The sequence below is a fragment of the Melospiza melodia genome, unplaced genomic scaffold, assembly GCF_035770615.1.
Source record: "Melospiza melodia melodia isolate bMelMel2 unplaced genomic scaffold, bMelMel2.pri scaffold_28, whole genome shotgun sequence".
Lineage (NCBI taxonomy): Eukaryota > Metazoa > Chordata > Aves > Passeriformes > Passerellidae > Melospiza > Melospiza melodia.
The window spans coordinates 9,266,368-9,337,417 of record NW_026948600.1 but is presented as its reverse complement, the minus strand read 5'-3'; the positions used below and the strand labels follow the sequence as shown (position 1 = coordinate 9,337,417).

Genomic DNA, 71,050 nt, shown 5'->3' with positions numbered 1-71,050 from the left:
TGTTTCTCTCCATCCAAGCCCTGTCCCTGCCAGTGCTGCCAGAGCCCAGCCCAGCCCAGGGGGCTCAGCTCTGCCCTGCAGACCCCTCCCAGCACAGGGCACTGCCCAGGGGCATCTCCCTGGCAGCAGGGCCTTAAGGGCAGGCCAGACAAAAAGAGATGCTGCAAGCCAAGGAGCTGCTGCTGCTGTCTGTAGGGAGAGGAGGCTGAGGAGGCACTTTCTGAGGGAGATATGAGGCCCATCTGCTGATGCCCAGGGTGACAGTGCAGGAGTCTCAGTGACACAGCCAAAGCTGACAGCCCCTTTCCCTTCCCTTTAGGAGAAAGCTGAGAGCAGCCCTGGCCATGCAGCACCATCTCCACAGCAGGAGGAATCTGCCCTGATGGGGGTGGCTCCTTCCACCTCCAACTTCTCCCCTGCAGCGTCCATGGGGAGCTGCCAGGCAGGCTGAGAGCTGCCCTTGGCAGGTGGCACATGCCCTGGGCTGGCCAAGAGCCCTGAGGGCTGCAGGAGCTGCTCTGCAGGACAGCCCTGGGCAGCCCTGGCTGCAGCCCCAGCTTCACCCCCTGCAGCCATCCCTGGCAGCAGGAGCCGTCCTGCCCTGTCCCTCTGACGGTGCCCAGGGCAGCCCCGCTCTGCAGCACATCCTCCTCCTCCTGCTCCTATGCCACAGAGAAACAGGGAGAGTCCTCCTGACACATCCCCCAGGCTGTGGGGTGTGCTGGCTTCAGGAGATCCCTCCAGGAGCACAGGGGACATTGCCCTGCACCCACACACTCACCATGCACAGGGCTGTGTAGATGTTTCCCCAAGTGAAGTCTCAGCTCAATGTCTTCCCAATCCTGATTGCCTTCAGCCTGTCTCTGCCTGGCTCCTGTCCCCTCAGTGCCTGCAGGCAGAGCCCTCAGCCCTGCTGGGCTGGGAGAGGAGCTGGCCCTGGGAAGAGCTGTTCCTTTAAAGCTCAGCAGCACAGACACAGCCCAAGGACTTTAATGAACCTCTTGGGACTTTCGTGTTGTTTACATCAGACTCAGTCCCTGAGAGAGTTCCCTGAGAGAGTGCTCAAAAACTTCTCAAGAACTCAAAATTAAATTGAAATTCTGAAATTTCTTGAAGATTTAATGGTTCCTGCTGAGGAACATGACTGAGAAAGTGTTCCCAAATTCCAGTTAGTGCAGAACACTGGAGGCAGTGATCACAGCTGGGGACAAACAAGGAAAAGGTGTCTCTGGTGCTGAGCACACCTGGATGTGTTTTAGGGATGCAAAGGGCCAAGGCCTGAGCCCCAGCACCTGGCCAGATCCTGTCCCTCCCTCCTTGCTCAGGGCTCTTCCCGGGATGGGCACTGGCATGTGGGGATGTGCAATGGCAAGGGCAGGAGCATGGGGCGGCCCCTGCCAGGCTGCTGAGCAGGGACAAGGAGGCAATGAGGCCCCAGCCCTGCAAGGGTCACTTGTCTCCTGCTCCTGCCTCAGGCCCAGGGCCAGCAGCCATGGCCAAAGTGCTGCCCATGTTGGCTCTGGCAGGGCTGTCTTGCAGCTGCTGCCCATCCCTGTGCCCTGTGCAGCCCAGGCTGTCCCACGGTGTCCCTGCCCTGCGCCTCTGTCCCTGCAGGCTGTCGGCATCCCCCGGCTGCCCCACCAGGCTGGGCCCTTCCTTTGCTGACAGCTCTGGCTCCTGCCTGCCTCTGCCTGCCCACACAAAGCCTTGGGCTGCTTCAGGCTCCTGCTGGGGATGTGCTGCACCACAGCCCTGCCCAGGGAGGGAAATTCCTTTCTTCTTGTTCCCAATCTGGGCCTCCCCAGCCACCCTTGGCATTGATTTTTTCTATTTTCTCTATTCTCTACTTTGTCAGAATTATTCACCAACTCTGAAAGCACCCTTCAGTCCCTCCCAGGGCTCTCCTCTGCTGTCCTCAGTTTCCACCCCACTGAGCACAGAACTCCTTTAGCCCTACACAGTGCTCATGTGCTAGAGGCCATGGGCACCTGGACAAGAGGCACCGTTCTTTTCTACAGGAAGGAACCCACAGAGCCCCAGGGTTTTGAAGGCAGATCAGAGGCAGTCACCAGAGGCCAAGGCCAGACAGACCTGCCTTTCCTTACAGCTTTTGTCTGAAAACAACCCTTGGATATTTGTGGAGTTTTGGAGGTGCAATTCCATTTAAGCCATGATTGCTTGGAACAGAATGGCAGCTCTCCACAGGAAGGAAAGGGCAGAGCCCCAGTGTTTCAAAGGCTGATTACAGGCAGACCCAAGGAGGCCAAGGCCAGCCAGACCTGTTTGTCTTGGCAACTTTTGTCTGGGAGCAGTCCTTGGGTAGATAGATCTTGGGAGGCCAAATTCCAGTTTTGTCAATGAGCACCTGGAGAAGAATGACAGTTCTTTTCAATAGGAAGGAAAGTACAGAGCCCCAGAGATTCAAAGGCAGATAAGAGCTGGCCCTCAGGAAGCCAAGGAAACCTAGACAGTCCTGGCAGCTTTTGTCTGGGAGCTCTCCGTGGATATAAGGAATTTTGGAGGCAGATTCCCAATTTTGGCTATGAACACCTGCACTTGAAAGATGATTTTTCCATGGAAAAAAAAGCACAGCCCTCCAATGTTTTGAAGGCAGATAAGAGGTGGCCCCCAAGATGCCAAAGCCATCCAGAGCTGTCTGTTCTGGCAGGCTTCATACAGGTATCATCCTTTGATATAACTGAATTTGGATGTGGAATCCCAATTTCAGCCATGAACCCCTGGAGGAGTGGGACAGTTCTTTCCCACAGGAAGGAAAGCACAGAAGTCCAGGGTTTTAGGGGCAGATGAGAACCACCCCTCAACATGCCAAGGTCAGCTGGACCAGTCAGACCAAGCCAACCAGAAATTTTCCATGTTCTTGGATCCTTGGGGCCCTGCAGCATCACAATGGCCCCTTGGTTCCATGAGGCCCCGTAGTATCACAACAGATCTTTGTTTCCCCAAGTCCAGTGATGTCACAATGGTCTCTGTGGGTCCCCACTGGCACAATGGCCCCTTGCTTCCATGAGGCCTTGCTGTGTCAAAATAGTTTCCTTGGTTCCAGGGCACTGTGCAGAGTACCACAATGGCCCCTTGGTTCTGTTGGGCTCCCCGGGATCACAATGAACCCTTGGTTCCAACAGGCATGGCTGTGACACACTGGTCTCTTGCTTCCATGAAATCTTGCAGTGTCATAATTGCTTTGGTTTTATGAGACCCTATGGTGTCACACTGGCCCCTTGGTGCCATGGGAACTCAGAGTGCCAGAATAGTCTTATTGATTTTATGAGGCCCTGCAGTGTCACAAGGAGTTCCTTGGTTCCACAAGGCCCTGCAGAACCCCTTGACTCAACAAGGCCTCAAAGTGCCATAATGATCTCCAGGATTCTGTGAGGCCCAGCAGTGTCACAAGGGCACCTTGGCTCCATGAAGCCCTGAAGTATGGAATGGCTTCTTGATTCCATTGGGCTTCTCACTGTTACATGAGTTCCTGGTTCCACCGAGCTCTGCAGTGTCACAGTGGTCTCCTTGGTTCCAGAGAGTCAGAATGTCCCCGTGGTCTCATAGACCCCCACTACGATCCCCTTGATTCCATGAGGCCCTGCTGTGTTACAATGACTCCTTAGTTAAATGAGGCCCTGCAGTATCACAACGGCCCCTTGGTTCCATTGGGACCTGAAGTGTCGTAATGGTCTCCATGGTTCCATGAGGCCCCGGAATGTCATGATGGGCTTTTGGTTCCATGAGCTTTTGTACAGCCAACAACATTCTCCTTGTCTCCACATGTCATAATGGATCCTTTGTTCCATGACGTGCCTGGCCTCCCACAGCCTCTCTGAGACCTTCTCCCCCTCAAGGTCCCCAACAGCCCTTCATGGCCCCTCAAAACTCCTCCTGGCCCCTCATGACACCTCACAGTTCCATCATGGCCCATCACAGTCCCTGACAGCCTCCCACAGCTCCTCACAGCCCATCATGGCCCATCCCAGAGCCCCTCCCAGCTCCTCACAGCCCCTCATGGCCCCTCAAAGCCCCAGGCCTGTGGCTCCTCCCAAAGGAGGAGGGGTCGGGCCCTTCTTGTTCTCCTTTCATTTCAGTCCTTTCACAGCCACGAGTGCAGAACGGCTGAAATGGAGCCTTTCCACAGTGTTTCCCTCGGGGTAACTGCGGGCTGAAGCTCTGTGCTGGTGCTGGCCCGAGCGTCACCATCCCTGCAGCCGCCAGGCCTTTGCTGTCCCCCCGTGTCTGTTCCCTGTCCCCGAGTCCCGCCCGGCTCTGGCAGCAGCAGCAGCCGCAGCTCAGGGGGCGCCGGCCCGGCCCAGCCGGGGCTCCCGGCCAGGAGCAGCAGCAGCCCCGGCCCCTTCCCGCCTGCTCCTGCCTCGGCTCCCAAGGGCTTTTTCCAGCTCAGTTCTGGAGCAGAGCAACCAGCACCCACACAGAGCCCTGACTGCTCAGGGCCCACCTGTGCTGCCCTGAGCCAGCCCTCAGAGGAAGACAGGATCGGGTTCCAGCGCTGTTTTCAGCTCTGTTTGACTCACCCTGAGGTGACAGCAGGAGGCTGCTGCTGCCTTTGCCTTTGGAATTGGGGATCATGGTTTCTCTTGGCGCTCTTGTGCTTGCCACTTGAATTTTATCCATAAAACTGCAAATGTCTCTTTCAGTTGGTGCTATCCATGGTGCTTTCAGGACAGTGAAGTCAGTATTATTGTAGCAGTCATAAAGATCAGCAGATACTGGAATGCCCACCAGCCCCTGAGCACTAAGGCGAGGGGAATTAAAGCCACACAGAACACATTTGCAGAGTTCAAACAAAGCCCTGTTGCTGAAGCTGTTGAAATAGAAAAAACTGACAAAGGTCACCACAGAAATTGCCTTCGCTGTGTGGAATTAAATTTAAAAATCCACCAGGAGAAACAGAAACCAGAATTTCTTGACTCGTTTCATTGCTCCTTCCCAGCAGCAGGAAACACAGATGCCCAGAGGTGTTTTGCACTGCTGCTGCCCCCAGTTTGAGCCCAGGCTCTGCCCAGTCCCAGCGGGAACCTGAGCCCAGCCCAGGCAGCTCAGCGCACACGGGGCCAGGCCCAGAGCCCCGGGCACGGCCGCCCATTGCGGGGCAGCGGCGCAGACAGAATGTCCTGCAGCCAAACCTCCTGCTCCTGCCACACAGCGCCAGCCTTCTCCCCCTCCTCCTCCTCTCCCAGCACGGCACAAATTCCAGCTCAGAGAGGCTTCCCCAGACAGGGCTTGGGCTCCTGTTCCAGCCTGAGTGTCCCTGCAGAGGAACAGGGCATCTTTCAGCCACTTCCACAAGCTCAGGCTTCGCACTTCATGGGGAATCTGGGATGCAAATGGCCTTGTTAAGAAAGGCAAAGACGAGGGAATGGATTAGTAGTTATTAGATAAAGATCACTTTTCTTCCAGGCAAGGTTCACCAAGTCATTCTCTGCATTTTTCCTTTTCAGATTCTTTCAGTTGGCTGCTCTGGGAGGTTCAGCTTGTTCTGATGCTTATCATGAACTGATTGTGCTCTTGATTTATGCACCAAGCACCAGATGTGGAATCATCTACACTGAACTCAGAAACAAACTCCCTCTGTTAGAGCATTTTCACATTCCAGATAATTTTCAAGATTTCTGCTGACAGGTTGGAATGATTATCACACAACTCTCCACTTGTGGCTGCAGGCTCTGGAGATTCTTTCTCTGCATTCAGCCAGGTTTGTATTCCCTAACAATTCCTGGTACCACCTCCTGTTTTCTTAGCCTGGAACAGTAACAATGAAAACCTTACCCACAGCACAACTCCCCATTCCACCAGGAAAAGAAAGGACAAGATGTCAAGTTCTCCAAACCTTTGTCCTGCTTTGCTGCAAGAGTCCTGCTGCAGGCATAGTGTGGAAAGCCAAGAGAAGCTGCAGGTGGTGGCACATCTTGTGACAGGAGCTCGACCTCATTCTCCAGGAAAGGTTTTTGAAAAGAACAGACGGGATTACGGAGAAGATTACTGAAAAACTGAACCAGCGTTCCATAAATGAAATGAAAATGGAAAGAAACCATCTGAAATGTTTCCCCCAATTTATTTCTATGCTCCCCTTTTCCATCTTGCACTACTTCTCCATGTCATTAATTCCAAATGGATCTCACCTTTAAGGTTTAATGACTTAGCAAGTTTTAGACACTGTAAAATACCATGAACTGCACACAGTTTGCCTTCCCCTGTTTTTGTTGGAAAGCAATGCTGGAGCCATCAGTGCAGTACTTGGGTCGGGCACGAATCCTGCAGCCGTGACCGTGGTCACAGGGGTTTTCAGGATGAGAGAGAGAAGAGAATGTTGACTCCATGATCAGAAGGCTTGATTCATTATTTTATGATATATATATATATTACGTTATAACTATACTAAAAAGAAAAGAAAAGGAAAAGTTTCCTCAGAAGCTCCTAAGCAAAGAATAGAAAAGAATGATAACAAAGATCCGTGTCTCGGCAGAGAGCAAGAGCCAGCTCTGCCGTGAGTGTTCAGTACGTCCAAACATCCACAGGAGACCAATCATGGATCCACTTGTTGCATTCCACAGCAGCAGATAACCATTGTTTACATTTGTTGCTGAAACTTCTCAGCTTCAGCAGGAAAAATCCTAATTAAAGGATTTTAATGAAAAGATGTCTGCGACATGCAGGCAGGCAATGTGCCCCAGCAGTGTGTGACCCTCAGCAGGGACAATGCTCAGCAATCCTGCAGGCAGGGAATGTGCCCCGGCAGTGTGTGACCCTCAGCAGGGACAATGCTCAGCAGCGTTGCTGTACTTGGTCTTCATGGAACCATGCCAGGAGCAGCTGCTGAGCTCAGAAGCCATCGCAGCCCCCGCCCTGCCCAGAGCCCCTTGGCAGGGTGGGCTCCTGCCCTGGCTCTGTGTGCCAGGAGCCGGCAGCGCTGGGTGCAGGGAGCCCAGGGAGGGCACAGAAACGCTGGGTGAGAAATGCTGGGGCACAGCGAGATGGGCGAGTGCAGCCGGCCAGGGCAGAGGAGCAGCACACACAGGGGGCACAGCCTGCAGGACAGATGGCCAAGGGGAGAAAACAACAAACTGCTCAGGAGGGTGGAGAACAAACCTTTAGTGGCAAACTTCAGAGAATGAGGTACTTGGGAAATCTTAAAGAGCATTGAATTATAGTAAAGCACTTCATATAGCACTGACTTAGCAAACTCTAACCTGTCCAATTGCAAGTTAACCAGATTTTGAGAAGAGGAAGTCAGGAGAAGAGAGAGAGGGAGAGAGAGATCCACAGTCAGCCTTGGATCCAGTGCCATCTCAGCTGCTGTGAGCTCTGGGGCCGTGGGATGTGTCATTGTCACACCCGTGTCACAGCCGGACCTGCTCTGGTCCCTCTCCCAGGTGGGGTTTGTGGGGTGCCAGGGGCTTGGCAGCCACTTTGGGGCTGCACCAGAGGCTGCAGTGGCTGGGGTGGGGCAGTGACCACCCCATCTTTGCAGAACTCTCCCTGCCCCAAACACAGACTGGAGATGTCTGGGGCCGTTCATCATTTCTCTGCTCTCCAGCACCAAGGCAACGGACTCTGGCTACAACTCTGAGCTCGTGCCCAAGGCAACCACCTCTGGCAATGGGGCTTCATGGAGCTGCTCTCAGGAAACTCCCATGAGCTGGGGAGTGCCCCAAAACTGCCTCAGAAACATGAGAGACCTCAAAATCTCTTCAGGAATGTGGATTATTAAAAAACTCACTCAGTAATGGGCTCCCCCTCCCTTCATCATCCCCAAACTTTGGCTGTCTCATTTCAGACCCCAACCCACCTCCCCAATCCCAACCCCAACTCATCCCACCACTCCTGGACATCAACACCCCCTTCCCAAGCGATATTTCCCCCATTTGCCACCTCTCAAACACCACTCCACCCATCCTGCCCCACCCAATGCCCATCTCAACCCTCCTGATTTGAAGCCATCTTTGCTCAATCCCCTTCCAACCCCATTCCACACCAAAGAGCAGTGGAATCAAGGAATTTTGGGGTGGGATTAAATAGTTTTCAGTGGCATTGAGGTGACAGATTGAACCCTTGTCGAAGGAAGGGGACCCAGACACCAGGAGGTTCATCACAGGTCCCGTTTATTGAAGAAAGCATCAAATATTTATACAGCAAATAATAAACTTATGAATATTCTGCAAGCCAAGCAATCTATTGGTTAAACTATACCATGAACTCTTCCTCATTCCTTAGGGGTTACATCTGTCTTTTCTCATGTCTCTTTCACTATTTGTTATTATACTACAGCTAGGCCCAAGGACACGCTATCTCACAGGTGCAGGACTTGGAATTAACCACGGCTTTGTACTTTTCCAGTTTCTAGCAGCTAAATTCCCAACATCCCCTCTTGTCTCTTTGAGTGCCGAGAAAAGGGAAACGAGTACACCAAATACCCCCCAAAACCCCAGATTCTCCCAATTATTTCCCTGAATCTAAGATCCCCCTGAAACAGAAGTAAAAAGTGAGGCTTTAGATGCCTTTGATGAATTTATTGATTTTTACCCCAATTTCTTCTGGTTTAAAGGGATGAAGACGAATCCAAAGAAAATTAGGGCCAAAATAAAAGAATAACTAGCCCAGTGTCTTCCCAACATGGATCCCAGGGAATGTGGATCGCCAGGGTTCTGGCCATTGTGGGTCCTCCCATGGGGGATGAAGCTGGAGCAGTGCATGAAGCTCCTCCTGCAGCTGGGGCACTCACAGGGCTGCCCTTACTGGTGACTCTGTTGGTGTTGGGTAAAGAACGAGTGGTCTGAGAAGCTCTTCCCACACTGGGGACACTCGTAGGGCCTCTCCCTGTTGTGGATGAGCCGGTGCCTGATGAGGGTAAAGTTGTGCTTGAAGCCCTTCCCGCAGTCAGGGCAGCGGAAAGGCCTCACCTCCGTGTGAATGTGCTGGTGCAGGAGAAGATTGGAGCTGGTCTGAAACTTCTTCCCACACTGGGGACACTCGTAGAGCCTCTCCCCAGTGTGGATGTGCTGGTGCCTAACAAGGTTGGAGCTGCGCTTGAAGCCCTTCCCGCATTCAGGGCAGGTGAAGGGCATCTCCTCGGTGTGAATCTGCTGGTGGCAGAGGAGATTGGAGCTGGTGTGAAACCTCTTCTGACACTGGGGACACTCATAGGGCCTCTCTCCAGTGTGGGTGTGTTGGTGGGTGAGAGGGCGGAGCTGCAGCTGAAGCCCTTCCCACACTCCCCACACTCGTAGGTTCATTCCCCGGTGTGGATCATGTGGTGGCTGATGAGGTGGTTGCTCTGCATGAAGCTCTTCCCACACTCCAAGCACTTGTAGGGCTTCTCCCCATTTTGAAGTTGCTCATGAGCCACCAGCTCTGAGCTCTGGCTGAAGGTCTGTCCACCTTCCTGGCTCAGGGTAGGTCTTTCCTTCTCAGAGCACCCTGGGCTGGTTTTGGAGCCCATCCTCCTGTGGGATGGAACTTTTCCTCCCCATTGGAATTCTGCACTGTGGCACTGCTCAAAATAGCCTCTTCCACGAGGTTCTGGTGCAGGGATTTGTCCTCCCTGGTCTGCATCCTCAGCTCCTTCTCTGGGGTAGGAAGGACAAGGAGAGGATGGGATTTGCCTCCAGCCACAGGGAAGGGGAAGGAGATCCCGCCAGTGCATCCCCAGCAGGATGGCGTTGGCAGCAGGGTTGTCCTGCAGCTGGGGGCTATGTTGGGCTGGGAGACGGAGCAGGAGAGAGGGGGAAAGGGGCACTGACTTCCTCCTCACCTGCCTGGGTGTCCCAGGGCATCTTCCTCTTCCTTGTAGCCTTCTCCTCCTCCATTCAGCCAAGGTTTGGGAATGGGAAATCCTGGTTTGGGAAAAACAAGGTGTCAATCCCTTGGATTGGGAATTCCTCCCAAGCAAATCCATCTCCAAAAGTCATCTGGTGTCCATAAAAACTTCCAAAAATCAAGGAAAAAAAAAGCCACCAGGAGTGTCCCATTTCCAGTCTCATCCCTCTGGGTTTCTGGTGGTTCCCCTCCTCAGGGATGCTGGGGACACCATGGGTCCTGGGGATTCCTCTCTCCAGGGTCCTGCTTAGGGATGCTGGGGGAATTTCAGGGTCCCCCTCTCCAGCCTCCCCCCACTCCAGGCACTTGGGGCTCCTCTGTCTTCCCACCACCCTGTCCTGGATTTGGGCAAATTTGGGAGAAAACCTCCAAAAGGGTTTTCTCTAAAAAGCAAATTCAAGCAGCCACTCCCCCAACCAGATCAGGAAAATATTTCCTTGGAGAAAACGGGAAAAAACCTCTTTATTTAACAGGCAAAGCATTCACCAGCACAAAAAATGAACAATATTAAACAATAAAACCTCTTGCCGCTACAAAAGAGATGACAAACTCAGAAAGTTCCTCTGTGGGCAGTAGCTCAGCTCAGTCTCTTATCAGTCCCTCTGGCACTGGAAATGCCACAGCCCAGGCTCAGCCTAGTGGGCCGCAGGTGCAAGCTGCTGGTGCGGTTGGGGTGTTCAGTACAGAGCAGGTTTAAACAACTCCAAAGAAAAAGAAAAACCACAGTCCAGGGAACTTCTCTGCCTCAAGTGATCTAAAAACTAGCTAAAATCAAAGGAGAGCTCTTTCCTGCTGTCTGTCCATCTGCAGACAACTGATACCTTATGCTTATGTTTTTCTGTTGTGTTTTGGTGTGCAGCTTTTAGCTTTATATTAAGTGTTACTGAGATATTTTCACAGAGTGGTGAAGACAAAACAATCCTGTTCTAGCTGGAGACTCAAGGACAATCTCTTCAAACTTCAGGCCCAAAGCATAAACAACATGAAAAGAGGACAACAGGCAAGCAAGCAAGGAAGACAAAACGTCATAATTTGAAGCTATTGAAGCTATTAATTGGGCAGTTAACTCCTATATATAAATGTACTAAAATTTACAAAAATGTGAGATCTCGTGACCAAGCCTTCTTTTGCTCCCATCTCAGAGCCATCCAGGCAGAGCCACATCTGTGGCTCCAGTACTCCCAGGGTGTGACCTTTGAAGGCACTTCAATAAATATCTAATTTACTCCACTTAACTCCCTCTGGCCTCTATTCAGCTCCTTAAGGCATCACAACATTCCAGGAGCCGGAATGTGGAGGAGTGAGTGCAGTATCTGAAAACAAACTGCAGCTTCTTCCTCCTGCCCTTCACTCTCAGAGCCAGCCTTCAAGGTGCAGAACTCATTTCTGGGCAAAACGGACCGATGTGGTACAAGCATCATGAAGTCACCCCAGGACACGCCCCTGTCAGGGTCCGGGGGTTCCGTCCCCGCCTCATCTCCGGGCTGCCAGGGGTCCCCCAGCCCCGGTATCGCCCCTTCCCCTCTCCCCACCCCGGGCGTCCCCCGTTCCACAGCCTCGGCTCTCATGGGGATCCCCAAAACCAATGTCCTGCCCTGTCAGTACTGGGCCATCCCCATGTGGACCCCCCGGGACCCCCCTGTGGGGTGATCACGGCTCCTCTCCCCCCGAAAAAGCTCCTCTTAGGGAGCCTGGAGATATCCAGGGCTCGAGTCCGGGTTCTGCTGGCTCCGAACACTCACCAAAAAAAATCCTCCTGGAGACTCCTGGCTGGAGTTATTTGGGAATTTAGCTACTTGAGCTGGGCTTCTTCTGGGACTTTCAGCAGCCTTGTGTTCCTCACTTTGGAGTGAATGAACCTTGTCAGTCTTGCTGGTATCATTTTCTCCCTTTCCTCCAGTGATTTTAACAAACTTTTCAAGGAAGGACAAGAAAATATTTTCTTTTTCACTGGCCATCCACAAAAGCCATTTTCCTCATAAGTTCTCCCATAAGTTCCCCAGGATGAAGGAGGGACTGTGTCCAAGTTTCCAAGAGTTCTTCCAGAAAGAACCACAATTTCCTCAGAGGAAGGAACCATGCTGTTGTCAAAGGCACTTGGGGACAGACAACAGTGCCTGAACTCACTGTGCCAAAATAATGTCGCAATCTGGTTAAGAAAATTGTTAGAGAGATGCCTCTGCACCAATTAAGGTACTAACGAGACCAAATCCAGAGTGGATTTTATTGAACAGTAAATGTGAGGTAGAGAGAGAGATGGAAAGAAAGAGAAAAGGGGGGGAGAGCAATGGAGTGACAAAGGACAGAGACCTCCCCTGGGGCAGGGCAAGTGTGACATTGTGTGTGTTGCCATCCCATTGTAGGGGTTTTACAGCTGAGCCAGTTTGGGTAAGAGGGGTGGTGTTCACCCCCTGAGCAGGGATTACCCCACTGTTTCAGGGTGCAATGTAAGATGTAACCAAATGCATGTTTTCAATCCCCATCTTCATCAACTGTTATAAACAGGTGGGGCAGTGTTCTTTATCTCTTCCATGACTCAGCCCTGATAACGCCCTCCAGGGGAGATATCTTCTGTGAATGGGTCATTGACTGTCCCTGCAGGACTGATAAAATTCCATCATCCCATTGTGGGATGCTCTGCCCAGGGGGAGGATCCAAGCATTCCTATCTGGATATAAGCTGAGCCTTGCAACACCAGGAGCAGCTTGCCTGCTGGACTCCCAGAGGACAAGAGCTCCATAACCACCACTGGACCTTCAGAGGAAGACCAGACCCTTCTACAGGATCACTGCTTCGACAGAATCACGTTCATCACTTCAACAGGACTGCAGCCACCATTTAATGGGACTGCTGCCACCACCCTGACCAACAGTGAGTCAGGTTACATCCTGACTCTGTCAGTTTAAGGCAGTGTTTCTGTATCGTTGCGTGATCTTCATTTTCTTATTAAATTGTAATTCTGTCTTAGACTCTGCCCCAGGTTTGCCTTCAAATAGTACAAAAGACAATGTGCTCATCCCTTGTTTTTCTCCTGAAACAGAAATTCCCATCCCCAAACCTGCACCAGATGGAGGAGAAGTCTGTAAGGAAAAGGAAGATGCCCCGGGACACCCAGGAAGGTGAGGAGGAAGTCAGTGCCCCTTTCCCCCTCTCTCCTGCTCCGTCTCCCAGCCCAGCACGGACCCCGGCTGCAGGACAACCCTGCTGCCAATGCCATCCTGCTAGGGATGCACTGGGGGGATCTCCTTCCCCTTCTATCTGGCACAGAGGCAAATCTCATCCTCTCCTTGTCCTTCTTCCCCCAGACAAGAAACTGAGGATGGAGACCAGAAGGGACAAATCCCCAAAGCAGAACCTCATGGAAGAGGCCATTGTTAGTGACCCCAAGACACAGGAATCCAACTGGGGGGAAAATCCCAGGAGATTCCACAGGAAGAGGGTCTGGAAAGCCAGCTGAGAGCACTCTGAGGAGGAAAGACCCACCCTGGGCCAGGAAGGTGGACAGAGCTTCAACCAGAGGTCGGAGCTGGTGGTCCCTGAGCAGCTTCATGATGGGCAGAAGCCCCACAAGTTTTCGGAGTGTGGGAACAGCTTCAGGCACAGCAGCACCCTGATCAGCCACCAGATGATCCACACTGGGGAATGCTCCTATGAATGTAGGGAGTGTGGGAAAGGCTTTAGCTGCAGCTCCCACCTCATGAGGTGCCAACGCATCCACACTGGGGAGAGGCCCTACGAGTGTCCCGAGTTTGGGAAGAGGTTTCACCCCAGCTCCCATCTCCTCCCGCACTAGCGGATTCACATGGATGAGAGGCCCTTCTGCTGCCCAGACTGTGGGATGGGCTTCAAGCACAGCTCCCACACCATCAGGAACCAGCACATCGACACGGGGGAGAGGCCTTACGAGTGTGGAGAATGTGGGATGAGCTTTAGCCGGAGCTCAAAACTGATCTGCCACCAGAGAACCTAAACCAGGGAATGGCCCTATGAATATTGGGAATGTGGGAAGAGCTTCAGGCTGAAGTCCCTCTTGCTCTACCACCAGAGGATCCACTCTGGGGAAAGGCCATACAATTGCCCTGAGTGTCAGAAGAGGTTTAGCACCATCTCAACTGTCCTCAAGCACCAGCGGTTTCACACTGAGGAGAGGTCCTTCCGCTGTCCTGACTGTATGATTGGCTTCAAGCAGAAATTCCACCTCATCAGGCACCAACACATCCACACTGGGGAGAGGGGCTACGAGTGTCCCCAGAGTCAGAAGAAGTTTCAGACCAGGTCCAATCTCTGCAGCCACCAGCAGATTCAATCAGAGGAGAGGCCCTTCCTCTGCCCTGAGTGCGAGAAGGGCTTCAAGCAAAACTCCAGCCTAGTCACCAACCAGTGCATCCACACTGGGGAGAGGCCCTACAAGTGTCCCCAGTGTGGGAAGAGCTTCACCCAGAGCTCTCAATTGACCACATACCAACGGTAAGGGAAGGCCTGCCAATGCCCCAAGCGCAGGAGGATTTTGTGCACTGTCCCAACTCAAATCATTGGAGTACCCATGTTGGGAAGACCCCTGATGATCCATGTTCCCTATGATCCATGCTGGGAAGACACCTGTACCTTTTCCTGTCCCTGCCAATGTAATGATTTGGAATGGAAAAAAAAGAAGGTCTGGCTATGGCCCTCTCATTACATTCACTCCCACCTCAGGTCATTGCCAGGGCAGGAAATGGACTCTCTCTCTCCCTGAGGAGAAGGGTGAAATTACCAGGAAGGAGAAATTGTGGCCAGGAAGACCCAGTGAGTTCTATTGTAGTTTTCCCTGTAAACAGTTTTATTTATCCCCTCTGTTATCAATATTGTTTCTGTTCTTATTTTTTTCTTATCTCATTGGTGTTCCCAGTAAATTGTTCTTATCCCAGCTCGGGATCTTTGTCTTTTGTGCTTTCCATGGGAGGCGGGAGGGCAGTGAGGGCAGTGCGGTTTTAGCAGGAGCAGGAAATTGGGGAATCCCATTCCTGAAGCCCGGCCCTGGCCCATGGAAACCGAGCATCCCAGCTGGTCCCAGCCCTGGTGGCCATGGCAAAAGCCTTGGGAGCGGGTCCCTGGCTGGGGCTGTGGGAACCTCTTCCCTCTGGTGCCCAGGGACAGGAGGGGAGGGAACGGCTGCAGCTGAGTCAGGGCAGGCTCAGGTTGGATGTCAGGAAAAGGTTTTTTGCCCAGAGGCTGCTGGGGCCCAGCCCAGGCTCCCCAGGGAAGGGTCCCAGCTCCAGGGCTCTCTGAGCTGCAGCAGTGTTTGGACAGCGCTGCCAGGCCCAGGCTGGCATTGTTGGGGTGTCCTGTGCAGGGCCAGCAGTTGGACTGGAGGATCCTGATGGGTCCCTCCCAGCTCAGCCAATTCTGTGGTTCTGGGATCCCGTGAGCCTGGGGATGGGGCTGCCAATGGTTGCCATGGCAACGGGCTGTGGCTGCAGGCCTGAGCTGGTGTCCATGGCAACCACCCCGGTATGGGGTCTCCATGGAGCTGCCAAGGGACTGAGCATAGCAACAGGGAGCTGGTGATGGTTGCCATGGAAACTGACCATAGCAACAGGGTCCTGGCGATGGTTTCCTGCTAAGGATCAGATTTGTCACAGGCCCTCAGAGGGGTTCCATGGGGACATTCTAAGAGTCTCCAGGCTGTTCCACAGCTTGAATGTCACAGGCACAGACAGGGGCTCCATGGAGACCTCCCAGGGCTTTCTGGGGATTGTAAAGAGCCCTGTGGTCAGAGGCAGTCACAGCCATTCCATGGTGACATCCAAGGGCACCTTGGGCTGCAAAGGCACCGATCTGTCACAGACACTCACGGGGGCTCTACGGTGACATCCCAGGAGTCCCCAGGCTGCCAAAGAGCCAGGATGTCCCAGACACTCACATGGTTCCTGTCATGGGCGCAGTGAGACCTTCAGGCAAAATCTATTAGGGAAACTCCTGTTGGGTCATAACATGCAGAAAGGATTCCCAATAGCCCCCATAGATGCCCAAACGTCACCATTGAATCAGAGATGACACAGACTCAGATCAGAAGGCTAAGGGCTAAAAGCCACCTGTTTTTCAATCCTCTTCTTTTATACCTTGGTTTGCTACAGGTGGACCTCACTGGTCCTTTAATCAACACATTTCACATGATTGGCCAATTAAGACAACATCCTTCAGTAAACAACATTATGGAAAAAACAATCTTTTATAAATATTGTCAAGGTGCCAGTTATTGATGTTTGTTTTACATTCGGCCTTTGTGGGCGCTCTCTGGATGTGGGAAACCCTCCTGTAGCAGTTCTGTGCCAGGTAAAAGGAGATGCACAGGACTTTTTTGGTCTTCAGCTTCTTGTGTATTGTTATCTTCTCTAAAGTTTTGCATGCTGTGCATACCAGGCTAAGCATGCTGGATAAACACCTCAAAATGGCTCTAAAATGTACGGTTTCAAGGTCTTTTAAAGTTGTCTCACTTATTAACTCTTAAAATGTATATTATTTCTACTTATCTACCAATTACTCATCCCTTGACTGTCCACATAACCTCTACACTGTGCTTTCCTCGACCAATGACCCTGTGCCACCAACACTGCAGAACATGGAGTAGATGAAGAAGATGAAAGGGACTACATCCAAATTCCTCCATCTTGCTTCCTATCTACATCATATTAAAAATCCCAACACCTAAATTTCTCACCCAAGGCACATGCTATACTACCCTCTAATCTATTTTAGACTTTGATAAATTCTAACCTGTCTCAAAGTCCTGGAAGTCCTCTCCATGGGGGACGGTTAAAGGCAGCGTTTCTCTGGGGGTCAGGACCCCTTTAGAGCAGACAGAGAAATATTCCCTGTGCCCTGGATTCCCACACATTTAACCTAAAACCCTTTAATCCTTGACATGTGAAGTTACCCCAAAATGCTCCAGGTAAGTAGGATTAGAAGGAGAAGAAATAGAGAACAACAGAAAGACAGAAGATCCATAGAAAGAGACGCACATAGGTACCAGCTGCTGGGGTTCCAGCATCACCAACAGAGAAACCCCAGGAGAAGGCAGGATCCAGATCATGGGCTGGCCTCGGGCTCTGGCTTTTAACCCCCTGCTCCTTCATGGGCCCACCCCTGGGGTGGGAATGCCAGTTGCTTGTCCAATCAGAGCCATGGTAGGCACCAGCGGCTGGTGTGTGATTGATTGACAGCTCAGCCAATCAGAACTATGTTAGCACTGCCCGTACTGTGTGACTGACAGCTCTGCCAGGCCAGGGCTGGGGGTGGGGTTCTGTCCCACCACAAACCAAGGCCTGACCCGGCCCTGGCCCCACATGGGCATTCCGAGCATCCCAAGGTGTCTCGGGACATCGATCTCATCCAGCCTCTGACAGCAACCACGATGACAGTACAGAATCTCATGGAATCAAGGGTCAGTTGTGACCTCATGGTGCCTCATGGAATCAAGGAGACCATTGTGGAACTCAGGGGCAGTACGGCTGCAAGGGTCAAAAATTAAACACTGGGGTCCATAGAAAGAAGGAACCATTGTGACACAGCGAGGCCGCATGGAGCCAAGGGAACCCTGTGACTCTGTTGGGGCTCATGAAACCAAGAAGCCATTGTGACATTGCAAGACTTCATGGAATCAAGGAGAATACTGTGACAGTGTGGGGACCCATGAAATCAAGGAACCATAGAACAGGTCTGCCTGCTTTGACCTCCTGGGGGCTGTTTGACAGGTCCCACTGAATTTGACATGTCAAGGGCCACTTCTCATCTGACTGTGAAGCACTGGGGCTCTGTGCTTTCCTTCCTATGGAAAAGAGCTCTCTTTCTTGTCTAGGCTTCTATGCCTGAAATTAGGATTGCACCTCTTAAATTCACTATATGCAAGGGTTTCTCCCAAACAAAATCTGCCAATACAGTCAAGTGTGGCAAGACTTGGCCTCTGGTGACTGCCTCTCATCTGCCCCGGTGCTCGGTGGTTTCCTTCCTATGGAGACCATTGTGACAATGTGGGGGGTTGTGGAGCCAAAGGGCATTGTTACACTGTAGGAACTTGTGGAACCAAGGGAATCATTGTGGCACTGTGAGTACCATGGATCCAAGGGGCCATTATGACACTGTGGAGTCTTGAGGAACTATGGGGGCCATTGTGACACTTTGAGGTCTACTGAAATGCAGGAAACATTGTGACACTGCAGAGTACCAGGGATCCAAGGGACCATTGTGACACTGTGGAGCATCATGGAACCTAGGACATCACTGTGGTTCTGTTGGGCTGCATGGTCCCAAGGGGCCAATGTGAACCCACGGGGCTTTGTGGAACCAAGAGGCAATTGTACTATTTCAGGGCCTCATGGGTCCAAAGGGTCATTGTGATCCTGCAGGGCACCGTGGACCCGTGGAGAAAATTGTGGTAATGCAAGGCCCCATGGAATCATGGAGACCATTGTGACCCTGCAGGGCCTCATGGAGGGAAGGGGCCATTGTGACACTATGGGAAGTTGTGGAGCCAAGGGGATCATTGTGGTACCACTGGAGCCCATGGAACCAAGGGGCCATGGTGACCAAGAGGAGCTTCATGGAACCAATAGATAATTATGATAGCCTGGGCTTTTGGAACCATGGAGACCATTTAGATCCTTAAAGACTTGTGTAACCAAGGGGCCGTTATGACACCAGAGGGCATCATGGAAGCAAGAGAACCATTGTGACACTGCAGGGCCCTGTGGAACCAAGGGAACGTGAAATAGGTGTGCCTGCCTTGGACTCACAGGGTTCACCTGACAGGTCTGGCTGACCTTGGAATGTGGAAGGCCACTCCTATCTGCCCCTGAAACACTGGGGCTCTGGGCTTTCCTTTGTATAGAAAAGAACTGTCCATCTTTTCCAGGTATCCATGGCCAAAACTTTGATTCCACCTCCAAATTTCTGTGTATCCAAGGAATACTGCCAGACAAAAGTTGCCAGGACAGAGAGGTCTGGCTGGTCTTTGATTCCTGAGTGCCAGCACTTACCTGTTTTGCAAACACTTGAAAGGGCTCTGTGCTTTTCTTTTTATGGAAGAAAAACATCCGTCTTCTCCAGGCACAAATGTCTGAAATTAGGATTCCACATCCATAATTTCAAATATCCAATGGTTGGTCCAAGCAAACACGCCAGGACAGACAGGTCAAGCTTGCCTTGGCCTCTAGTGGTTGCCATGCATCAGCTTCTGAAACATGGGGGCTCCGTAGCTTTCTTCCTATGGCGACCAATGTGACATTTGGGAGCCTTGTGAAATGAAGGGGCCATTGTGACACTGCAGAGCACCATGGATCCAAGGGACATCATTGTGGCTCTGTTGGGCTGCATGGTCCCAAGGGACCATTGCAAATCAGCAATGTGAGAATTAGCCCAGCTGTAACTCAGAGTCAGCCAGATTTTACCCCGGAAGAACTGGGCGTGAGTTTCAAGTCCTAGGAGTCATTCAAAGAACAAATTAAAATCAATCATGAGGTGGATCATTAACAATTTTCCAGATGCCTCTGCTGATAAAATCCATACCACTGAATTTTGCAACTCAGTGGGAGTTGATCTGTATAATTTTTGATCAAAAGGGACCCCATTGCACTCTGCGTGCTCCCCATCTTCCATACCACACTTGACCAGCAAGCAGTGTGTTGAAAACTCAATCCGTTGGTAAGTCCTAACTCGGGAACTCCCCTCAAACCTGCCTTTCTCAAACCTTTAATGATGGTCCAAGATGGCAATGACCATGCTGTCTTGGAGCATCATGCCCTGGAGATTCAAGACAGAACGAGCCAAAAAATGGCTCAGGAGCCTGACCACCCTCCCTCCATCTTGGCTCCTCCACTTCCTGCTACCACAACTTTCGCCGCTGCCCTGAAAAAAGCTCCAGACTCCAACCACACAACTACGGGTCCTGCCCTCACTGTCAATCATTCCCTCTCCACACTGGACCATGCCTCCAATTAAGGAAGGAGACTGGCACATAGCCTCGAAATTCCTCATTGCCCTGTTATGTTATGACAAAAGGGGGCAGAATCCCAGGTATCAGCTACTGGTTTGCAGAGAAATCAAGGATCTTTGTATCCAAAGACCATAGGAAGGACTTACCTTGCTTTAATGAAGTAATGAGGGCCATGTTTACAGCACACGTCTGTAAACATGATGAACACATGTCTGTAAACATGAACACCTATGATTTAAAATATATTATGTTGTTGTCACCTACAGAAAACACCCGGTGGGAAGAGGGGTGGAAGTGTTTATTATGCTAATAGCAATGACTATGCTAATAATGAAGCAAGGGCGGAATTGACAATCAACTATCTAGCTGGAGAATGACAACACAGCCTACCAGATGATCAAGCAGTAGGTATCGCCAGAGAAGTATTGGATGATGTCAAAGAGATGGCTTTGAAAGCTTTAATCCAGGTATCAGATGGTAACACCCCCAATTTGAAATAATTTGGGTGGCTGCAGCTAAAGCTCTAGGACAATCAGACCATCCTGGGTGCCTGTTAAGTAAGCAAACCAATGCTACCTCCCTCACAATGAGTGGCCTGCTCTCAGACATAGAGACCATCAGACATGCCACCGTGCAGAACAGCGATAGAGTTTTAACTCTGGGCATATGGGCATGGCTGTGTAGACTCTGAGGGCATGTGTTGCATGAACCTCTCCATCCACAGCGAGTCAATCAACAAGAGCATTCAGGTACTGAAGGAAGGGTTGAAGAAGCTTCAAGTGGAAAACAACAACTGGTTCAATAAACTCTTCCAATCCAAGGGACTAAAGGGTTGGATGATGTCTATCTAAAACAGGACTATTCATTCTCTTAGTGGTTGTTGCTGCATTGTTAATTGTCCCATGTTTGTTTGGATGCTTTTAGAAAGTCTTACAAAATTCTTTCAGTTCCATCTTTGTTGTAAAACAGAAAGGGGGAAGATACCTAACACAGGCTCCTCATGGGCACCTTGGACAAGAGAATTGGAGGCCAGGATGGCACAAAAACCTCTCAGAGACTCAATTTTGGAAGGAAATTCCTTAAAAGTACCTAAAAGTATACTTAAATCCATAAAGTACCTTAAAAACCTTGAGTATCTCAAAGTGTTAATAAGCCTTTCTAAGTTTCAGTACAAAGCTCTCCAGGGACTCATTAAAGCAGATAATTGGGGCCATGATGGCACAAACCTTTCACACAGTGTGTATCAAAAGGGAAACACCAAGTACCTTAAAATAACTGAAGTACCCTGCAGTATTAATGAGCCCCACAGAGTGTTGTTACTGAGAAAGCCTCTCCAGGGAGTAATTACCGCAGAAAATTGGAGGCCACTTGCACAAAGCTCTCAGAGACTCCAAGGCAAAAGCCAAACTCAAAGTCCTTTGAAAAACGCTGTGAGCATGAAGGAGCCCCCAGGGCCATTGTTGAGCAAGGCTCCCCAGGGACTCCTTCCAGCAGATTCTTGAGGCCACTGGGATGTGGTCTAGGGGCGGATGCTGATGGCAGGACAAGGGGCTGACAGTGCCCAGCCTGGCTGGTGCTGTTCCAGGAGCCCCCAGGGCCTCAGGACAAGGTGTCTCCTCATAGCCCTTGGTGGCACAGACACTGCTGTGCCCCAGGGCATCTAGACTTGGCTTCTCTTTGTCCCCACCTGCCATCACTGCCTCCAATTCTCTGCTCTGCCTGGGGCCTGGGGACACTTTCTCAGTCGTGTCCCTCAGTGGGACCCATTAAATGTCCAAGAAATTTTGGAGTTGGATTCTGACTTGGAGTTCTGGAGAGGTTTCCTCAGCTCCCTCTCAGGGACTGATGTTCAGGGCCTGAGCACAAAGCCCCAGAGGCTCATTAAAGTCCTTGTGCTGTATCTGTGCTGCTGAGCTGGGCTGGGCTCCTGGCACAGAGGCAGCGCCTGGTAACCAAGAGGAGCTTCAAAAGCACATTTCTCTCGATGAGCAGCTTTTCTGCCAGCCCAGTAGAGCTGGGGCACTGCCTGCAGCCACCCTGGGCACAGCACAGAGGCACAGAGAGCTTCAATCAGTCAGGGCTGGGAAGGTGCTGAGAAGTGCTGGGGCAGAATCACTGCCAGCCCTTGGCACAGGAACCTCTGGCTGCAGGACAATGCAGCTGCAGCTCCTGGAGCCATCTCCTAAAGCTGGAACATCCCAATGCCTACAGACTCTGTGAGTACATTCTCTGATTGTCTCTTGTGCAGAGCAGCCAGGTGTGCCCAGGGCTGTCCTGCAGAGAAGGGTTCTGCATCCCAGGGTGCTGTGCTGGGGCAGGGACTCTGCTGCCTGCCAGGGACAGCTCTCAGCCAGCCCTGGCAGCTGCTCCCAGCACTGGGGGACAAGATCTGGGTGGGAGGAGACAGCTGGTAAGGCTTGGAAGTGTTCTTCTTGTGTGGGGAGGATGCTGCATGGTTCAGGACTGCTCCCAGCAGAGCATTTGACTGTAGAATATTTCCAAGTAGATTTTACAGGGAGCATAGTGAAGCAGGGGCTGCAGAAAAGGGAAAATCCTGCTTGTTTTAATCAACTGGTCTGGGTTGGAAATTGCACATAGATATTCATCACTCAGTTAAGGTTGGAAAATTACATTCTCTGTGATCTTAATAAAACAGGCAGCAACAGCGATTAGCACAGGACGCCCATGGCAGCATAAGTGTCACTTTTCCAGATTCCTCAGGGTTGCTCTGACTTTGCCATCAGAGCCTGCAGAGCCAGAGCTGCCCCTGGGCAGTGCCTGAGCTGGGAGGGGTCTGCAGGGCAGAGCTGAGCCCCCAGGGCTGGGCTGGGCTCTGGCAGCACTGGCAGGGCCCAGCCCTGGGCACAGGGAAGGAGCTGCTGGCAGGGACAGCTCCAGGCAGCAGAGCCCTGGGCAGGCAGTGGGGGAAAAGTGCCCCCAGGCTGTGCTGGGATATTTCAAGTCCTCTCCAAACCCAACTATGTCATGATTACTTTTTTACAGATCCCATGCCAAGGCACAGTAAATGTCCAACCGCAGCTCCATCAGGCACTTCCTCCTGCTGGCATTGGCAGACACGCGGCAGCTGCAGCTCCTGCACTTCTGCCTCTTGCTGGGCATCTCCCTGGCTGCCCTCCTGGCCAACGGCCTCATCATCAGCGCCGTAGCCTGCGGCCACCACCTGCACACGCCCATGTTCTTCTTCCTGCTCAACCTGGCCCTCAGCGACCTGGGCTCCATCTGCACCACTGTCCCCAAAGCCATGCACAATTCCCTCTGGGACACCAGGAACATCTCCTACGCTGGATGTGCTGCCCAAGTCTTTCTGATTTTCTTCTTCCTGTCAGCAGAGTATTTCCTCCTGACCATTATGTCCTATGACCGCCACGTGTCCATCTGCAAACCCCTGCACTACGGGACCCTCCTGGGCAGCAGAGCTTGTGCCCACATGGCAGCAGCTGCCTGGGCCAGTGCCTTTCTCAATGCTCTCATGCACACAGCCAATACATTTTCCCTGCCCCTGTGCCAGGGCAATGCCCTGGGCCAGTTCTTCTGTGAAATCCCACAGATCCTCAAGCTCTCCTGCTCCAAATCCTACCTCTGGGAACTTGGGCTCATTGCAGTTAGTGTCTGTTTGGTATTTGGTTGTTTTGTGTTCATTGTTTTCTCCTATGTGCAGATCTTCAGGGCTGTGCTGAGGATCCCCTCTGAGCAGGGACGGCACAAAGCCTTTTCCACCTGCCTCCCTCACCTGGCCGTGGTCTCCCTATTCCTCAGCACTAGTACATTTTATTATCTTAAGCCCCCCTCCATGTCCTCCCCATCCCTGGATCTGGCCCTGTCAGTTCTGTACTCGGTGGTGCCTCCAGCCCTGAACCCCCTCATCTACAGCTTGAGGAACCAGGAGCTCAAGGCTGCAGTGTGGAGACTGAGGACTGGATGGTTTCAGAAGCATTAAACTGCTGGGCTGTTTTTGCAAATCACATGTAATAAAAGTCATCTTTGATGCTTCTTGATGGTTTCATTTTGGTCATTCTTTATCTATTTATTTCACTTTTTAAATCTTGTCCACTAATAAATATAAATATTTGTGCCATTTTTCATTTTGTTTCTCTCCACCTTCCCTGTGGCCCCAGACTGTCCAATAAGGGACTGCACTCTTTGTTGCTTTAAAGAAACTAAAGGATCTCCCAGCAGAGTTTTCTGCAGAGATGGCCTTTTGTTGCCTTCTCTGGAGCTGCAGCAGCAATGTCTCTGTGCAGATCGGGGGGCTGATCAGGGCTTCCCCAGCAGCTGTGCCCAGCAGCAGCAGCACTTCGCGTTGCCAGTGCTGCTGCCGTGGCCCTGCCCCGCTGCCCTGGTGGCCCTGGTGTTGCTGCAGGGCCCAAGTGCTCTCGGGGCCAGGCACAACCCTGGGGGTGGCAGTGCCGGGGCTGCAGCAGGGACAGGCCATGGGCACTGCAGGGGCAGCGCTGACGCCTCAGCCCAGGGCCTGGGGGCTCCAGGCTCCTTGCCCAGGCTCTCTCAAGAACACAGCCAGGCCAATGCTCAGCACAGAAAATCACCGTGAGCAGCCCCAGGCTGGCCGTGGGCAGGCTGGGGGCAAACAGCATGGCTGGGGCTCTGCAAGGGCCCTGGGGCAGACGGGAAGGAGCAGCAGAGCAGGGGCTGATCCATCCCCAGTGCGCTGCACAGCCCAGGGCAGTGTCCCAGAGTGTCCTCATGGAGCTGCCAACAACATCCCCCCCTCTGCAGCCCTGGCCTCTCCCCCAGCTCACACAGGTGCCCCATCCTTGCAGGCACAGACACGGCAGCACTGGCTCAGCAGCCCCTGTTTGCATTGCACAGAGCAGGGGGAGCACCCCCATGCTGTTGCTGTGGGGACATGAACCTGAGGGAGCACAAATGCCATCAGCCCCTGGGGCCAGCAAGGGCTGGGGGACACCAGGGAAACCACTCAGCTATGTCCTGGCCTCTGCACTCAGCCAGAAATTTTGTTCCCATCAGCTGGGAGTTTCCTGTCCCACTTCAGAATCTGTTGCTCAGAGCCAGGGCTGCCTGGCATCCCCCCCCAAACTGCCCTGAGCATTTCGCTTGCTTCACCTTTGCTTTCTGTACTCTTTGCTTGTACAAATTTCTTCCTCTTGCCCACCCCTGTTCCCTGCCTGGCAAACAGCCCATCCCTGTTTGCCCTTTCCTCTCTGGCCCCACTCCCCATTGCAGTTCCTGACTTGGCACCATGGGAAGGTCCCTTGGGCAGCAGGATCATCCTACAAGTGATGCAGGAATTGTCTGCAAGCTCCTGCAGTGCCTGGTGCTGCTCCCTTGCCAGAGGCACCCCAGGCCAGGGGGGCACATCTGGGCTGCTGTGTCTGCCTCTGGGGCTCCCTGTTCTGGGCAATGAGGAGGAGCTGCAGAGGCTCTGCAGGACTGACAGGATGGGCTTTGGGGCCAGCAGGAGAAACTGAGGGACCTGGGCTGCTGGAGCTTCTGAAGAGGAGGCCCAGGACTCATCCTGCAACTGCTCCAAGGGTGGTTCCAGAGAACCCCAGAGTCAGCAAGGCCGGATAAGGCCTTGGAGATCATACAGTCCAACCTGTCCCCTGACACTGCCTTGTCTCCCCTGAGCTTCCTTTTCTGCAGGACAAACAACCCCAGCTCCCTCAGCCACTCCTCACAGCCCTTCTGCTGCAGGCCCCTCACCAGCCTTGTTGCCCTTCTCTGGACACGCTCCAGCCTCTCCATGTCCTTCCTAAATTGGAGGGCCACAACTGGACACAGCACTCCAGATGCTGCCCAAGCAGTGCTGAGCAGAGGGGAAGAATCCCTGCCCTGCTCCTGCTGGCCACACCATTCCTGATCCAGGCCAGGAGCCATTGGCCTTCTTTCCCACCTGGGCACACTGCTGCCTCATGTCCAGCCTGCTGTCCATCAGTCCCTGCAGGTCCCTTTCTGCCTGGCTGCTCTCCAGCCACTCTGTCCCCAGCCTGTAGCACTGCAGGGGTTGTTGTGGCCAAAGTGCAGGACTCGGCACTTGGTCTTGTTCAACCTCACCTTGTTGGATTTGGGCCCTGGATCCAGCCTGTCCAGGTCCCTGTGCAGAGCCCTCCTTCCCTCCAGCAGATCCACACTCACACCCAGCTCGGTGTCATCTGCAAATTTGCTGATGCTGGACTCAGTCCCCTCATGCAGATCGTCAGTGCAGACATTGAAATCCACGCTGGCTGGCTCTGATCCCTCGGCCATCCTGTGGGTGCCCTGGGATGGCATTCAAGGTGATCTGTACCATAACCTTGCTGGGCACCCAGGTCAGGCTGACAGGCCTGGAGTTCCCCAGATCCTCCTTCCAGCCCTTCTTGGGGATGGGCTCACATTGGCACATCCAGTCCCCTGGGGCCTCCCTGCTGAGCCAGCACTGATGGTAAATGATGGAGAGCAGCTTGGGGAGCTCATCCACAGCTTCCCCACCCCCGTAGGATGGATCCCATCTGCTCCCAGAGACACCTGTGAGCATCTGAGTGGCTCAGCAGGTCCCCAGCTTTTTCCTCCTGGATTACAGGGGGCCTGTTCTGCTCCCTGTGCCCATTCACCAGCTCAGGTCAAGTCTTTTCTTGATGTAAACCTGTCCTAATATTGAAAATTGAGACAAAGAAGGTGTTAAGTAGGTCAGCCTTTTCCTTATCTTTAGTTACTATATTCTCCACTGCATCCAATAAAGAGTAGAGGTTCTCCTTATCCCTCTCTTTGGTTTAATTTTTTATAAAAATATTTTGCATTTATTTACAGCAGCTGCCAGGTTAAGTTCTCATTGAGCTTTCATGTCTCAGCTTTTCTTTCTGCTTAACCTAGCAAGATCCTTAAACATTTTTTAAGTTGCCTGACCTTCTGTTCAAAGTTGATGCTCTCTCTTTTTTCCTCTGAGTTCCCACAAAAGCTCCATGGGCAGCCAGGCCAGTCATTTTCCTCAATCGCTCATCTTTTGCCACACTAGGAAAATTACTATCTTGAAATGTGTCTATCCTTCCTGGACCCCTTTGTTTTTAAGGGCTGTTTCTCTTTAAAAAAATCAGTACCTGATTTGGTACTCCCCAAATCTGTATCCTAAATAGGCCAAAGTCTGCCCTTCCTAATTCCAATGTAGAAGTTTTCTTGCTGCCCCTCCTTCTTTCAGAGAACATTGAAAATTTGATTATTTCATGGTCAGTGTGCCCCAGGCAGCCTCCAAGCCCCACATCTGCCACCAGCCCTTCTCTGTGAACAGCAGCAGACAGAGCTTTCCTTGGCAGTGGGAGTGTTACCAAAAATACAGTACAACAGAAAATTCCTTAACCCCAATGTAGCATTAAGACACTGCATTCTTTATTCAGCTGGATGCACGGGGGAGAGCTCCTCCCAAAACCCTGCAGGCTGAGTACAGGAAAGTTTCTGTTTATATTCTGTAATTTGCGCACATATTCATTGATTGTCCTGGACTAAACACAAATATGATAATGGTTTCCCCAAAATCATTAACACATTTCCTCTCCTCATTACCCATGTGTTCTTCTGTCCTGGGGGTCTCTCTGATGGTCCCTGGTGGTCGTGGACCCCAATGTTCCAGTGGGCCTGGCTGAGCTGGCAGGACACTGAGGCTGCTGAACTTGCTGTTCCCCTTCTCACACAATGGGCATTGTGTGGTTTCCACAGGCCTGGGGTTTTGGAGAACAAGCTCCAGGTGTCAGCTCATCTGGTGTAGACAATTAATCATCTGGTAACATGAGGTCACAGACTGGGCTATGACATCACAGAGCGGGTTATGTTTGGTCATGGAAAAGCTATGGCATCATAGACTGCCTCTGTGACATCGCAGAGCCAACTGTGACCTCACAGGGCAGAGATCTGACATCACAGAGCAGAATATGACATCACAGTGTTGGCCCTGACACAGAGACCAGCTGTGTGACATTAGACAATGGGCTGTGACATCACAGAGCCAGCTGTGATATCACAGGCAGATGTTGGACATCACACAGCAGACTATGACATCACAGATTTCGCTGTAACATCAGAGACCAGTTGTGTGACATTAGAGACTGGGATGTAACATCACCGAGCAGGCTGTGACATCCCCGAGGGGCTGTGTGACATCCCAGCAGGGCTGTGTCAGGTCACTGGGTTGGTCACTCTGCCCCAGCTCCCCCTCACAGTTTCTCCCAACAAGTCCAATGCTGTTCATGCCCAGCAGGGTCCCTGTCCCCTGGGATCCCCCCGGCCCACCTGGAGCCACAGCCTCCACCAAACAATGTTCCACAGGATCCACCCCAGAGCCTGACAGGGGACAAGGGGCCAGGGCTGTGTGACCAGGACATCAAGGACAGGGATTATCCAGGTCACTGTGGCCTGGGTTGGGTTGGCCAGGGCAGGAAAGATGTCTGGCAGCTGGAGCAGGGTCTGGGAAGGGCCTCCAAGGTGGGGCTGCAGCCCTTGGGCTGTGAGCAGAGGCTGAGGGAGCTGGGCTGGTCCAGCCCGGAGCAGGGAAGGCTGAGGGGCTCCTCATCCCAGCCTGGCAGTGCCAGCCAGGAGGGGATGGAGAACACAGAGCCAGGCTCTTTACCGGGGGCTGGGGGGAGACAAAAGCCAATGGGTGGAAGAGGAAAGGAGAGATCAGCCAGGACAGGAGGAGATGAAATGAGTCAGGCTGCTTTCAGCTTTTCCTCAGCACCAAAAGCAGCCTGACCTCTCTCCTCCATCCACCACTGACAACTTTGCAAATCAGGAATTGTTGGAGCTGTTGTGCACCACACCAGGATGAGCATCCTGATGCAAGAACTGAATCGTGTTTTTATCTATCATAAAACCATGTTTGTCTGAAAGTAATTTTAGTATGGAAATCACCTCTGGATGGCAGAATCATCAGACACTGCTGGGATGTTTCCCCTAGCTCAGGGAAGAGCGTGATTTTTGTTAAACTGTGTCCTGTTCAACTTTGGTCTGTTGGCCATGAATTGAAACTTTCTGCGCCTCTGAGTCTCATCAGTTCCTGACCCCCAAAGGACACAAACCTGATGAGTTTTGGCTCCCATCCCAGCGGTAGCACTTGCATCTCCCTCTATCCCCAGAGCAGAGCTCCCTTGTCCCACAAAGTCCCTGGCAAAGGAGGGATGAAGGAAACAGGACAGGCTGTGGGGATCAGGTGCAAGGCAGAGCCAGGGAGAAGAATGGCTTTTGCATCTGATGGAGCTGTGCCTTCCCTTGGCTTTGTTGGCTGACAACAAATGAACATCCCTCTGTCGAGAGAAGGAGACCCGGACACCAGATGGTTCATCACAGGTCCAGTTTATAGAAGAAAGCATCAAACACTTATACAGCAAATAATAGGCTTATGAATATTCTGTAAGCCAAGCAATCTATTGGTTAAACTATACTATTAACTCATCCACATTCCTTTGGGCCTACGTTCTCTACTTCTCATACCTCGCTGTCCATTTCTTTATCATACTCCACTAGGCCCAAGGACACCTTATCTTGCAGGTGCAAGATTTGGAATTAACCACGGTCTTGTACTTTTCCATCCTCTAGTCAGCTACATTCCCAACAGACACCCTGCCTGCAAAAAGGCCTCTGCCCTAGTTAGGACATCTCTACCAAATTAATTCGGCTGTGTCCTCTCTCCTCAAGCCACTCTTTGACAAAACTCTCCACATCCCTCTGTGTCTCGGGCAGCTCCTTCTCCAAGGACAGCTGGTGAGAGTTGGAGCCAAGGAGCTGAAAGCTGCAGGTGCAGCCTGGGCTGGAGGGAGCTCAGATTTGCACAAGGCTGCTCTGAGTGCCAGGGCTTGGATGGGGGAAATGGTGGGGTGGGGGTAGGGACAGAGTCTGATTGATGGTCTGATATAAAGGGTCTTGATTTTCATATCTATTCAAACTGCATGAGGAGGTACTTGGATTCGGTGTCAATTGGAGATTGCACATGTCAATGAATTAACAGGAAAACAAAACTAAACTGGACCTAAAAAAATATTTTCTCACTGTCTTTTTAAATATCATGTCTTTGAATACACTTCTGAGATCTGCTTAACTACAAATTATTAGGAAACTGAAATCAAATGATTCCCAGAGGCTTGGCTTTTTAAGATGTTCTGAATGTTAATGAGCCCTGGGACACTGAATTCCTGCACTCAAGAGCTGAAGGCTGAACAAGCCTCTGGAGCAGGAAAATTCAGCAGCAGCCTCCAAGGTGCTGAGGATGTCAGCAGCCCCCACTGAGGCCATCCCTGCCCAGAGACCGTGGAGGAATGGGCAGACAAGGAGAGCGTCCCTGGGGCTGGGGCAGCACAACTCAGAGGCAGCAGCGGCTCCAGCTGGGAAATGGAGTGTGGAATGTGGCTGGGAAAGCCCTGCCTGGGCTGGGCCAAGCAGGACAGACAAGCCCTGACTCCCATCGCCCAAAAAACTCTCTCAAGGAGACATTTAAAAGGAATTACAATTGTTTGTTTCCTCTGAGTTGGACTCCTTGGAAAATACCAACAAGAGGTTCTCAGGCACTCAAAACACCCAAACAGCCTTTACTGGGAACTTTAGAAAATCAGAGAAACTTTGGCAGAAGGTTGATTTTGACATTGTAGTTGTTTTGGTTTGTTAATTTTTTTCTAATTGTGAGATTTCCTAATTATTGTATTGATGAGTGTGGTGGGTTTTAGTGTCATTTAATTCTTTATGTATTTATTTTGTTGTGAGATTGGATTACAAGAAAGGTAAAGTATGCTGAAAAATTTAAAAGGGTTTAAAGGAAAATTTTATTAAAAATAAATTTAACAGCAAAAGGTAGTAAGAATTAAAATAAACTCTTTAGAGCACTTTTTTATTCTCTAGAACTTTTTCTTTTTACTGACAATGTAAAGAATGTAAACTTAAAATTTCTACTTAATTTACTGTTTGTAGAATACTCTTTTTTTTAGTTTAATTCTAAAATGTTGTAAAGATGAGTTGTTTAAAGGTAACAGTTTTTATTATTTACTTCTAAATTTTTTTTTTATCTCTAGGAATATAGGTCTTCTTGGGGATACTGGATTACTTTTTTCCCTTGCTTAATCATCTGATGAAACTACCGTTATTTTAACATTTGTTTACTTTAGTATGGAAGTTTTTGTTTGATATTTAATTTGAATTCTTGTTTTTAGTTTTATGTGTAATAAAAGAAAAGAGTTTTTTCTTTAGAGTTTACAAGAGGGTTTTAGTTTTAAGATTAAGGTATTTTTTCTTCTTTTTTATTTGAGTGTTAATTTCTTCTTTACTGATTTTCATAATTTAATATTTGTTTTTATATGCTTGTATTTTGGGGTTTTCTTATACTTGACGGAGGATTGAAGTATTGAAAGGACTAATACCTCACCTGCCAGTAACTTATGGTGGAAGTTGTGGTTGGAGTCTGTTAGGATTGGTTTTATGGTTTGTTTTTGGGTTTTTTTGTGTTTAATTTTAGTTGTAGGGGTATTTTGTATGGGTTGCAGGTTGTAGAGGTTTGTGATTTGAAAGGTGTTGGGGGAAGGGGACTTGATGGTAAGATTTTAATAGGTGTGGCTACCTTTGTTGTGGTTAGGGTTTTGTAAAACCTTTCTTTTTCCTGTTTGGTAGTTGTTGGGGTTTAGTTTGTTTAGAATGGGGCCAATGGGGGGGCAGCCTGGGGGGTTGGGGGGAAGGGGCTCAGGCCATGGCAGGGTTAATTTGGTTTGGTTTGGTTTGGTTTGGTTTGGTTTGGTTTGGTTTGGTTTGGTTGAGATGGGAGCCAGGGTCAGGCCCCGCTGCATTTTATTGACTGGAAAAGAAAGAGGAGGTTCCTGGGTTTTTTCATCTTTAACAAATGTGTTTCCCAGAGCATGTTCAGTATCTTTAACAGATTGTCAGTTGCACAAAAAGTTTTGAATTGCTTTTTAAAATTCTTCTCATGTCAAACTATGACAGACTTTCCATCAAAAAAAAACACTTCTCAAAGCATTGACTTGGCCCATTCAACTTCACAAACTCTAAGCCTCTTCAATTTAATGTAATTCAAAATTTGCAGGAGCACAGAAAAAGAAGACTCAGAAAGAGAGAAAGACAAAAAAGATACAGAGAGGCACACACAGAGCTACCAACTCCTGGATTCCAGTGGTGTTCAGATGGAAATTCCAAGAAGAGGTAGGGTCAAGATGTGTTCTTGTCTTGTGGTCAGCCTTCAATATCCCTTGGTCTTCATGAGCCCTTCCCCCAGGTGGGCCTTGGGCTCATTTGGTCCCTCAGGAGCTGGGCTGGGGGCTGTAGAAGTGGCCATGGAGCATTGCCTGTGCTGTGCCAGGGACGACAGCCTGCAGGGACAGAAACGCAGGGCAGGGACACCGTGGGACAGCCTGGGCTGCACAGGGCGCAGGGATGGGCAGCAGCTGCAAGACAGCCCTGCCAGAGCCAACTTGGGCAGCACTTTGGCCATGGCTGCTGGGCCTGGGCCTGAGGCAGGAGCAGGAGACAAGTGACCCTTGCAGGGCTGGGGCCTCATTGCCTCCTTGTCCCTGCTCAGCAGCCTGGCAGGGGCCGCCCCATGCTCCTGCCCTTGCCATTGCACATCCCCACATGCCAGTGCCCATCCTGGGAAGAGCCCTGAGCAAGGAGGGAGGGACAGGATCAGCCTGGCCAGGGGCTGGGGCTCAGGCCTTGGCCCTTGGCATTCCTCAAACACATCCAGCTTTGCTCAGCACCAGAGACACCTTGGCCTTGCTTGTCCCCAGCTGCCATCACTGCCTTCAGTGTTCTGGTCTGCCTGGAACCTGGGGACACTTTCCCTGTCGTGTCCCTGACAGGAATCTCTTCAAAGTGCAAGAAACTTCAGCATTTCAATGTAACTGAGTTCTTGAGTGTTTTGTGACATCACTGAGGGAGCTGTGACATCACAGAGTAGGATGTGAGGCAATAGAGCCGACTCTGCCATCGTAAAGTGTTAATCTGTGGCATCAAATATTGGTTTGTGACATCACCAGATGGGTGTGCAACATCAGAGATCAGGCTGTGACCTCACAAAACAGACTGTGACATCACAGAAAAGACAGTGACATCACATGGTGACTTTATGACATCACAGTGTCATCTGTGACATCACAGAGATGGCTGTATCACATCACAGGGTGACGTCTCAGATGACTGTGTGACATCACAGGAAGGCTGTGTGACATCACAGGCTGTTGTATGACATCACAGGGGGTGTGTTCCATTAGAGATGGCTGTGTGACAGCACATGGGACTGTCTGACATCACAGGGGCTGTGTGACGTCCCTGGGGAGGTCACTCTGCCCCAGCCCCCCTCACAGCTCCCCCCAGAGCAGTCCAACCCTGCTCGTGCACAGCAGGGTCCCCTGTCACCCCAGGTCCCCCCGCCCCCAGCCCCGCAGCCTCCCCCAGAGGATGTTCCACGAGATCGACCCCAGAGCCTGACACAGGGACAGGGGGATGGGGCCCTGGGGGTGGCACAGGGGGACAGGGACCCCCCGGCAGTGTCCCCATGTCCCCCAGGGCCAGAGCCTGGGCCAGGGCTCCTTCACCCTGTTATAAACGAGGGCTGAGAGTGCTGAAAAAAATCCCCAGCAAGGGAGCAGCAAAAACCAGACTGAATATTAAGGGACAGCAGCACAAAATTCCTTGGCAAGAGTCACTCTGCTCCTGACTGGACACTTCAGGCACACCAAGGAAACAAAGGAACAACAAAACCAAACCAAATCCAGGCAATCAAACCAGAAATGAACTGAGAACTGTCCCTATGTGTGTGTGACACAAGGGCAGTGAGGGCAAGGATGAAAGGAATACGGCCCAAAAGGTTAAAAGAGCTCAAACTTTACAGGACTTAACCTTAACTGATACCTTCAACTTCACAATTTAGCAAAAAAACAGAGCTTAACAGTATTTAACCTTACTTACAACCTATGACTTAGCAATTTAACAGAGGAATAACACTTAACAATATTCAACTTAACTTATATTCAACATAAAACTTAGCAAAAGAAAAACTCTGAGTCACATTTAGCTTAGCTTAGACTTCGTGACTTAACCTCACTTACAGGCCTGACTGACTCAGCTATCCAAGGCACTCAAGCCCCTCAGGGAGAAGCATTTCTGCCACATTTCCCCAGCACAGGCACTCCTGTGTGCACACAGACACCAAGAGTCAGTGCCAGGCACCTGTGAGAAATTCCCCTGAGGGCAGGCAATGCTCCCTGTGGATCCTCTGGCATCTCCCCAACAGGCAAAGGGCTGAGCCTGGAGGAGGGGGGGTGGATCGGCCCAGGCTCCATCATTGTTCAGGATCCCCGAGTGCAGCAAACGGGAGAGTTCCCGGCTGGGAGAGGCCCCACTCAGAGGGAGTCGCTGGCCCAGGAGAGCTCCAAGGGCTCCCTTTGGAGCGCTGTGTGCAGGGCCCCAAGAGAGGGGCTTCAGTCCCAGCAATGGCTCATCCTGGCCACACTTGGCACCAAAAGCTTTCTTTGACACTGTGAGAACAGGAATGTTGTGTTACTGAGGGAACACAAACAGGTCCCAGGGCTGCTGCTAAAGGAACCAGGAGCTGGTTGGGCAGCAGCAGTGCCTGGAGCTGACAGTGTTTGTGATGAGCTGCAGAGGAGCTGAGCCCAGGGTCTGTTGAACAAGGCCAAGGCCCAAGGAGCATTTCTCAGCTGGCAGGGTGGCCTGAGAAGGGGAGGGGGGAATGCAGCAGCACAGGGCCCATGCAACCAAGGGACCATTGTGACACTGTGGGGCCCTGTGAGACCAAGGGACCATTGTGACACTGTGGGTACACATGGAATCATGGGCACCTTTGTGACACTATGAGGCCTCATGGAATAAGCAAAGCATGGTGACACTGTGAGGCCTCATGGAACCAGTGAGACCATTGTGACCTTGGGGGTCCCCACAGAACCAAGAGCACCATTATGATACTGTGCGGCCTCATGAAACCAAGAGGCCTTTGTGACACTGCAGGGCTGCATGGAACCAAAGGTCTCTTGTCCACATTGCAGGGCCTCGTGTCATCAGTGCTCCATTGTGACACTGCTCAACCAAAGGAGGCCATTGTGGCACTGCAGGGATGCATGGAACCTCGGGGCCATGGTGACATTATGGTACCCCATTGAACCAAGGGTTCATTGGGACACTGCAGGGCTGCATGGAACCAGAGCTCCAGGGTGACACAGAGGGGCCTCCTGTCATCAATCATCCATTGTGACACTCTTGAGTCAAAGGAGACCATTGTGACTCCGCAAACCCCCAAGGTCCAAAGGTCCATTGTGACATTCAGGGCTCATGGAACAGAAGAGTCACATGTTATTGTAGGGCCTGGGGAACCACAGAGACCATTGTGACACTGTGAGGCCTCATGGAATCATTTGGACCATTCTGACACTTGGGGCCCTCTGGAACCTGGGGGCCACTTTGACATTGTGCGACTCCACTGAACCAAGGGTCCATTATGACACTGCTGGACCCCATGGAATCAAGGCACCATTGTGACATTATGGGGCCTCTTAAAAACAAGGAGACACAGAGCATGTCTGACTGGTTTGGCCTCCCATGGACTGCCTGACTGGTCCAACTGACCTTGGCATGTTGAGGGTCGCTTCTCATCTGCTAATGAAACACTGGGGCTCCGTGCTTTCCTTCCCAATGGAAAAGAACTGTCCTTCTCCTCCAGGCACCCATGGCCAGAATTGGGATATCACCTCCAAATTTCCTTATATGCAAGGATTGTTCCCATAGCAATATTGCCAGGTGAAAGTCTGGCTGGCAGTGGTTTCGCAAGGGTCACATCTCTTCTATCCACAAAACATTGGGGAAGGCTCTGTGCTCCCCTTCCTTTAGGAAGGAACTGTCCTGCTTCTCCAGGTGCCAATGGCTGAGATTGGGCATCCACCTCCAAAATTCCCTATATTCAAACACTGCTCCCAGAAAAAATCTGCAATTACTGACAAATCTGGCTGGCCTTGGCCCAGTGAGGCTCTTACCTGCCATCCAAACTGGGGCTCCATGCTTTCCTTCCTATGGAAAAGAACTGTCCTTCTCATCCAGGTGCCCATGGCCGGAATTGGGGTTCCACCTCCAACATTCCCTGTTATGACAGACTGGAGGAGATTGTTGGCTGGAAACATTTCCTGTGTTGGGGGGAAGGAAGGGGGCAGATCCAGCCTTGCCCTGCCCTATGACCCCAGCCCTGCCCTGCCCTGGAACCCCAATCCCCCCAGAGCCTCTATCCCAGCCCAGCAGTGGCTGCCAGTCCCTGGCACAGTACAGGCAATGCTCCAGAGCCACCTCTGCAGCCCCCAGCCCAGCTCCTGAGGGACCAAATGAGCCCAAGGCCCACCTGGGGGAAGGGCCCAGCAAAACCAAGGGGTATTGAAGACTGACCACAAGGCATGCACACATCTTGGCCCTACCTCTTCTTGGAATTTTTTTGAACACCACTGGAATCCAGGAGCTGGAGCTGTGTGTGTGCTCCTCTGTATCTTTTATGTCATTCTCTCTTTCTTTATCTTTTTCTAATTACCTTCTCTTGCACATTTTATTTAACTTAAAATAGAAGAGGTTTAAAATTTCTGGAAATGAATGGGCCAAGATAATGCATTGAGAAGTGTTTTGTGTTGATATTAAAACTTTTGCAAAAATTTTCTTGGATTTCCAGTTTGCCAGTAAAAGCTGTTAGGTTGTTTTGAGCTCCTGAGAATCTCTTGTTATTTCTCCAGTGAGTTCAATCAGAGGAAACAAACAATTGTAATTCCTTTTAAACGTCTCATTGAGAGAGTAATCTGGGGGATGGGAGTCAGGGCTTGTGTGTCCTGCTTGGCCCAGCCCAGGCAGGGCTGTCCCAGCCACATTCCACACTCCATTTCCCAGCTGGAGCCGCTGGTGCCTCTGAGTTGTGCTGCCCCAGCCCCAGGGACGCTCCCCTTGTCTGCCCATTCCCCCACGGTCTCTGGGCAGGGATGGCCTCAGTGGGGGCTGCTGACATCCTCAGCACCTTGGAGGCTGCTGCTGAATTTTCCTGCTCCAGAGGCTTGTTCAGCCTTCAGCTCTTGAGTGCGGGAATTCAGTGTCCCGGGGCTCATTACATTCAGAACACCTTAACAAGCCAAGCCTCTGGGGGTAATTTGATTTAACTTTCAAATCTTTTGTGATTAATTAGATGAATTCCAGTAGTGTATTCAAGTTGAATAGATTCTATTTAAAGAGACAGTGAGAAAAGTTTTCCTAGGTCCAATTTAGGTTTCTTCTCCCTGTTAATTGATTGATACGTGTAATCTCCAGCTGACACTGAATCCAAGTACCTCCTCATGCAGTTTGAATAGATATGAAAATCAAGACCCTGCATGGCTGACAATCAATCAGACTCTTTCCCTACCCCCACCCCACCATTTCCCCCATCCAAGCCCTGGCACTCAGAGCAGCCTTGTGCCAATCTGAGCTCCCTCCAGCCCAGGCTGCACCTGCAGCTTTCAGCTCCTTGGCTCCAACTCCCACCTGCTTTCCTTGGAGAAGGAGCTGCCCGAGACACAGAGGGATGTTCATTTCTTGTCCGCCAACAAAGCCAGGGGAAGGCACAGCTCCATCAAATGCAAAAGTCAGTCTTGTCCCTGGATCTACCCCGCACCTGATCCCCACAGCCTCTCCTGTTTCCTTCATCCCTCCTTTGCCAGGGACTTTCTGGTACAAGGGAGCTCTGCTCTGGCTATGGAGGAAGGTGGAAGTGCCACCACTGGAGTGGGAAGCACAGCTCATCAGGGTTTCTGTCCTTTAGGGGTCAGGAACTGATGAGACTCAGAGTCACAGAAAGTTTCTCTTCTTGGCCAACAGACCACAGTTGAACAGGACACAATTTAATAACAATCACGCTCTTCCCTGAGCTATGTGCAATATCCCAGCAGCGTCTGCTGAGTCCACCATCCACAAATTATTTCCATACTAAAATTAATTTCTGACAAACATGGTTCTGTGGTAGATATAAACACAATTAAATTCTTGTATCAGGATGCTTGTCCTGGAGTGGGTGCAGAGCAGCTCGAACAATTCCTGATTTGCCAAGCTGTCAGTGGTGGATGGAGAAGGGAGGTCAGGCTGCTCTTGGTGTTGAGGAAATGCTGAAACCAGCCTGACTCATTTCATCTCCTCCTGTCCTGACTGATCTCCCCTCCTTCCCCTTCCACCCATTGGCTTTTGTCTACCACCAGACTCCCTGTCAAGAGCCTGGCTCTGTGTTCTCCATCCCCTCCTCGCTGGCACTGCCGGGCTGGGATGAGGAGCCCCTCAGCCTTCCCTGCTCTGGGTTGGACAAGCCCATCTCCCACAGCCTCTGCTCACAGCCCAAGGGCTCCAGCCCCACCTTGGAGGCCCTTCCCAGACCCTGCTCCAGCTGCCAGACATCTTTCCTGCCCTAGGGAACCAAATCTAGGCCACAGTGACCTGGATAATCCCTGTCCTTGATGTCCTGGTCGCACAGCCCTGGCCCCTTGTCACCTGTCAGGCTCTGGGGTGGATCCTGTGGAACATCCATTGGTGGAGGCTGTGGCTCCAGGTGGGCCGGGGGGATCCCGGGGGACAGGGACCCTGCTGGGCATGAACAGCGTTGGAGTTGTTGGGAGAAACTGTGAGGGGAAGCTGAGGCAGAGTGACCAACCCAGTGACCTGACACAGCCCTGCTGGGATGTCACACAGCCCCTCTGGGATGTCACAGCCTGCTCTGTGATGTCAGACCTCTGCTCTGTGATGTCACAGCCCATTTGCTAATGTCACACAGCTGGTCTCTGATGTCAGGGCCAACTCTGTGATGTCATATTTTGCTCTGTGATGTCAGATCTCTGCCCTGTGATGTCACAGAGGCACTCTATGATGACATAGCTTTTCCATGACCAAACATAACCCGCTCTGTGATGTCATAGCCCAGTCTGTGACCTCATGTTACCAGATGATAAATTGTCTACACCAGGTGAGCTGACACCTGGAGCTTGTTCTCCTAAACCCCAGGCCTGTGAAAACCACACAATGCCCATTGTGTGAGAAGGGGAACAGCAAGTTCACCAGCCTCGGTGTCCTGCCAGCCAGGCGCACTGGAACATTGGGGTCCACAACCACCAGGGACCACCAGAGAGAGCCCCAGGACAGAAGAACACATGGGTAATGAGGAGAGGAAATGTGTTAATGATTTTGGGGAAACCATTATCATATTTGTGTTTAGTCCAGGACAATCAATGAATATGTGTGCAATATACAGAATATAAACAGAAACTTTCCTGTGCTCAGCATGCACGGCTTTGGAAGGAGCTATCCCCCCTGCATCCAGCTGAATAAGTAATGCTGCTCCTTAATGCTGCATTGGGGTTAAGGAATTTTCTGTTGTACCGAATTTTTGGTAACACTCTAACTGCCAAGGAAAGCTCTGTCTGCTGCTGTTCACAAACAGAGAAGGGCTGGTGGCAGATGTGGGGCTTGGAGGCTGCCTGGGGCACAGTGACCATGAAATAATCAAGATTTCAATGTTCTCTAAAAGAAGGAGGGGCAGCTACCAAACTTCCACACTGGAATTTGGAAGGGCAGACTTTTGCCTCTTTAGGATGCTGATTTTGGGAGTTCCAAATCAGGTATTGATTTTTAAAAGAGAAACATCCCTTAAAAACAAAGGGTTCCAGGAAGGATGGACACATTTCAAGACAGTAATTTTAAGGGGGAAGGAGCAGCCTGTCCCAGTGTGGCAAAAGATGAGCGATTAGGAGAAATGTCTGGCCTGGCTGGCCATGGAGCTTTTGCGGAAACTCAGGGGAAAAAAGAGAGAGCATCAACTTTGGACAGAAGGTCAGGCAACATAAGAAATGTTTAAGGAGCTTGCTAGGTTGAGCAGAAAGAAAAGCTGAGACATGAAAGCTCAATGAGAACTTAACCTGGCAGCTGCTGTAAATAAATGCAAAATATTTTTATAAAAAAAATAAACCAAAGAGAGGGATAAGGAGAACCTCTACTCTTTATTGGATGCAGTGGAGAATATAATAACTAAAGATAAGGAAAAGACTGACCTACTTAACACCTTCTTTGTCTCAATTTTCAATTTTAGGACAGGTTTACCTCAAGAAAAGTGTTCTTTTGAGCATGTGGATGGGCACAGGGAGCAGAACAGCCCCTGGAATCCACAAGGAAGAAGTTGGTGACCTGCTGGTCATCTCAGATGCTCACAGGTGTCTCTGGGACTAGATGGGATCCATCCTACGGGGGTGGGGAAGCTGTGGATGAGCTCCCCAAGCTGCTCTCCATCATTTACCATCAGTGCTGGCTCAGCAGGGAGGTCCCAGAGGACTGGAGGTGCCAGTGTGAGCCCATCCCCAAGAAGGGCTGGAAGGGGGATCTGGGGAACTCCAGGCCTGTCAGCCTGACCTGGGTGCCCGGCAAGGTTATGGAACAGATCACCCTGAGTGCCATCACAGGGCACCCATAGGATGGCCGAGGGATCAGAGACAGCCAGCGTGAACTTCAATATCTGCACTGATGATCTGCATGAGGAGACTGAGTCCAGCATCAGCAAATCTGCAGATGACACCAAGCTGGGTGTGAGTGTGGATCTGCTGGAGGGTAGGAGGGCTCTGCACAGGGACCTGGACAGGCTTGATCCAGGGGCCAAATCCCACAAGGTGAGGTTTAACAAGTCCAAGTGCCAGGTCCTGCACTTTGGCCACAACAACCCCTGCAGTGCTACAGGCTGGGGACAGAGTGGCTGGAGAGCAGCCAGACAGAAAGGGACCTGGGGCACTGTTGGACAGCAGGCTGGGCATGAGGCAGCAGCGTGCCCAGGTGGCCAAGCAGGCCAATGGCTCCTGGCCTGGATCAGGAATGGTGTGGCCAGCAGGATCAGAGCTGATGGACTCAGCACTGATCTGGCCCCCAGCTCTGCACTCAGACAGTGCTGTTGCCGCTCCAGAGAAGGGAACACAAGGGGATCACTGCAGAAAACTTTGCTGGGAGATCATTTAGCTCCTTTGAAGACACCAAGAGCACAGCCCCTCATTGACACAGTCTGTGGACACAGGGAAGGTGCAAAGAAACAGAATGAGAAATGGCACAAACAATGGTTTTTTGTTGACAACAATAAAAAATTAAAACACAGGGAAAAAAAGGAAAAATCCAGAAGAACTATCCAAGATGATTTATATTACAAATTATTTATATTACTTGCCCTGTCCCTGCTGCAGCCCCGGCACTGCCACCCCCAGGGCTGTGCCCGGCCCCGAGAGCACTCAGGCCCTGCAGCAACACCAGGGCCACCAGGGCAGCGGGACAGGGCCACGGCAGCAGCACTAGCAACACCAAGTGCTGCTGCTGCTGGGCACAGCTGCTGGGCCAGCACTGATCTGCCCCCAGCTCTGCACACAGACATTGCTGCTGCAGCTCCAGAGAAGGCAACAAAAGGGCATCTCTGCAGAAAACTTGGCTGGGACATCCTTTATTTCCTTTAAAGTCACCCAGAGCACAACCCCTCATTGACAAAGTCTGTGGCCACATGGAAGGTGGAGAGAAACAAAATGAGAAATGGCACAAACAAAGACATTTATTTGTGGACAATATGAGAAAACTAATATAAAGGAAAAAAAAAAAACCTACAGTCAAACCAACAATAAGATGACTTCTATTACAAGTGGTTTGCAGCAATTGGCCATCAAATTAATGTTCCTGAAAGCATCCAGCAATCAGTCTCCACACTTCAGCCTTGAGCTCCTGGTTCCTCAGGCTGTAGATGAGCGGGTTCAGGGCTGGAGGCACCACTGAGTACAGAATTGACAGGGCCAGATCCAGGGATTTGGAGAAGATGGAGTGGGGCTACAGGTAGGCAAAGGCTGCAGTGCTAACAAACAGGGAGAGCACGGCCAGGTGAGGGAGGCAGGTGGAAAAAGCTTTGTACCGTCCCTGCTCAGAGGGGATCCTCAGCACAGCCCTGAAGATCTGCACTTAGGAGAAAACAACGAACACAAAACAACCAAAAACTAAACAGACACTAACTGCAATGAGCCCAAGTTCCCTGAGGTGGGATTTGGAGCAGGAGAGCTTGAGGATCTGTGGGATTTCACAGAAGAACTGGCCCAGGGCATTGCCCTGGCACAGGGGCAGGGAAAATGTATTGGCTGTATGCAGCAGTGAAAAGAGAAAGCCACTGGCTCAGGCAGCTGCTGCCATGTGGGCACAAGCTCTGCTGCCCAGGAGGGTCCCGTAGTGCAGGGGTTTGCAGATGGACACGTAGCGGTCATAGCACATGATGGTCAGAAGGGAAAGCTCTGCTGAGATGAAGAACACAAAGAAAAATACCTGTGCAGCACATCCTGAGTAGGAGATGGTTCTGGTGTCCCAGAGGGAATTGTGCATGGCTTTAGGGACAGTGGTGCAGATGGAGCCCAGGTCACTGAGGGCCAGGTTGAGCAGGAAGAAGAACATGGGCGTGTGCAGGTGGTGGCCGCAGGCTACGGCGCTGATGATGAGGCCGTTGGCCAGGAGGGCAGCCAGGGAGATGCCCAGCAAGAGGCAGAAGTGCAGGAGCTGCAGCTGCCGCGTGTCTGCCAATGCCAGCAGGAGGAAGTGCCTGATGGAGCTGCTGTTGGACATTTTCTTTGTCTTGGCATGGGGATCTGTAAGAAAAGTATTCATGGAATAGTTGGGTTTGGAGATTACTTTAAATATCCCAGCACAGCCTGGGGGCATTTTTCCCCCACTGCCTGCTCAGGGCTCTGATGCCTGGAGCTGTCCCTGCCAGCAGCTGCTTCCCTGTGCCCAGGGCTGGGCCCTGCCAGTGCTGCCAGAGTCCAGCCCAGCCCTGGGGGCTCAGCTCTGCCCTGCAGACCCCTCCCAGCTCTGGCACTGCCCAGGGGCAGCTCTGGCTCTCCAGGCTCTGATGGCTCTGTCAGAGCAACCCTGAGGAGGCTGAAAAAGCAAAACTGATGCAGATTCTAGGGGGACCTGTGCAGATTTCTGTCACTGCCTGGCGTAGTAAGATCTGAGAAAAAGCTATTTTCTTTTTCTGAATCTTAACTGAGAGATTAATATCAATGTGCAATTTTTCATCCTGGCAACAGAAAGCAGTAGATTAAAAAAGCAAGATTTTCCAATTTATGCAGCCCCAGCCTTGCTGTGCTCCCTGTATAACCTACTTGGAAATATTCTACAGCTAAATGTCATGCTGGGAGCAGTCCTGAACAATGCAGCATCCTCATCACAAAAAGAAAACACTTCCAAGCCTTACCAGCTGTCTCCTCCCACCCAGACCTTGTTCCCCAGTGCTGGGAGCAGCTGCCAGGGCTTGCTGAGAGCTGTCCCTGGCAGGCAGCAGAGTCCCTGCCCCAGCACAGCGCCCTGGGCTGCAGGACCCTGCTCTGCAGGACAGCCCTGGGCACCCCTGGCTGCTCTGCACAAGAGACAATCAGAGAATGAACTCACAGGGTCTGTAGGCATTGGGATGTTCCAGCTTTAGGAGATGGCTCCAGGAGCTGCAGCTGCATTGTCCTGCAGCCAGAGGTTCCTGTGCCAAGGGCTGGCAGTGATTCTGCCCCAGGCACTTCTCAGCACCTTCCCAGCCCTGACTGATTGAAGCTCTCTGTGCCTCTGTGCTGTGCCCGGGGTGGCTGCAGGCAGTGTCCCAGCCCTGCTGGGCTGGCAGAAGAGCTGCTCATCGAGAGAAATGTGCTTTTGAAGCTCTTCTTGGTTACCAGGAGCTGCCTCTGTGCCAGGAGCCCAGCCCAGCTCAGCAGCACAGACACAGCACAAGGACATTAATGAGCCTCTGGAGCTTTGTGCTCAGGCCCTGAACATCAGTCCCTGAGAGGGAGCTGAAGAAATTTCTCCAGAAATCCAAGTCAGAATCCAACTCCAAAGTTCCTTGGACTTTTAATGGGTCCCACTGAGGGACACAACTGAGAAAGTGTCCCCAGGCCCCAGGCAGAGCAGAGAACTGGAGGCAGTGATGACAGGTGGGGACAAAGAGAAGCCAAGTCTTGGTGCCCTGGGGCACAGCAGTGTCTGTGCCACCAAGGGCTGTGAGGAGACACCTTGTCCTGAGGCACTGGGGCCTCCTGGCACAGCCCCAGCCAGGCTGGGCACTGTCAGCCCTTTGTCCTGCCCTCAGCATCCCCTCCTAGCCCACATCCCAGTGGCCTCAAGGATCTGCTGGAAGGAGTCCCTGGGGAGCCTTACTCAGAAACGGCCCTGGGGGCTCCTTAATGCTCCCTGTAGGGACTTCAGGTTTTTCAAAGGACTTTGGGTTTGGCTTTTGCCTTGGAGTCTCTGAGAGGTTTGTGCAATCATGGCCTCCAATTATCTGCTTTAATTAATCCCTGGAGAGGCTTTGTCAGTAACAACACTTATTGGGGCTCATTAGTACTTCAGGGTACTTCAGTTATTTTAAGGTACTTGGTGTTTCCCTTTTGATACAGACTCTGTGAGAGGTTTGGGCAATCATGGCCCCAATTATTTGCTTTAACAAGTCCCTGGAGAGCTTTGTACTGACACTCAGTGGGGCTCATTAATGGCTTTAGGTACTTGAGGTTTTTAATGTACTTTATGGATTTAAGAATACTTTTAGGTAATTTTAAGGAGTTCCTTGCCCACACTGAGTCTCTGAGAGGATTTTGTGCCATCCTGACCTCCAGTTCTCTCCTCCAAGGAGTCCATGAGGAGCCTGTGTTGGGTATCTTAACTCTTTCTGTTTTACAACAAAGACAAGACTGAAAGAATTTTGTAAGTCTTTCTGAAAGCATCCAAACAAACATGAGACAATTAACAATACAACAACAGCTAAGAAAATTAAATGTCCTGTTTTAGATAGACATCATGCAACCCTTTAGTCCCTTGGATTGGAAGAGTTCATTGACCCGGTCTTTTTTTTCCACTTGAAGCTTCTTGAACTCTTCATTCAGTACCTTAATGCTCTTGTGGATTGACTTGCTGTGGCTGGAGAGGTTCATGCAACACATGCCCTCAGAGTCTACACTGCCATGCCCATGTGCCCAGCGTAAAAACTCAATCACTGTTCTGCCAGGTGGCATGTCTGATGGTCTCTATGTCTGAGAGCAGGCCACTCAATGTGAGGGAGTAGCATTGATTTGCTTACTTTATAGGCACCCAAGATGGTCTGCTTGTCCTAAAGCTTTAGCTGCAGCCACCCAAGGTAGTCCAAATTTGGGGTACTACGATGCGATACCTGGATTAAAGCTTGCAAAACCATCTCTTTGATATCATCCAATACTTCTCTGGGTACACCTGCTGCTTGATCATCTGGTCGGCTTTGCTGTCCTTCTCAAGCTAGATGGTTGATTGCCAATTCCACCCTTGACTCATTATTAGCATAGTCTGCTATTAATTGATTTAGTAAACACTTCCATCCCCCTTCCCACAGGTTGTATTCTGTAGGACACAACAACATGGTCATAATATATTTTAAATCATAAGGAGTTACGATGTGCTGTAAACATGGCCCTCATTAGGCCATTAAAACAAAGTAAGTCCTTCCTATGGTCTTTAGCTGCCCTACACAGATCCTTGATTTCCCCTCAAACCAATGGCTGATACCTGGGATTCTGCCCCCTTCTTTCATAGAGGGGGCAATGAGGGGTTTTGAGACTCTTTGCCAGTCTCCTTCCTTAACTGCTCCCTTCCGAATCCTTTCCTAGGGACTTTCTGGGGTTGAGGGGAAAGGTGGCTCTGGGGAATCCAAACTGTCTTCCGGGGAGGAAGAATAACTTGGAGGAGAAACATTTGGATTAGAAATAGTGTGACAGTTGGGTTTAGTATCTGTGACCATGGGATTATATTGTTGCCGGAGGGTGAGGCAAAGGGCAATGCCATTTTGTCAAGTGTTGGGGAGGAAGGGCCTTGATTTACAATGGCAGACTTCTGGGGTAGAGTTCTGGAGGCATTGCCCAGGGTGAAGGTGGAATGATTTACAGTAGGGACATGACCCACAGTTGTGGGGATGGAGTCTGGAGGTTTGTTCAGGGCGGAAGAGAAGGTTGTGGTAGTAGGAAGTGGAGGAGCCAAGATGGAGGGAGGATGATCCGGCTCCCAAGCCACGTTCAGGCTCCTTCCATCTTGAGTCTCCAGGGCATGATATTCCAAGACCACGAGGCCATTGCCATTTTGGACCATTATGGAAGGTCTGAGAAAGGCATGTTTGAGGGGAGGTCCTGAGTTAGGAGTGACCAACGGATTGAGTTTTTGAGACACTGCGTGCTGGTGAAAGGTCTCAAGGATGGTATGGAAGATGGGGAGCATGTGGGCTGCAATAGGCTCCCTTTGGATCGAAAGATTGTACAGTTTAAGTCCCACTGAGCCCTAAAATTCAGTGGTATGGATTTCATCAGCAAAGGCATCTGTAAAATTTCTAATGATCCACCTCATGATTGATTTTAATTTGTTCTTTGAAAATATTTTGTCATGATCTGTTAGAATTAACTTAAAGCATCCATATATGCTCCTTTCTACTGTGGACATCTAGCTGCCCATTTTTCTCCTTCTCCACCTTAGAGGCAACAGCCACCAGAGCACACCAAATAAATAATGGGATTTGGGTGCATATTGTGAAAACACAGTGGCAAAATGGGCAATAAATGTCTTGCATTTCCCCAAACCCCCCTGCAATCCTATGCAGGTGAAACCGTTTTTGCCCCTGCCGATCCCGGGCCGAGGTCCCTCGAAGCAACAATGAATCCGCCAGGCCTGCAAAATCCAAAATCCTGGGGAGCACTGACCTATCCATCAGCTAACCTCAGCTGACGTGACTGACATAGGGAGCCCTGAATGTCATGGTGCCTGTTCGGGTGCCAAATGTCACAATGAGGGTGGCTGCGACAAACCTCTCTGAGTCCCTGACTTCAGCAGGGTGAGGGTGGCAAAAATGAAAAGGAGTGGGTTCAATGGAGTTTCCAAAAAAGAACTTTAATTACAGGGTGAAAAACAATAAACATGGAGAAGTCGAGCACCGTATGAGGGGCAGTATCCTAAAACCTGAGACAAAGAGGAAGACACAACATAGACGCTTGGGGCTAGAAAACTAGAACAATAACCATATAGAAGAAACAAGTAACCAATAAACCAATACAGGAGTAGAACTTGGACAACTTAGCATAACAACACTAAAGGCTTATGAGAAAAGTCTCAAGCTCACCCTATGTAAATGGAAAGATTCCTAGAACTAGAAACTCACACCCAGTTCTTCCAGGGTAAAATCTGTCTGACTCCGAGTTACAGCTGGGCTAACTCCCACACCGCTGCTTTGCACTGGCCCCTTGGGACCATGCGGCCAAACAGAGCCACAATGCTGTCCTTGGTTCCACAAGGCTCTGCAGTGTCACAATGGCCCCTTCATTTCACAAGGCTCTCAAATGTCACATGGGTCTCCATAGGAAGGAAACCACAGAGCCCCCGTGTTTCAGGAGCTAATGAATGGAAGCCATCAGAGGCCAAGGTAAGCCTGATCTGTCTGTCTTGCCAGGTTTGCTTGGAGCAACCCTTGGATATTTGAAATTACAAATGCGGAGTCCTAATTTAGAACATTTGTGCCTGGAAAAGAGGGATATTTTTTTTCCATACAAAAAAAAGCAGAGAGCCCTGTCCAGTGTTAGTGGGATCTCAGCACCTCAGGACTGATGTGCAGAGAGACCGAGACCACCCTTGGGGGGCTCGGGAGTCCTGGAATGTTGCCAGAAGTGTCTGGTGGCTGGACTTTGATCCTGCAAGGGAGACGACACCTGTATGAGGATGGGAGGATTTCACTGGGGTGAATGGTGAAGGGATAAGTTAATTAGAGTGTGAAACACAGGGTTTAAGATTTCTGTAAAGGGGGGTTTAGAGAAGTAAGATGGAGGAATTGGGGCGTGTCCTGTCCTTCTTCTTCTTCTTCTTCGCCTCCATCTTCTGTGGTGATGTTGGCACTTTGGGATTGGTTATTACTAGAAGTGCACTGATCAATAAGGGTGACAAGTATTGGAGGGAAAAGGTAAATATTGTATACGCAACTTTGATTATAAAGATATGTGACCGCCCTGGGGGCTCTCAGTGTGCTCATGGCTGACATGCTGTGCAGACCTCTGTCGGGCCAAGAGAAAATCTTTTAGATAAACAACTAATGAATACTGAAGATCGAGAAAAAACCTGAAGCCTCTTCTCGTCCTTTGAAGCGCGGGCTGTCCAAGGCTATCTCCAGTCATAAATCAGCCGGAAGAAATCCGGCAAGTGTTTGGAAAATAGATGAGTGCTGCCACTCAGGAGTCAATGACCAGCCACACTTGTCTGTCCTGGCAACTTTAGTCTGGCAGCAATCCTTGAATACACAGATATTTGGAGGTGGAATCGGAATTTTGGCCATGGATGCCTGGAAAAAAATGGACAGTTCTTTTCCATAAAAAGAAAAGCCCAGAGCCCCAATGTTTCAGGGGCAGATGGGAATGGCCTTCAGCATTCCAAGGTCAGGCAGACCTGTCAAGTGACCCCTGGGAAGCCAAGGCAACCAGACCTATTTCATGTTCCCTTGGTTCCACAGGGCCCTGCAGTGTCACAATGGCTCCTTGCTTCCATGAGGCCCTCAGGTGGCCCAACGGTCACTTGATTACACAAGTCCTTAAAGATCTTAATGGTCTCCATGGTTCCACAAGGCCCCACAGTGCCATAATGGTCTATAGGTTCCATGAAGTCCCACTGTGTCCAATGGCCCCTTGGTTCCATTGGGGCCCTGTAGTGCAACAATGATTCCCTTGGTTCCACAACTTCCCATAGTGTCACAATGGCCCCTTCCTTCCATGAGCCCCTGCAGGGTCACAATTGTCTCCCTGATTCCATGGGGCCTTGCAATGCCACAATGGTCTCCATGGATCCACAGTGCCCTGCAGGATCACAATGGCCCTTTGGCTCCACAAGGCCCTGAAATGCAGCAATAGCCTCTTGGTTCCATAAAGCCCTGCTGCTTCACACTGGCCCCTTGGGACTGTGACGCGCAACTGGGCCACATGTTCTTGGTTTGACGAGAACAGAAAGATGTTCTTGGTTCCACGAGGCCCCAGAGTGTCACAGTTGCCCCTGGGAGCCATGGTATCCTGCGGGGTCACAATGTTCCTCTTGCTTCCAGAAGTCCCTAAGTGTCACCATGGCCCATTGGTTCCACAATGCTCTGCAGTGTCTCAATGGTCTCCATAGGAAGGAAACAAATGAGCCCCAGTGGTGCAGGGGCAGTCACCAGAGAAGCAGTCACCAGAGGTCAAGTTTAGCCCAACTTGTGTCATCTTGGTTTTTAAAGATTTTCTAAGCCTTCTGATGTTGACATTCTTGTAGTGAACTTTCTCACACACTTTCTGTAAGTAACTCATTGTTTTGCATTCCTTTTATGGAGGAGGAGAGAGTTGAAGGGCTATTGGTTTAATCAGTGTCATTGGAGAGGTGGCACTGTCACCCTCCAATCCGCTGTTACTTTTGGAAAACTATAAATGTTGGAGTCAGAATATAAACGTCACTTTTTTCCTTCACCTTGAGAACAGCCATGTGTGCTTCTGTTCTTTCCTGTCCTCTAGTGACATCAGGTGACTGCCAAAGTGTACTGCAGCCTAGGCTGAGACAGAGTCTGGATTGCCAGTGAGGTTTTATTGTCCCCCCTCTTTGTTGCTTTGCCTGCTGTTCTTGGGGTAATGGCAACCACTGTGGGTTTCAAGGAGGATTCCCTCATTTTGGATCTCTGGAGGGGGGGTCCTGGAGTGGAAACAGGTTTCTTTTTCCTGGAATGATTTTGAGCGATTTCTTCTGTGGGTCCGAGAGCGAGGGCTCTTTTCGGACTCTGCAAAGCCGTTCTCCAAGGAGGAGTGGTCTCTTGTGGGGGTACACCTCATGGAGGCCCTCTTTGATGATTGCACCGTAGACGTGGGATCGCTGCTGTTGCAGTGGAAAAAGTGTCAGGAGCTTTGGCAGGGGTCTGGTTCTTGTACCCCTCGGAGTTCCCAGTGGAGCCCTTCTGTCTTGGACATGGACGAGGGGAAGTTTTAGTTTCTGTGCAATGTGGAGGTCTCTCCCCACCCTGGGACGGTGTGCTGAGGGACGGGTCCAACACGGGGGATGGCGATGGTTCCCCCGGGGTGGATTTGGCTGTGCCAGGCTCCCTTGTGCCGCTCTGCAGTGATGCGGCTCCACAGGCTGCACCTGTCTTGGCACCCCTCCCCTCCTCCATGTCGGCGACAGGGCCCCACGCCAGTCTCGTCCTGTCACAGGCATCTTTTCATTAAAATCCTTTCGTTAGGATTTTTCCTGCTGAAGCTGAGAAGTTTCAGCACCAAATTGTAAACATTGGTTATCTGCTGCTCTGCAGTGCAACAGGTGCATCCGTGATTGGTCTCCTGTGGATGTTTGGATTTACTGACCACTCACGGCAGAGCTGCTCTTGCTCTCTGACGAGACACAGATCTTTGTTATTCATTCCTTTCAATTCTATTCTTAGCTTAGCCTCCTGAGAAACCTTTTCCTTTCTATTACTTTTTAGTACAGTTGAAATGTAGTATATATATAATAAAATAATAAATCAAACCTTCTGATCATGGAGTTAACATTCTTGTCTCTCTCTCATCCTGAAAACCCGTGTGACCACCGTCACATCGTCCCAGGCCACACTGGGTTTGCAGGCCGTGCTGGCACCTGTGCCCACCAAGGCGCCCCCTGCCAGGGTTGTGGCATGACAGGGCGCTGAGGTATTTACCTTTAGTGTGAATGCCAACACGGCCGGCGGGAGACCGGTGGGTGCCCGGGGCCGTGGCGCTTCCTCACCGAATTTGTGGACACTTTCCTCGTGCCAGGTGATCGTGCGTCCGAGGAACCCCCAGCGTTTCGGGCAAGCAGCCAAAACCAAGTCCGATGAGATGTCTCAGCCTGCCTCCTCACGGCATCTGCAGGGTCATGGAGGGGGCTTCTCTGACTGCAAGGGGTGCAGGGGCGAGTGGTGTTGACCTGGCTCCCAGTCAATCATCTCCTCTTGTCCCTGTGGGGCTCAAGGACTGGGACACAGCAGCTGCTGTGGCTTTGTCGGAAGGTCCCCAGGGTTTCCCTATGCTCAGGGGTGTTACTCATAACACCCATGAACCGCTTTTGCATAAGCTGGAGAGGGAAGTCCATGATGCAGTTGCTCAGCATGGTTTGGAGTCGGCTGAGGTTATGCAGACTCTCTGGAGAGTCGTTATGGATTTGCTGACACCTCATGACCTCTGTCGTGTAGCACATTCTCTTTTTGACTTCGTGCAGTTTGATGTTTCTGAGACCACGTGGGCTCGTTTGGTGGCCCAAGCGGTGGTGCAGAATGCTGCGCTGGTGCCGCAGGGCCCCAGGCATGTGGATGTCACTGACATGCTGCTGGGCACAGGGCTTTATGAAAATGCTCAGGGGCACGTTGGCTTCGATCCCCTTGTGCTTGACCAGTGCCACACGTTGGGCTTTGCAGCGATTGTTCAGACCCTGGAAATGGCTGCTCTGTGGCAGCCGTTTGTGACCATTGGCCGGGGGGTTGATTTGATGAGCCTTTCATGGCATTTGCAGCAAGGCTGACTGCATCTGATTAGGGGCAGGTGCCTGATCCTGTGGCAAAGAGGATTGTGATTGCAAACCATTTGAGGTGTAATTGGAATGATGCTTGTAGGAGGGTCATAGTGGCTCTGCCTGGTTTTCCTACTGTCTCTCAGATGGCGGAGGCCTGTGCGGACATCATCCCTTCGGGTTGGAAGTTGGCTGCCGTGGCTGCCGCTGTGCAGCCAGTCTGGGCAGCACCGCAGGGCAGGCGGCCACAGCAGGGGACTGCACAGGCTGGCAAGAAGCAGGGGAAGAAAGCACAGGAGTTCAGATTTCCCATGTTCTTATGTGGTCGGTGTGGTAGGTTGAATCACATGTCCAATATCTGCAAGGGGACTGTTCATGTTAATGGCCAGGCCTTACCGTGCTCGGGAAACGTGAAGTGGAGCGTGCAGCAGGGATGTGCCCAGACACAAGCTTCTCTCCAGACCCCAGAGATGATGGAGGTCTCCTTTGCCGGCTTGCAGCCAGCACCCACGGATTAGCAGGTGTGGATATCTGCACCACAGCAACAGTTGTCTTAGGATCTTGTAAAATACACAAGGTTCCCCTGGATTCCTTTGATCCCTTGGGTGGGGGCATGAGTGCTCTCCTGATGGGGAGATCTAGTGCCACCCTTCAGGGCATCATTGTGCCCCTGGGGCTCATTGATGCAGATTTCACAGGGCAGATTTGTGCCATGGTCTCCACACCCACCCCCTCCCGTCACGATCCAGAAAGGGACGCAACTTGCTCAACTTGTGCCTTTTAAGTCCTCTGTTGGCAGGACAGCTGACCGGTTGCGTGTAGCTGGTGGCTTTGGATCCACTGGGCTGCCTCAAGTTCGCTGGACTGCTGTCCTGACCAAGGACCATCCTGAGATGCTGTGTACCCTGTCTGTTCCTGGTGCGACGCCATTTGAAATCCACCTCTGCTGGCTTCTCAACAGCGGTGCTGACGTCATGGTTCTCTCCCTTTCAGCCTGGCCCTCAGAGTGGCCCCTGGATCCAGTGGGGACATCTGTCGCGGGTCTGGGAGGGACGGCGCAATGCTACGTGAGCCCGCGGCCCATGCTGGTGGCGAACCCAGAGGGACAGACAGCCCGGGTTAGGCCTCATGTTACTTAAACTCCTCCCAACCTCTGGGAGAGGGATCTTCTTCTGTCTGGGGGTGTCATAGGAAGGGGACCAGGACACCAGGTGGTTCATCACAGGTCCAGTTTATTGAAGAAAGCATCAAGCACTTATACAGCAAATAATATACTTATGAATATTCTGTAAGCCAAGCAATCTATTGGTTAAACTATACCATGAACTCTTCCTCATTCCTTAGGCATTACATCTCTCTTTTCTCATGTCTCTTTTACTATTTGTTATCCTGCTACAGCTAGGCCCAAGGACACGCTATCTCACAGGTGCAGGACTTGGAATTAGCCACAGCTTTGTAATTTTCCAATCTCTAGCAGCTAAATTCCCAACATCTCCCCTGTTTTTATTTTTTTAGAAAAGCAAAATTCTATGGGCTTACTGTGTCACACTCTTTGCAACACAAAAATAGGCAATTCTAACAACTAAACAATATTCTCAGCTAGCAAGGTTTCTCCCTTACAAGGGATGTAAGCCAGGGAAACAAACAGAAAAGGCTATCACTATTTATAAGATATGCTATAGAACAGATACAAAAAGGATTCTATGTGCTACAAGGCTCAAACAAAACTCAGGTGTGCTATTACAACCTACAAAAATAAGCTAAAGGAGTAACATGTGCGCAGGTTTCACCTGCATTGATTGTCTCATAAGTTTGCTTTCTATTCTCAAACAGCAGATATACTTCAAACAGAAATGGCTTTACTCACAAATGCTTCTGATTTTCTCTTTTAACTAAAGTTTCTCTGATGTTCACACAAGAACACTTTGCACACAAGTCATAAAATAAACGTCTATCATAAAAACATAAATCTATCTAACATTACTTAAACTTAATAGTACCTAGAATTAAAATACTTAAAACATTTAAACTTAACAAAACTAAACCTTAACAATATTTAGCATTTAACGGCACTTAATAGATAATTTAACTTAAACTACTTAGTAACAAATAAAACTTACTATAGAAAGAGAATATAGCATTTACTATAACTTACTTACAGGCCTGATTCTAAAATACTAAACTAAAAACAAGTTTCTTCACGATTTGCTGCAGCAATTTTATACTTAAATGCACTTAAACATAAAAAGATTTTTTTCAAGGTATACCTGTGGAGAAATTCTTTTTAATTCAGTGCTTGCTTTTACATTTATCACATCTAAACAAAGCTTAAAAAATACAAAAAACACGCTCATTACATCTTACTTCTACAACCACTTTAACACATTTTTAACATTTTTAAATTTTTCAAAATATAATTTCAGAGTTTAATGTTCCACCGATTAAAGTCTGTGATTCTGATGTTAAAGTCTCTGTTAATACAGGTGATTTTAAGACATCATAACGAATGCTGAGCCAATTCGGCCCAAATTTGACTCCCGCATTCACTACGCTGATTTGTCTTTCACAGTCTCTGCTAGGAAAAACAAAAGGGTTTTTCTAACTTGGGTGAGAAACCCTCGCGCAATGGTCCTTGGTGTCGTTTGTTTGTTATCACTGGTCTCTTAATTGTAGTAGGAATCTTTCTTTTGTTGACAAGAGTCAGATTCATTACGGCTGTTAGATCTCAAACTGTAGCTTTTGCCCGCTGCAGGGCGGAGGGAGAAGCGCTCCCACTTGAAAAAGCGCTCCAGTCCCGCGGCGGGTGTGTCGGAGCGGGCGAACCCCCCTGCACTGGGCTCTTTGTTTACTCGCCGGCAGGCTGACTCCGCTCGGGTCATTCACCCCGCGGCTGCCGCCGCTACCGCCACTGCGCCCATGCCGAGTTCGGAGCGGCACAGCCCTGCAGCCGCCCTGAGCCGCAGCTGCTGCTTTGCACTCAGAGACATGCTGAAGTGTATTGTATATCACCCGCCATGGCTTGCACGGCTTCTTTGCTGACTTATCATCTTCTAACACTGCTTCCCATAGTATATCCCCAAATGAACAGGCACTGCCTGTTCATGGGCACACAGCTGATGTCTGCCTGGAAAGAGGCACAGGTGTTAATACCTGTTAGTTCCATAATATAGAAGCAAATCTTTATTTTCTGGGTCTTTTGAGAACTTTTGAGAAATGCAAATGTTTTCTCTCCTGGAACAGGAATTTCCTGGGTGTGCTGGATTCTTCTTCTGATGGCAGGAGAAGAAATACTCATCTTCCCCTCTGCCTTTGCCACAAACATTCACTCTAATATTTAATCACACCTTCCCTTCAGGTGTTTCCAGCTGTCCTGTTGAAATGGCCCTGTCTAAGAACATCTCTTCATTTAGAGCAGCTGCATCTATGTCCTTTCCATCGCTCCCAGATTTTCTCATCCAGATGCTCTCTGGTCATTCAAGTACCTCTCAACTGACTCGTTTCATGCTTTGAACATCAGGGAGTTGTCAAATCTTTCTGAAGTTTAAATAAATATCACATTAGACAGCATCCCAATTGTGTTTATATCTATCATAGAATTACCATTTCTTATGTCTTTGTCAAAAACTCTTGCTATACAACAATCCGTGGGGAATGGTGGACATGTCAGATGGTGCTGGGACATCCCAGAGATCCGAGGGAAGAGCTGTGATGGTTATTAAACTGTTCAAATGTTCAACTTCTGGTTTTTGGCAAGAAACCTTTCTGTGTCTCTGAGTATCACCAGGCCCTGAGCCCAAAGGACACAAACCTGATGAGTTGTGGCTCCCAGTGCAGGGGCACTTGGACCTTGGCTCTGTGCAGGAGAGCTCTTCATCTCCTTTCTCTCTTTTCCTCCCTCTGGGTATGGAGGGAGCTCCTGACTTCAGTGTGTGACTCGTGTGCAAAGAGCAAATCTGGGCAGAATTGGGGCAGGGAGGGTTTGCACGGGAGGATCTGTTGGGATCTGTGCTGGGCACAGAAGGTGTTTTCCATTGCTCTGAGATGTCTGCTGTGCAAAGTGGATTTAATACCTTGCAGAGGAATGATTTTGGCATTTGATGGAGCTGTGCATTCCCTTGGCTTTGTTGGCTGACAAGAAATGAACATCCCTCTGTGTCTCATGCAACTCCTTCTCCAAGGAAAGCAGGTGGGAGTTGGAGCCAAGGAGCTGAAAGCTGCAGGTGCAGCCTGGGCTGGAGGGAGCTCAGATTTGCACAAGGCGGCTCTGAGTGCCAGGGCTTGGATGGGGGAAATGGTGGGGTGGGGGCAGGGACAGAGTCTGATTGATTGTCAGCCATGAAGGGTCTTATGTCGCAGAGAACTTTTATGAAAAATCCTTTCTTTAAGATTTTTCCTCCTGAGAAGCTGAGAGACCTCAGGAACCAAATGTAAACAATGATTATCTGCTGCTGTGGAAGGCAACATGTAGATCTGTGATTAGTCTCATGTAGTTGTGTGTAATTAATGGCCAATCACAGCCCTGCTGGCTTGGACACGGAGCTCGAGCCACAAACCTTTGTTATAATTTCTTTCTTTTCTCTTCTTACCTAAGCCTTCTGATGAAATATTTTCTGCTATTATTTTATATAGTTTTAATGAATTATATATCATAATATAATAAATCAAGCCTTCTGAAACATGGAGTCAGATCCTCATCTCTTCCGTCATCCAAGAACCCTTGTGAAAAACGTCACAATCTTGATTTTCTTATCTGTTCCAACTACATGAGAAGGTACTTGGATTCAAAGTCAATTGTAGATTGCTATTAACAGGGGAAAAAAAAAAACAACTAAATAGGATCTAAAAAATGTTTTCTCGCTGTCTTTTTAAATAGAATATATTCAGGTGAATGCACTTCTGAAATCTCTCTTTCTTAACCACACAAGATTTGGAAACTGAAATAAAATTGTCCCCAGAGGCTTGGCTTGTTAAGGTGTTCTGAATGTTAATGAGCCCTGGGACACTGAATTCCTGCACTGAAGAGCTGAAGGCTGAACAAGCCTCTGGAGCAGTACTTGGAGTCAGTGTCAATTGGAGATTGCACATTTTAATGAATGAACAGGAAAAAAAATCACAAGACCATAAAATATGTTTTGTCACTCATTTTAAAATATATTGCATTCAGTTTGGATATACTACTGAGATCTGTTGAATTAACCACAAATGATTTGAAAACTGAGATCAGATTATTCCCAGAGGCTTGGCTTGTTCAGGTGTTCTGAATGTCAATGAGCCCTGGGACACTGAATTCCTGCACTCAAGAGCTGAAGGCTGAACAAGCCTCTGGAGCAGGAAAATTCAGCAGCAGCCTCCAAGGTGCTGAGGATGTCAGCAGCCCCCACTGAGGCCATCCCTGCCCAGAGACCGTGGGGGAATGGGCAGACAAGGAGAGCGTCCCTGGGGCTGGGGCAGCACAACTCAGAGGCAGCAGCGGCTCCAGCTGGGAAATGGAGTGTGGAATGTGGCTGGGAAAGCCCTGCCTGGGCTGGGCCAATCAGGACACAGAAGCCCTGACTCCCATTCCCCAAAAAAACTCTTTTAAGGAGACATTCTAAAGGAATTACAGTTATGTGCTCTGAGTGGAACTCACTGGAGAAGTACCATCAAGAGATTCTTAGGAGCTCAAAACTATAAAACAGCCTTTACTGGGAACTTGACAAAATCAGAGAAACTTTGGCAAAACGTTTATTATGACATTGTTGTTGGTTTGTTTATTCAAGATTTTTCTAATCTTGAGATTTCTTAATTAGCGTATTGATGAGTGTGTTGGGTTTTGTCAATTAATTATTTATGTATTTTTTTTTTGTTGTGAGATAGGATTGTGAGAAAGGTAAAGTAGGCTTAATATTTTTAAATGGTAGAAAGAAAATGTTATTAAAAGTAACTAAAAGAAAAAATGTAGTATTAATTAAAATAAGCTCTTTAGAACACTTTTTTTTACAACTTTTTTTACTGGCAATGTAAAGAAACTAAACTTAAAATTTCTAGTTATTTACTATTTCTAGAATAGCCTTTTTTTAGTTTACTTTGGGAGAGAAGTTTTTCTTGTTAAGGTTATGGAGATTCTTTTACAAGAGGAAAAAATAGCTTTTTATCTGGTTCTTAATTTTGTCATGGATAACAGTGGTCTGGGGGACTTTGTTATTGTGAAGTTATTTTTATTGCCAGAAGGTTTTTTACAGCTTGTTGATGGGCCATGTTGACTTATGGGGTATTGTTTTAAAAATAGTTCTTTACAGGTAAAAGTGTTCATAATTTACTTTTAAAATTATTTTTATCTCTTGGAATACAGATCTTCTCTTGGGAATACTGGATTACTTTTTTTTCCCCGTTTAAACTTTTTATGTTATTACAGTTATTTTAACAATTCTTTTCTTTTAGCATGGAGGTTTTTCTTTGATATTAATTTGAATTTTTTTATTAGTTTTATGTATTTTAATGAAAAACGGGTTTTTTGGGATTTTATTTCTTCTTTACTGATTTTTATGGTTTTATGTTTGTTTTTTACATGCTTGCATTTTGTTTTTCTTTTACTCGAGGGAGGACTGAAGTATTGAAAGGATTAACACCTGACCTGCCAGTAGCTTGTGGTTGAAGTTGTGGTTGGGTTAGGATTGGTTTTATGGTTCATTTTTGTGTGGTTTTTTGTTTAACTTTAGTTCTAAGGTTGAATTTGTGTGCGTTGTAGTTTGTAAGAGTTTTTTGTTTTAATTGTCTTGGGGGGAGGGGACTTGATGGTAATATTTTAATAGCTGTGGCTGGCTTTGTTCTGGTTAGGGGTTTGTAGCCTCTCTTGTTTCCCTGTTTGGTAGTTGTTGACGTTTGGTTTAATTAGAACGGGGCCGATTGCGGGGGGCAGGGGGCAGCCTGGGGAGGTGAGAAGGGGCTCAGCCCGTGGCAGAGTTGCTTGGTTTGGTTTGGTTTGGTTTGGTTTGGTTTGGTTTGGTTTGGTTTGGTTTGGTTTGGTTTGGTTTGGTTTGGTTTGGTTTGGTTTGGTTTGGTTTGGTTTGGTTTGGTCTGGTTTGGCTTGGTTGGGTTGGGTTGGGTTGGTTTGGATTGGTTTGGTTTGGGTTGGTTTGGGTTGGTTTGGTTGAGATGGGGGCTGGGGCCAGGGCCTGCTGCTTCTTTGTTGACTGGGAAAAAAAGAGGAGGTTCCTGGGTTTTTTCATCTTTAACATTTGTGTTTCACAGAGGCGTGTTCAGTATCTTAGTGGTTTAACAGATTTTCAGTTACACAAAAATTTTGTATTACTTTTTAAAATTCTTCTCATCTCAAACTACAACAGACATTCAACCAACAAAAAACTCTTCTCAAATCATTGACTTGGCCCATTCAACTTCACAAACTCTATGCCTGTTCAATTTAATGTTAATCAAAATTTGCAAGAGAAACAGAAGAAGAAGACACAGAAAGACAGAAAGACAAAAAAGATACAGAGAGGCACACACAGAGCTACCAACTCCTGGATTCCAGTGGTGTTCAGATGGAAATTCCAAGAAGAGGTAGGGTCAAGATGGGTGCTTGCCTTGTGGTCAGCCTTCAATACCCCTTGGTCTTCCTGGGCCCTTCCCCCAGGTGGGACTTGGGCTCATTTGGTCCCTCAGGAGCTGGGCTGGGGGCTCCAGAGGTGGCTGTGGAGCATTGCCCCCCCCCCCCCCTCCCCCCCTGTGCTGTGCCAGGGACTGGCAGACACTGCTTTGCTGGGATAGAGGCTCTGGGGGCTTTGGGGTTCCAGGCAGGGCAGCGCTGGGGTCACAGGGCAGGGCAAGGCTGGATCTACCCCTTCTTCCTCCCCCACAAATGAAATATTTCCAGCCAACAATCTCCTTCAGTCTGTCACAACAGGCTGTGTTGGAGGTGGAACCCCAATTCTGGGCATGGGCACCTGGCCAAGAAGTACAGCTCTTTTCCATAGGAAGGAAAGCACAAAGCCCCAGTGTTTGGAAGGCAGGTGAGAGCCTCAGTAAGCCAAGGCCATCCAGACTTTTCAGAAATGACATATTTTGTCTGGGAGCTATCTTTGGGTGTAGGGAATTTTGGAGGTGGAAATCCAATCTCAGCCATGGGCACCTGGAGAAGCAGGACAATTCTTTCCCATGGGAAGGAAAGTGCAGAGCGTTCCCCAATGTTTTGGAGACAGATGGGAGGTGACCCTTGTAAAACCAATGCAAGACAGACTTGTCCTGGCAATATTCCTATGGGAACAATCCCTGGATATAAGGAAATTTGGAGGTGAAATCCCAATTCTGGCCATGGGTGCCTGGAGGAGAAGGACAGTTCTTTTCCATTGGGAAGGAAAGTATGAAGCCCCAGTGTTTCATTAGCAGATGAGAAGCGACCCTCAACATGCCAAGGTCAGTTGGACCAGTCAGGCAGTCTGGAAGGCCAAACCAGTCAGACATGCTCTGTGTCTCCTTGTTTTTAAGAGGCCCCACAATGTCACAATGGTGCCTTGATTCCATGGGGTCCAGCAGTGTCATAATGGACCCTTGGTTCAGTGGAGTCGCACAATGTCAAAGTGGCCCCCAGGTTCCAGAGGGCCCCAAGTGTCAGAATGGTCCAAATGATTTCATGAGGCCTCGCAGTGTCACAATGTCTCTGTGGTTCCCCAGACCCCACAGTAACATGTGACTCTTCTGTTCCATGAGCCCTGAATGTCACAATGGACCTTTGGTCCTTGGGGGTTTGCGGAGTCACAATGGTCTCCTTTGACTCAAGAGTGTCACAACGGATGATTGATGACAGGAGGCCCTTCTGTGTCACCCTGGAGCTTTGGTTCCATGCAGCCCTGCAGCGTCACAATGAACCCTCGTTTCAAAGGGGTTCAAAAATGTCACCATGGCCCCAAGGTTCCATGCTGCCCTGCAGTGTCACAATGGTCTCCTTTTGTTGCACAGTGTCACAATGGAGCACTGATGACACGAGGTCCTGCAGTGTCACAATGGACCTTTGGTTCCATGCAGCCCTGCAGTGTCACAAAGACCTCTTGGTTTCATAAGGCCCCACAGTATCATAATGGTGCCCTTGATTCTGTGGGGACCCCCAGGGTCACAATGTTATCACTGGTTCCATGAGGACTCACAGAGTCACAATGCTTTGCCAATTCCATGGGGCCTCACAGTGTCACAATGTTCTCCCTGATCCCATGAGTCTCCTCAGTGTCACTACGGGACCTTGTTTCCATGAGGCTGTGAAGTGTCCTAATGGTCTCTCCATGGTTCCATGAGGCCTTGAAATGTCACAATGGACTTTTGGCTCCACGGAGTCTCGCAGTATCACAATGGGTCCCTTGGTTCCATGACACCCTAAAGTGTCATAATGTTCTCCACAGTTCCATGAGGCCCCATGGGGTCACAATGGACCCTTGGTTTGATGGGGCCTCTCAGTGTCACAATGATCCCTACATTCCATGGAGCCACACAGTGTCAGTACAGTCCCCTTGGTTCCATGAGGCCCAGCAATGTCACAGTGCTCTCCATGATTCCATGAGGCCCCACAGTGTCACAAAGGTCCCTTGGTCTCATAAGGCCCCACAGTGTCACAATGGTCCCTTGGTCTCACAGGGCCCCACAGTGTCACAATGGTCCCTTGGTTCCATAGGCCCTGTGCTGCTGCATTCCCCCCTGCCCTTCTCAGGCCGCCCTGTCAGCTGAGAAATGCTCCTTGGGCCTCGGCCTTGGCCGACAGCCCCTGGGCTGAGCTCCTCTGCAGCTCATCACAAACACTGTCTGCTCCAGGCACTGCTGCTGCCCAACCAGCTCCTGGTTTCTGTAGGAGCAGCCCTGGGACCTGTTTGTGTTCCCTGAGCGGCACATCCCTGTTCTCACACTGACAAAGAAAGCTGTTGGTGCCAAGTGTGGCCAGGATGAGCCATTGCTGGGACTGAAGCCCCTCTCTTGGGGCCCTGCAAACAGCGCTCCAAAAGGAGCCCTTGGAGCTCTCCTGGGCCAGCGACTCCCTCTGAGTGGGGCCTCTCCCAGCTGGGAACTCTCCCGTTTGCTGCACTCGGGGATCCCGAACAATGATGGAGCCTGGGCCGATCTGCCCCCCCTCCTCCAGGCTCAACCCTTTGCCTGCCGGGGAGATGCCAAAGGATCCACAGTGAGCATTGCCTGCCCTCAGGGGAATTTCTCACAGGTGTCTGGCACTGACTCTTTGTGTCTGTGTGCACACAGGAGTGCCTGTGCTGGGGAAATGTGGCAGAAATGCTGCTCCCTGAGGGGCTTGAGTGCCTTGGATAGCTGACTCAGTCAGGCCTGTAAGTGAGGTTAAGTCATGAAGTCTAAGCTAAGCTAAATGCTGCTAAGAGTTTTTCTTTTGCTAAGTTTTTATGTTGAATATAAGTTAAGTTGAATATTGTTAAGTGTTATTCCTCTGTTAGATTGCTAACTCATAGGTTGTAAGTAAGGTAAAGCTCTGTTCTTTTGCTAAATTGTGAAGTTGAAGGTATCAGTTAAGGTTAAGTCCTGTAAAGTTTGAGCTCTTTTAACCTTTTGGGCCGTATTCCTTTCATCCTTGCCCTCACTGCCCTTGTGTCACACACACACAGGGACAGTTCTCAGTTCATTTCTGGTTTGATTGCCTGGATTTGGTTTGGTTTTGTTGTTGCTTTGATTCCTTGGTGTGCCTGAAGTGTCCAGTCAGGAGCAGAGTGACTCTTGCCAAGGAACTTTGGGCTGCTGTCCTTAAATATTAAATGTGGTTTTTGCTGCTCCCTTGCTAGGGATATTTTCAGCGCTCTCAAGCCCTCGTTTATAACAGGGTGAAGGAGCCCTGGCCCAGACACTGGCCCTGGGGGACATGGGGACGCTGCCGGGGGGTCCCTGTCCCCCTGTGCCACCCCCAGGGCGCCGTCCCCCTGTCCCCGTGTCAGGCTCTGGGGTCGATCTCATGGAACATCCTCTGGGGGAGGCTGCGGGGCCGGGGGGACCCGGAGGGACAGGGGGCCTCGCTGTGCACGAGCAGGGTTGGACTGCTCTGGGGGGAACTGTGAGGGGGGCCAGGGCAGAGTGACCTCCCCAGGGACCTCACACAGCTCCTGTGATGTCACACAGCCTTCCTGTGATGTCACACAGACATCTGAGATGTCACCCTGTGATGTGATACAGCCATCTCTGTGATGTCATAGATGACACTGTGATGTCATAAAGTCACCATGTGATGTCACTGTCTTTTCTGTGATGTCACAGCCTGATCTCTGATGTTGCACACCCATCTGTTGATGTCACAAACCAATATTTGATGCCACAGATTAACACTTTACGATGGCAGAGTCGGCTCTATTGCCTCACATCCTACTCTGTGATGTCACAGCTCCCTCAATGATGTCACAAAACACTCAAGAACTCAGTTACATTGAAATGCTGAAGTTTCTTGCGCTTTGAAGAGATTCCTGTCAAGGACACAACTGGGAAAGTGTCCCCAGGTTCCAGGCAGACCAGAACACTGAAGGCAGTGATGGCAGCTGGGGACAAACAAGGCAATGGTGTCTCTGGTGCTGAGAACACCTGGATGTGTTTCAGGAATGCAAAGGGCCAAGGTCTGAGCCCCAGCCCCTGGCCAGGCAGATCCTGTCCCTCCCTCCTTGCTCAGGGCTCTTCCCGGAATGGGCACTGGCATGTGGGGCTGTGCAATGGCAAGGGCAGGAGCATGGGGCGGCCCCTGCCAGGCTGCTGAGCAGGGACAAGGAGGCAATGAGGCCCCAGCCCTGCAAGGGTCACTTGTCTCCTCGTGGCCTCAGGCCCAGGCCCAGCAGCCATGGCCAAAGTGCTGCCCATGTTGGCTCTGGCAGAGCTGTCTTGCAGCTGCTGCCCATCCCTGTGCCCTGTGCAGCCCAGGCTGTCCCACGGTGTCCCTGCCCTGCACCTCTGTCCCTGCAGGCTGTCGTCCCTGGCACAGCACAGGCAATGCTCCACAGCCTCCTCTGCAGCCCCCAGCCCAGCTCCTGAGGGACCAAATGAGCCCAAGGCCCACCTGGGGGAAGGGCTCATGAAGACCAAGGGATATTGAAGGCTGACCACAAGACAAGCACACATCTTGGCCCTACCTCTTCTTGGAATTTCCATCTGAACACCACTGAAATCCAGGAGTTGGTAGCTCTGTGTGTGCCTCTCTATATCTTTTTTGTCTATCTCTCTTTCTGAGTCTTCTTTTTCTGTGCTCCTGCAAATTTTGATTAACATTAAATTGAACAGGCATGGAGTTTGTGAAGTTGAATGGGCCAAGTCAATGCTTTGAGAAGTGGTTTTTTTGGATTGAAAGTCTGTCATAGTTTGACATGAGAAGAATTTTAAAAAGCAATTCAAAACTTTTTGTGCAACTGACAATCTGTTAAAGATACTGAACATGCTCTGGGAAACACATTTGTTAAAGATGAAAAAACCCAGGAACCTCCTCTTTCTTTTCCAGTCAATAAAATGCAGCGGGGCCTGACCCTGGCTCCCATCTCAACCAAACCAAACCAAACCAAACCAAACCAAACCAAACCAAATTAACCCTGCAGTGGCCTGAGCCCCTTCCCCCCAACCCCCCAGGCTGCCCCCCCATTGGCCCCATTCTAACCAAACTAAACCCCAACAACTACCAAACAGGAAAAAGAAAGGTTTTACAAAACCCTAACCACAACAAAGGTAGCCACACCTATTAAAATCTTACCATCAAGTCCCCTTCCCCCAACACCTTTCAAATCATAAACCTCTACAACCTGCAACCCATACAAAATACCCCTACAACTAAAATGAAACACAAAAATACCCAAAAACAAACCATAAAACCAATCCTAACAGACTCCAACCACAACTTCCACCATAAGTTACTGGCAGGTGAGGTATTAGTCCTTTCAATACTTCAATCCTCCGTCAAGTATAAGAAAACCCCAAAATACAAGCATATAAAAACAAATATTAAATTATGAAAATCAGTAAAGAAGTAATTAACACTGAAATAAAAAAGAAGAAAAAAATACCTTAATCTTAAAACTAAAACCCTCTTGTAAACTCTAAAGAAAAAGCTCTTTTCTTTTATTACACATAAAACTAAAAACAAGAATTCAAATTAAATATCAAACAAAAACTTCCATACTAAAGTAAACAAATGTTAAAATAACTGTAGTTTCATCAGAGGATTAAGCAAGGGAAAAAAGTAATCCAGTATCCCCAAGAGAAGATCTCTATTCCTAGAGATAAAAAAAAAAAAAAATTAGAAGTAAATAATAAAAACTGTTACCTTTAAACAACTCATCTTTACAACATTTTAAAATTAAACTAAAAAAAAAAGAGTATTCTACAAACAGTAAATTAAGTAGAAATTTTAAGTTTACATTCTTTACATTGTCAGTAAAAAGAAAAAGTTGTAGAGAATAAAAAAGTGCTCTAAAGAGTTTATTTTATTCTTACTACCTTTTGCTGTTAAATTTATTTTTAATAAAATTTTCCTTTAAACCCTTTTAAATTTTTCAGCATACTTTACCTTTCTTGTAATCCAATCTCACAACAAAATAAATACATAAAGAATTAAATGACACTAAAACCCACCACACTCATCAATACAATAATTAGGAAATTTCACAATTAGAAAAATCTTAAATTAACAAACCGAAACCACTACAATGTCATAATAAACCTTCTGCCAAAGTTTCTCTGATTTTCTAAAGATCCCAGTAAAGGCTGTTTGGGTGTTTTGAGTGCCTGAGAACCTCTTGTTGGTATTTTCCAAGGAGTCCAACTCAGAGGAAATAAACAATTGTAATTCCTTTTAAATGTCTCCTTGGGAGAGTAATCTAGTGGATGGGAGTCAGGGCTTGTGTGTCCTGCTTGGCACAGCCCAGGCAGGGCTTTCCCAGCCACATTCCACACTCCATTTCCCAGCTGGAGCCGCTGGTGCCTCTGAGTTGTGCTGCCCCAGCCCCAGGGACGCTCTCCTTGTCTGCCCATTCCCCCACGGTCTCTGGGCAGGGATGGCCTCAGTGGGGGCTGCTGACATCCTCAGCACCTTGGAGGCTGCTGTTGAATTTTCCTGCTCCAGAGGCTTGTTCAGCCTTCAGCTCTTGAGTGCAGGAATTCAGTGTCCCAGGGCTCATTGACATTCAGAACACTTTAAAAAGCCAAGGCTCTGGGAATCATTTGATTTCAGTTTCGTAATAATTTGTAGTTAAGCAGATCTCAGAAGTGTATTCAAAGACATGATATTTAAAAAGACAGTGAGAAAAGATTTTTTAGGTCCAGTTTAGTTTTGTTTTCCTGTTAATTCATTGACATGTGCAATCTCCAATTGACACTGAATCCAAGTACCTCCTCATGCAGTTTGAATAGATATGAAAATCAAGACCCTTTATATAAGACCATCAATCAGACTCTGTCCCTACCCCCACCCCACCATTTCCCCCATCCAAGCCCTGGCACTCAGAGCAGCCTTGTGCAAATCTGAGCTCCCTCCAGCCCAGGCTGCACCTGCAGCTTTCAGCTCCTTGGCTCCAACTCTCACCAGCTGTCCTTGGAGAAGGAGCTGCCTGAGACACAGAGGGATGTGGAGAGTTTTGTCAAAGAGTGGCTTGAGGAGAGAGGACACAGCTGAATTAATTTGATAAAAATGTCCTAACTAGGGCAGAGGCCTTTTTGCAGGCAGGGTGTCTGTTGGGAATGTAGCTGACTAGAGAATGGAAAAGTACAAGACCATGGTTAATTCCAAATCTTGCACCTGCAAGATAAGGTGTCCTTGGGCCTAGCGAAGTATGATAAAGAAATGGACAGCGAGACGTGAGAAGTAGAGAACGTAGGCCCAAAGGAATGTGGATGAGTTAATAGTATAGTTTAACCAATAGATTGCTTGGCTTACAGAATATTCATAAGCCTATTATTTGCTGTATAAGTGTTTGATGCTTTCTTCTATAAACTGGACCTGTGATGAACCATCTGGTGTCAGGGTCTCCTTCTCTTGAGAGAGGGATGTTCATTTGTTGTCAGCCATAAAAGCCAAGGGAAGGCAGAGCTCCATCAGATGCAAAAGCCATTCTTCTCCCTGGCTCTGCCTTGCACCTGATCCCCACAGCCTGTCCTATTTTCTTCATGCCTCCTTTGCCAGGGACTTTGTGGGACAAGGGAGCTCTGCTCTGGGGATGGAGGCAGATGAAAGTGCCACCGCTGGGATGGGAGCCACAACTCATCAGGTTTGTGTCCTTTGGGGGTCAGGAACTGATGAGACTCAGAGGCACAGAAAGTTTCTCTTCATGGCCAACAGACCATAGTTGAACAGGACACAGTTTAACAAAAATCACGCTCTTCCCTGAGCTGTGGGAAACATCCCAGCAGTGTCTGATGATTCTGCCATCCACAGGTGATTTCCATACTAAAATTACTTTCAGACAAACATGGTTTTATGATAGATAAAAACACGATTCAATTCTTGCATCAGGATGCTCATCCTGGTGTGGTGCACAACAGCTCCAACAATTCCTGATTTGCAAAGCTGTCAGTGGTGGATGGAGAAGAGAAGTCAGGCTGCTTTTGGTGTTGTGGAAATGCTGAAACCAGCCTGACTCATTTCATCTCCTCCTGTCCTGGCTGATCTCTCCTTTCCCCTTCCACCCATTGGCTTTTGTCTCCCACCAGGCCCCCTGGTGAAGAGCCTGGCTCTGTGTTCTCCATCCCCTCCTCGCTGGCACTGCCAGGCTGGCATGAGGAGCCCATCAGCCTTCCCTGCTCCAGGCTGGACAAGCCCAGCTCCCTCAGCCTCTGCTCACAGCCCAAGGGCTCCAGCCCCACCTTGGAGGCCCTTCCCAGACCCTGCTCCAGCTGCCAGACATCTTTCCTGCCCTGGGGAACCCAACCCAGGCCACAGTGACCTGGATAATCCCCGTCCTTGATGTCCTGGTCACACAGTCCTGGCCCCCTGTCACCTGTCAGGCTCTGGGGTGGATCCTGTGGAACATCCTTTGGTGGAGGCTGTGGCTCCAGGTGGGCCGGGGGGATCCCAGGGGACCCTGCTGGGCATGAACAGCATTGGACTTGTTGGGAGAAACTGTGAGGGGGAGCTGGGGCGGAGTGACCAACCCAGTGACCTGACACAGCCCTGCTGGGATGTCACACAGCCCCTCTGGGATGTCACAGCCTGCTCTGTGATGTCACAGCCAATTCTCTAATGTCACACAACTGGTCTCTGATATCACAGTCAACTCTGTGATGTCATATTCTGCTCTGTGATGTCAGATCTCTGCACTGTGGTGTCATGGTGTCACAGTCTGCTCTGTGATGATGTCTATGATGTCATACCTGCTCAATAACCTTACATACTGCACTCTGTGATGTCATAGCCCACTCTGTGACCTCATGCTACCAGATGATAAATTGTCTCCACCAGGTGAGCTGACACCTGGAGCTTGTTCTCCAAAACCCCAGGCCTATGGAAGCCACACAATGCCCATTGTGTGAGAAGGGAACTGGAAGGACACCATCCTCAGTGTCCTGCCAGCTCAGCCAGGCCCTACTGGAACATAGGGGTTCACAACCAATAGGGACCACCAGAGAGACCCCCAGGACAGAAGAACACATGAGTTAAGGGGAGGGGAAATATGTTAATGATTTTGGGAAAATGATTATCAAAATATGTTTAGTCCGGGAAAATCAATATGTGTGCAAAATACAGAAAATAGACAGAAACTTTCCTGTACTCAGCATGCACAGCTTTGGGAGGAGCTCTCCCCTGTGCATCTGGCCAAATAAAGAATGCTGCTTCTTAATGCTACATTGGGGTTAAGGAGTTTTCTGTTTCACCGAATTTTTCGTAGCACTCCCAATGCCAAGGAAAGCTCTGTCTCCTGCTGTTCACAAACAGAGAAGGGCTGGTGGCAGATGTGGGGCTCGGAGGTTGCCTGGAGCACAGTGACCATGAAATAATCAAGTTTTCAATGTTCTGGGAAAGAAGGAGGGGCAGCAACAAAACTTCTGCACTGGAATTAGAAAGGGCAGACTTTGATCTATTTAGGATGCAGATTTGGGGAGTACTGAATCAGGCACTGATTTTTTTTAAGGAAAACATCCCTTAAAAACAAAGGGGTCCAGGAAGGATGGACACATTTCAAGGAGGTAATCTTAAGGGGGAAGGAGCAGCCTGTCCCAATGTGGCAAAAAATGAGCTAGTGAGGAAAATGACTGGCCTGGCTGGCCGTGGAGATTTTGTGGGAACTCAAGGGTAACAAGAGGTGCATCAACTTTGGACAGAAGGTCAAGCCGCTTGGGAAATGTTTAAGGATGTTGTGAAGTCGTGCAGAAAAAAAGTCAAGAGGTGAAAGCTCAATTAGAGTTTAACCTGACCACTTCCGTGAAAAAAAAATAGACAATGTTTCCACAATTAAATTAATAGCAAAACATGGGATAAGGAGAACCTCTACTCTTTATTGGATGCAGTGGGGAATATAGAAACTAAAGATAAGGAGAAGGCAGAGCTACTTAACATCTTGTTTCTCTCAATTTTCGATATTAGGACAGGCTGTCCTCAGGACAAGTGCTCTGCTGAGCTGGTGGATGGACACAGGGACCAGAAAAGCCCCTGTAATCCAGGAGGAAGCAGTGATTGACCTGCTGAGCCACTCAGATGCTCACAGGTGTGTGGGGTCAGATAGGATCCATCCCAGGGGGATGAGGGATCTGTGGATGAGCTCCCCAAGCTGCTCTCCATCATTTACCATCAGTCCTGGCTCAGCAGGGAGGTCCCAGAGGACTGGAGGTGCCAATGTGAGCCCATCCCCAAGAAGGGCTGGAAGGAGGATCTGGGGAACTCCAGGCCTGTCAGCCTGCCCTGGGTGCCCGGCAAGGTTATGGAACAGATCACCTTGAGTGCCATCCCAGGTTACCCACAGGATGGCCGAGGGGTCAGAGCCAGCCAGCGTGGATTTTAATGTCTGCATGGAATGGTCTGGATGAGGGGATTGTGTCCAACATCAGCAAATCTGCAGATGACACAAAATTGGGTGTGAGTTTGGATCTGCTGGAGGATGGAGGTAGGAGGGCTCTGCAGAGGACCCTGGACAGGCTGGATCCAGGGCCCAAATCCAACAAGGTGAGGTTTAACAAGTCCAAGTGCCGGGTCCTGCACTTTGGCCACAACAACCCCTGCAGCAGTACAGGCTGGGGACAGAATGGCTGGAGAAGAGCCAGGCAGAAAGGGACATGCAGGGACTGATGGACAGCAGGCTGGGCATGAGCCAGCAGAGTGCCCAGGTGGGCAAGAAGGCCAATGGCTCCTGGCCTGGGTCAGGAATGGTGTGGCCAGCAGGAGCAGGGCAGGGATTCTTTCCCTGTGCTGGGCACTGCTTGGGCAGCACCTCGAGTGCTATGTCTAGTTCTGGGTCCCCTGGGGTGGGGAATTAGGAAGAAATTTGTATCAGGAAGTGTAAAGAAAGCAAAGGTGAAGCAGAGGAAATGCTCAGGGCAGTTTGGGGGTATCTGCCAGGCAGCCCTGGCTCTGAGCAACAGTGTCTGCAGCGGCACAGGAAACTCCCAGCTTATGGGAAAAAACTTTCTGGCTGATTGCAGAAGCCAGGACAAACCTGACACGTTTCCCTGGAGTCCCCAAGCCCTTGCTGGCCCCAGGGGCTGATGGCATTTGTGCTCCCTCAGCTTCATGTCCCCACACCAACAGCATGGGCGTGCTCCCACTGCTGTGTGCAATGCAAACAGGGGCTGCTGAGCCAGTGCTGCCATGTCTGTGCCTGTAAGGATGGGGCACCTGCGTGAGCTGGTGGAGAGACCAGGGCTGCAGAGGGGGGATGTTGTTGGCAGCTCCATGAGGATGCTCTGGGACGCTGCCCTGGACTGTGCAGGGCACTGGAGATGGATCAGCCCCTGCTCTGCTGCTCCTTCCCGTCTGCCCCAGGGCCCTTGCAGAGCCCCAGCCATGCTGTTTGCCCCCAGCCTGCCCACGGCCAGCCTGGGGCTGCTCACGGGGCTTTTCTGTGCTGAGCATTGGCCTGGGCATATTCTTGAGAGAGCCTGGGCAAGGAGCCTGGAGCCCCCAGGCCCTGGCATGAGGCGTCAGCGCTGCCCCAGCAGTGCCCATGGCCTGTCCCTGCTGCAGCCCCGGCTCTGCCACCCCAGGGCTGTGCCCGGCCCTGAGAGCACTCAGGCCCTGCAGCAACACCAGGGCCACCAGGGCAGCGGGGCAGGGCCTCGGCAGCAGCACTAGCAACACCAAGTGCTGCTGCTGCTGCTGGGCACAGCTGCTGGGCCAGCACTGATCTGCCCCATCTCTGCACACAGACATTGCTGCTGCCGCTCCAGAGAAGGAAAAAAAGGGCATCACTTCTGAACACTTGGCTGGGAGATCCTTAATTCCTTTAAAGCCATAATGGAACCAGCCTCTCATTGACACAGTCTTTGGCCACATGGAAGGTGGAGAGAAACAAAATGAGAAATGGCACAAAGAATGACATGTCCTTGTGGACCATATGAAAACAGTAAAAGAAAAGAAAAAACTCACAACCAAACAAACAAGAAGTATCAAAGGTGACTTTCATTACAAATGATTGGCAGAGACTGGCTAGCAGTTTAATATTTCTGAAAGCATCCACTCATCAGTCTCCACACTGCAGCCTTCAGCTCCCGGTTCCTCAGGCTGTAGATGAGTGGGTTCAGGGCAGGAGGCACCAC

General features: G+C 50.0%; 1 protein-coding gene across 1 annotated transcript; it reads left to right on the top strand.

The window, feature by feature from the left end:
• Nucleotides 1-11,243: 11,243 nt before the first annotated feature.
• On the top strand, nt 11,244-23,958 carry LOC134433897 (olfactory receptor 14J1-like). The gene is made up of 4 exons (XM_063182595.1): nt 11,244-11,291; nt 13,634-13,757; nt 23,158-23,678; nt 23,947-23,958. Exons 1-4 carry the CDS (start codon nt 11,244-11,246, stop codon nt 23,956-23,958), a joined length of 705 nt encoding a protein of 234 aa, XP_063038665.1.
• The last annotated feature ends 47,092 nt before the right edge of the window (nt 23,959-71,050 follow it).

Coding starts and splice junctions, on each gene's coding strand:
- LOC134433897 (XM_063182595.1), top strand. CDS start 11,244: ATGTGGTACAAGCATCATGAAGTCACCCCAGGACACGCCCCTGTCAGG. Junction 11,292..13,633: donor CAGGACACGCCCCTGTCAGG/GTCCGGGGGTTC, acceptor CTCCCGCACTAG/CGGATTCACATGGATGAGAG. Junction 13,758..23,157: donor GCCTTACGAGTGTGGAGAAT/GTGGGATGAGCT, acceptor TCTTCCTGTCAG/CAGAGTATTTCCTCCTGACC.